This window comes from Mobula birostris, chromosome 13 (assembly GCF_030028105.1).
Source record: "Mobula birostris isolate sMobBir1 chromosome 13, sMobBir1.hap1, whole genome shotgun sequence".
In the NCBI taxonomy this organism is placed as follows: Eukaryota; Metazoa; Chordata; class Chondrichthyes; order Myliobatiformes; family Myliobatidae; genus Mobula; species Mobula birostris.
Window position 1 is genome coordinate 78,433,797 of NC_092382.1, and position 72,089 is coordinate 78,505,885.

The 72,089-nt window shown below is 43.8% G+C and overlaps 1 protein-coding gene across 1 annotated transcript; it reads right to left on the reverse strand.

The window, feature by feature from the left end:
* Positions 1 to 2,264: 2,264 nt before the first annotated feature.
* LOC140207021 (scavenger receptor cysteine-rich domain-containing protein DMBT1-like) lies at positions 2,265 to 50,152 on the reverse strand. The gene is made up of 16 exons (XM_072275340.1): positions 50,021 to 50,152; positions 48,565 to 48,597; positions 47,162 to 47,473; positions 42,339 to 42,653; positions 26,989 to 27,300; positions 22,851 to 23,165; positions 21,926 to 22,240; positions 14,015 to 14,329; positions 11,905 to 12,222; positions 11,751 to 11,825; positions 9,998 to 10,309; positions 9,832 to 9,867; positions 8,224 to 8,340; positions 7,296 to 7,403; positions 5,240 to 5,350; positions 2,265 to 4,343 (listed from the first exon to the last, which is right to left on the reverse strand). The coding sequence occupies exons 1-16, from the start codon at positions 50,079 to 50,081 to the stop codon at positions 4,330 to 4,332; spliced, it is 3,069 nt and encodes a 1,022-aa protein (XP_072131441.1). The 5' UTR covers positions 50,082 to 50,152; the 3' UTR covers positions 2,265 to 4,329.
* Between the last annotated feature and the right edge of the window lie 21,937 nt (positions 50,153 to 72,089).

Here is a 72,089-nt window from a genome sequence, read left to right on the forward strand (position 1 = left end):
TCTGCACAAGTCCTTGGGGTAACCTAGTCCAAGTGTACTGCTGGTCTTGAAAGGTAGATGCAGAAAGGTGGTGTGACTGTGGAGCAAGGGGTATTGCAAAAAGCGCATGCTGCAGATCAACTATAGTGAAAACTTGGGAATCCGGTGGAATATTGCTTAAAATCGTAGGGACCACTGGATGTATAGGCTGCACAATATCATGCTTTACTCTGGTTGGCTTGGAATCCCTGCATGACCCCAAAAATGCTCAACTGCGCTTTTCATGGCCTGCTTATTCCTATCGGGCCAGTCCATATCAGTTCTAATCGCCTTGGACACATCCTCGGGGAGGCACTGCGATATTATCGAAATAAACTGGGGCGAAGTATTGCCGGCATTATAGGCGGCACCTCTAGCGTTGGCTGCATCAAGGGAGCAGAGGCGTTCCCAAAAATCGCAACCGTCTTCTCCCGCCTTTGGGCGGCACTCAAGGACCTTAGCGATGTCTACAGGGCGCTGTAAAGCTTTCCTCAGAGGCTTTTAAAAAATCTTATCCATCTGGTCTGCGGGCGGGGTTGCGGTTGAAAAGGACTCCCAATTGGCATGGTCCCCTATAGCTTCCTTCTATTTCTCGGGTTCTGTTGGGAAATTACCCCGGGATTCCTCTCCCTCTGGGTTCAGAGACCCATTCTGGATTTTCATTGTCAGCACCTGAGTCGTAATCAGTAACGGTCTCGGGGTCTATCAGGGGCTCGTCCCCCACCAAGAGGTTTCGTCGCCTCCCAGGCTGGCGCCTATTATTCCCCCTTCGCCGAAGTTGTGCCCTGGTTCGGGAAGCCACTGGACGAGAGGATATTGTATGGGAAGGCGTATTTGACGGGAGCAGCGGAGGTTGGGCGGCGGTAACGTTATAGGGGGGTGGCGGCGCCGTGGGCCGGGGTCGAACACGGGCAACGGGGATATGCAATACCTCCTCCTCCTCCTCAGTCTCATTATCATTAAAGAGCATGGGCAGTCCAGACAGGTCAATAGGTACCTCAGTTTTACTTTTGCCGGCTTCATCATCATTCTTCCGACTATCCTTAGCCCACCTATCTCTTTTTCCCCCCTGTCCTGTTCTTCCTCATTCTTATCGTGATCCTCACACAATCTTTTAAATATCTCCCACGGTTTCGAATTTCCCTCACTGTCACATACACTAATCCCTCTGCGACGTGCATTATGCTCCCAGCTACTTTGCTTAGATCTGTTATTTAAATCTTCGGCAGTTTTACTCCAATTGGGCATTAAAACCTTCCGTTTTTGTCCCGTACTACGCTTCCAAATTGCACCTTCTACCTTTAGACATTTATTCAAATCCCATGTCCCACTCAGAGGACAATTTCACTCCCCAATTTCTTATTTTGGCATGCCGATAACCTTCGGTAATCATTCTCTCTCTCTGAGTCATCTTTACAAAGTTTAAAAATGGCGTGTTATTTACAGACTTAGGTAATGTTTGTCCCATGCTTCCTAATCGGGTGGTCAGCCGCCTCCTTTTGTCACCCCCCACTTCAGGGTCCTGACCTTCGCGTGGGGGATTTCCCCTCTTAACAACCGGTCGAAGGCAGGGTGCTGAGACAGGCAAATTGTCACAATCTTCCCCAAAACGTATTTACAGCATCCGGACAGATTGCAGAGGAGAGCCACTTCCCCTGTGTTTGACCAAACGTCCGCTCTGCCCTCTGCTGGTCAATTTACTGCGCTACACGCCCCGACACCCCACACCAATTAGAATGGTTACCAGCTCCAGAATGTAATAGGTTACTGCCACTAACCCGCTGAAATATTTGCTGTATCTCAGTCAAAGAAAAAATGTAATAGATCACTACCAATGATCCGCTGCCCAGTTTGTTACCACCGGCAGCTTTAATATTCTCAATATTCTCTAGCCCCTTACGTTACCTTTGTCGGGGACTCTAACCCCTTACCTTATACGTTCGGGACTCTAACCTCTCTTTTAACTTGTGGTACTCGGACGAACCTCAACTCAGGTTTCGAAAGGAGTCCGTTCGATAATTACCCGCCAGACGAGGGGATCGTCAAGGTGGGCAGTTAATGAGAGAGGTCAAGGGAAATCCTAACTTTTGGGCCCACCTGTCTCACGTCACCGCCACCGAGTCGACCGCTGACACCGTCTCACGAGACCCTCGTCTTGGACCCCTTGCTGGACCGACCGATGCAAAGACAAATGTACTATAAAAACACTAACACACGTAATTATTTTTCAAACCTTTATTCTTTACTCATAGCATGCTATGGGGATCTCCCAAAAGAGCCAGTCCAGACACTGCCCCCGAATGACACAGTTCTCCACAATTTATAACATTGATCAGGTAGTAGGAAATCTTACGATTACAAGTTTAGCTAATATTAGAATCATTTCAATCCCATGCTAAGATACAATTAGATGTCAAATAATCATTGGTCAGTTAGTTATAATTATTTTAAGCCAAAGCTAGCCCATCAGTTCCTCATTCCGACCCTTCCCCTTTTCTCCAGAACATTCTAGCCCCGACACTATACTTCCCATATTTAGCTGTACCTTGAGCTGCTTCTGCAAGATCGGATAATTCCTTATTTGAACTTTTGCCTGTCTTTAGAGAACAATGAGAAGTACGTCACCGGTTGCTGGGTAAAGTTTCTTTATGACTGTCCAAAACAGTAAGCTAAGGCGCCCACAAGGTGATTGATCATTAATTAATCATTGTTCTTCGTCTATACCCCTATTTACCTACCCCTTCACCCCATCAGAGGGTTGTCAGAGATTACAGCAGGGCATTGATAGGATGCAGAATTGGGCTGGGAAGTGGAAGGTGGAGTTCAACTCAGATAAATGTGAAGCGGTTCATTAAGGTAGGTCAAAATTGAAGAAAACATATTAATAATCATAAGAGTCTTGGCAGTGTTACGGACAGACGAGAGCTTGGACTCCGTGCCCATAGGACAGGCAAAGCTGCTGTGCAGGTGGTCAGTGTTGTTAAGAGGGTGTACAGCGTGATGGCCTTCATCAACCGTGGTATTGAGTGAATTAAAGAGCCGTGGGGTAATGTTGCAGCAAGAGACGTCTATAGTTGGATCCCACTTGGAGTACTACGTTCAGTTCTGGTCACCTCACTGCAGGAAAGATGTGGATACTATGGAGAGAGTGCAGAGGAAATTTACAAGTGCGTTGCCTGGATTGGGGAGCATGCCTTATGAGAACAGGTTGAGTGAACCCGGCCTTTTCTCCTTGGAGCGACGGAGAAGGAGAGGTGACCTGATAGAGGTGTAAAAGATGGTGAGAGGAATTGATCGTGTGAATAGCCAGAGGCCAATTTTCCTCCAGGGCTGAAGTGACTACAAAGAGTTCGCATAGTTTTAAGGTGCTTAGAAGAAGATACATGGCAGATGTCAGGGGTATGTGTTTCCACACAGAGAGCGGCGGGTGAGCAGAATGCACTGCCAGCAAAGGTGGAAGATGCTGATTAAATAGGTTCTTTTAAGAGAGATGAGTAGATGAAGCTTGGAAAATGGAGAACCATGCGGCAGGAAAATTCTCAGCAGTTTCTACAGCAGTTTATATGATCGATACAACACTCTGGGCCAAAGACCCTATAATGTGCCGTAGATTTCCGTGTTTCTCTGTTTTTATCAATACGCCCGTTAGAGGGAATAGAAAATCTGCATATTCATCTTTCTGGATAGGAGGACATGACGTTATCAGGTGTAATACATTTTATTTGATGTAAAATCAATACTGTCAGTAGTAGTAGAAGTTGTGCACTTGTTTATAAATTTGACCTGACAAATACTTCGAAGTTATTTCTTGTTGTATAAAAGGGATTGCAATTAAATGCCAACACCGATAAGAATATTGTTTTCGTGAATATATTAAGGTGTCTAGATTTTAAGTAGCAAAGTAATCGCACTGAAAGTAGCAATCACTTTAAAATGGATTACAAGCATCGTCAAATGATGCTACCTCAATATAAATGTACAATTTAATTCAAAACAATCATATGGAATTCTTCCAGCATTTATTATATTAGTTCCATAGTCTGTCACTGATATTTGAGCACCGCACCCTTTATTGTGTATATATTGAACAATTCTACAACCGCGTACTTTACAGACAATAACATATAGAAAGTGCAAGCAAAAGAGGGCACATTTAGTTTTTTTTTGGTCTTCAACGGGCTGATGTGAAGTATGGGAATGAACCGTCGACGATTCGAGCTGCAAGTGATTTGGAAATCCTGGTGTGCTGTCGGTCATTTCATCATTGTCGTCAGTCGAAGAGAAAACATGGAAAGCCAGATGCAAGCGAATCTACGACTGGGCCTCTGTTCGAGCGAAAATGAGCGGCATCAAATTGAATAGAAAAACACAGTTTCACCAAACAAAGTAACTTTTGGGACAATGTTCAATGTGGAGCCAAAACAAACAATTTCTTTGCAACAGCCATTGTTGGCGACAGATTGTCTGCAATATTTCTGGCTTACACAACCAGTCCGCTTCGACTTTTAAAAAAGTAGTATATTAAAAGAACATGTGGAGTGTGCAATGTCACATAGTTCGCTTTAACCTTGGAAATCATGTTCTGCACGCATAAAAACAGAGCTTCTCATAGGCCACTGACGGAAACTTGATGTATTTTTGGAAACAGAGTGTTAAACAGACACAAAAATATATCAGAAAATACAAGGCAACCAATGAATATATACTTCTGGTTACTGTGGATAGGCTAGAATAAAGGAAAGAACACGTCTTGTTTGTTCTGAACAATATCGGCAATTCAGGGTAGCAGAATATCAACACAACCACTGTCCGTCACGTTCACACTGTCTAAGGAATAAATTATGTCACTCACAACATCATTGCGATCGTCAGGAACCAGATCATGGAGCGATCATATATAAAACTTTATTTCCGACGAATGCCCCTGTACAGCAAATTACTTGGGATGATGAACTATTTTCTCATACTCCAAACATGCTCATTTATTTCATATTTAAAGGACTATAATTCAAAGTGATTTAAAAGGAGGAAATCAATGATTTATTAAATTGAATGCTGACTACAGACTTCATTAACACTCTTCCTGTAACGCAAGATCCTCACAAAACCGCGAGATTGTTCAATCACATCAATACGCACATAGTAGGACAATTTTCTTTGCTGTTTATGATTACAGACAGATTGAACCAAAGTAGAGCAAAATGAAAATAAGTGTACTGACCATGAATATTGGAAAACAACCCTTCAGGGTCTTGTGGATCATGACATGCACTATATAGATAGTCGTTGGTGTAATATTCGGCTTCATTAATGGAAGGAATGGATCCAGTAACTAAAATTCAATGAAAGAGATCATCAAGGTATTTGTTTGGTATTTTTCTTGTTTTTGTAATGAACACATCATTAAATCATCGCGTCAATGACTGTATCATCTTTACCTTAAATGGCATAATCGTTGAATACCGTTCAATAGAAAGTGAAAAGGAAGATGCGTGTTCCGCCTTCAATTGCTAATGAAACAATCGATATGTGTTTATGGAATCGATTTTATTGCTAATTCGTGTGTGTATTGCTCTTGTTAACGCTTTCATTGACGGATGAAGGTGACTAAGACAAGCCTGCTGGAGGAGAATGAGGAAATATGTAGATAGAAAGACAGATAGATTGATAAAGTAATACAATGCAAAGGTATTTATCTCGGCCTTCCTTTAAGTGGGGACAGTTAATGTTATCGGTTACAGTTCAGTCGATATATTAAGCAAAAATAAAATCAGCTGAAGTGACTAAAGTCGTCATCCAATTAGCAGAACATTTTTATAGGGAAAAATAGTTCAAGTTCCTAGTTAAGTGTCTTCGTACAAGAATGTGAGTAGGTACGTCCTTGGAAAGTTTGGTAGAGTGAGCCATAGTTCGTGGTGGGTGAAGTATTGGAGAGGATAGTCAGCGACATAATTTACCTGCTTAAACCACACTCAGAGTATCACGCTCAGTTCTGGTCAGCTCATTTTAGAAAGGTATGAATCCTCAGAGATAGTGTAGAAGAGATTGAACACAATGATTCCCGAACTAGGGGCAACAATTTATAATTATAGATTGTTCGAGCTGGACCTTTCCTCCTTAGAGGCTTTTCCCAGATCGGAAGTGGCTAATATGAGGAAGCTACCTTTAACCTGATTCGAAGAAAGAACGCAGTGTTGTCAGTGGTAATTTTGCTAGATAGATAGGGGTGAAAGCGTGGAACGCCCTTTCGCGCTGGTATTGGAGATAGATATATTAGGGCCATTTAAGAAACTTTTATGTGGCCACATGTGGTCCATTGCTTTATGTGGAAGCAACTAAAGAATGTGTAGGAAGGGAGAGCAAAATTGATCGCATGTAAGTTAACAGGTCGGCACAACACCGTGAGCATAAAGAACCGTACTGTGCCATATTGCTCGATGTTCAATGTTCTCCGTTCTGCATTCTACTGGCGAACAGAGAAAAGTTTAGAATTCGGAATTGCTGAGAAAAGTGCGAGTTATTTCAGGAAAGAAGAAAGGGAATGCCTCTAATACTCTGAAATATTGGAGACTATATCAGCAGATGCTGGCAGAGTATGCTTCAGATTTCTATTATCCATTGAGCTTCCGTACGTTGATCGTGAGTAATATCATACCACTCCAGACTCCACACTCAGACAGCTGATACCTGGTTCTCAGCATCCTTCATAATTCATATCTATTGTGCCGTCGAACAATCTATATGGCTTTTCATCATCTACTTACCGCATCTACTTATGTCCTCGAAGCTTCTGACTTAATTTCTCACGTGCCATAAGGTTTCCTTTCCCCTCATCCGGTCTCGCCTATCACCTGCCAACCTGTACTCCTTCCCCATGCTCCATCTCCTTATTTTGGCTTCTGTAACTCCTTTACAGAGCTAATAAAGTGTTTTGGTTCGAAACGTTGACAGTTCATTCTCCACCATAGGTGCACCTTGATCTGCTGAGTTCCAGTAGAACATTGTGTGCTTTGCTCAAGATTTTCAGCATCCGCAGAATCTCTTGTGTTTATTGTATAACATCACACTATTATTTTTCTTGTTACAATTTCATTTCTGAAGTTCCTATACAGGCGCGTGTGTGTGTGTGTGTGTGTGTGTATGTGTGTGTGTGTGTATGTGTGTGTGTGTGTGTGTGTGTGTGTGTGTTATTATTATTGCTTGATTTTGTTACCAATATTGGATGAATTGAGACGGTATCAATTTGTGCATAGCGGATTCCCTGTCATACTACACACCTGAACCTTGCATCTCAGTAAATTTCTTGAATGGTGGAATATTCTCAATTTCCTCGTAAATTGCTTGGTAAAAGTCAACAGGTGATCCATAGCCACTCATTAGTGCATCTAATAAAGAGAGAGTGGGGATGAACATCAGCATAAACGAATTGTACACGAACATTATGCTTAAACTAAAATTAATTAAAATGATCTTAGTCAAGGTGAAGAGTTAGTGAACGTGATTGTTGAATCGACCGATGTGTGGATGATGCCTCTGGCCAATCAACCGAATAAATTTGGCATCAGAAAGATGAAAGGAAGGGTACAGAATAATGAGCATATTTCCGATTATTGTTTAATAGTGAATACACATCACATTTGAATCGATGACAAGTTTAATATTATGATTAGATAGATGCGAATGCCATCATTAATGGTAGTGGATGAAGACAGGATGGAAATTTAGAGGTCACTCCAGAACATAACAGAAAAAGCCTGGCTGTGTCGAAGAAATATAAAAGCATCGTGAATATGGAATGATGAAATGATAAGATGATGAAGAATGGGGAAAATGCTTCCTCTTACTTCGATTGGGAGAACCGTATCAGAATATTCGAGGATACAGAGCAGATTCTTGAAATTTATACTTCCAGGTGTTCAGAGCATGGATGTATTACAGTGAGATACACAATAAGGTAGCTACTTAACAAATCAGATTTAACCATTTTCCATTACTACATAATGAAAATTTATCATAACTCCACGATCACTAAGGGCCAGTGAAAACCACCATTACAAATGTCCCACGGAAGGCAAATAAATTCCCAACAAAAGCGATGAAAACATATTTAAGTTTAGTCATGTTTGCACAAAGATCATGTTTTGGGAAAACTCAAAAAAACTGAAAACGTCACAATAAAACGTCGATGTAAAGATTGGCCCTCACCACTGATTGCTGACCGTCTCCTTGCTATCGTCACCAGTATCAATAACTCAATGATGAATACAGATCCAAGGGTTATGCAGACAGTGACCATGATGGATGGGGTCCAGTTTCCAAAATCTTAAAACGAAAAGTAAAAACATGTATTTCGATAAACACGAAACAAACACTATACATCCAATGCAACGAAATTTTGAGCGATCTTTAATGAACTTAATCATACATTCAGTTATCACGATTTTTAATAGTTATATCCCTATGTATTTCATGACAGAAAGAGCGGAGCGGAGACACAAAGACTATTTCACAATAAAGCCTGATATGTCAAAAGTATTTCCCAGCACAATAAACCTTCTCTCCTTCACCTGGTATCAGATCAGGATAAACACCTCAAGTAACGTCGTGTTCAAATTCCATTTCCCCGCACATTGCTGGATTGAAACAGCAAGAAGGAAGGTGAGTTTAATTATAAGAAAACATTTCCAGGAAAAAAAAATATTCCATCGTACTTATCCTTGCATTTCTTGTTAACCGCCTCTAATCAGCACAGAGAGATTTAGCTAGTAATGGTACACGGTTAAGTGTACACTCAATGAATTCAGAAAATATTGGAAAGCTGCCGAATATTATCACTGACACTCTGATTGTAACCAGCAGCTGCGGAATTATTTTCATTCCAATTATGTACTTATACGCCAGGCCCACATAGCGAGGTTGGTCTTTATGAAGGCAGAGCAATACTGAGGAAATGGGATCTTATACCCTTACTATTTCTTCCTGCACGGGTGCATGCAGGGTCCAAAAATAAGACTGAGCACTTGCACTGTTACAAATCGTCACCAAATCTCGAATACTATTTCGGGTCCGACATATTATTCAACTATATTGTCGTTGAGCACACATTATATGCAGCGCCTTCGCAGGATAACTAAATAATCATCAGACCATGCTCCCTTCTCACTGATGCGATGTACCGGAGCCTTGGGTCCTCACAACTGGGCTCAGAAATAATTATTACCTCTCAACCACCATGCTCCTGATAGGGTGCATAACTTCAATTATTCCAGTGGTAAACTGATTCCACAACCTATAATTTATTTCAAGGGTTACATAACTCTTGTTCTCAGCATTAATTTTTACTGATCAACTTGTTGATATTTTTTTCTGATTTTGCATTTGCGTACTTAGTTGCTTTTTGCTATTTGTTATTTTTCCGCGCTTGTTTCTGAGTAGTTCTTTAAAGTTTCTGTTGCGTTTCTATACATGTACAGTGAATGCCGTAAGAAAACGAATCTCAAGGCAGTATATGACGATATATGGATATTTGGTAACAAATTTCCTTTGAACTTTAATATTTAGTATCTGCAAACACCAAAACTTTCTCAAGAGTATTGGACGAGCAACTAATTGATTCACAGAAAATGTCTGACCGGGAGTGGAGATCATGTTTTTAACAATTCTGCATATTCCTGCTTAAAATATTTGAGAAGACGATCAGGATCCCATACAGTTTCTAAAGTGTCTATTGTGAACTCAGCAATTAGGAAATACGAATAATCAATTCTTGATATCTGCAGCATAGATGCAAAATGTAAGCGTCAAAATCCATACCTGAATTGTTGCGTTCAGTAGGAGTCACTCCGGAACCTGTGTACATATTGCAAAGAAGTTTCAGAAAACGCATCTCTATTGGTGTTTATATTGGATATTTCTCATTCTAAAATTAACAAATCATTTGAAGAGAAATTGGAAATGTCAGACAAAGCACAGAGCATACCAGAACAAAGAACGATGACATCTTCTTTGTGATCACAGTCGTGTTGACCAAATGATGAGGAACGACAGCTGGACAGAAAAGGTTCACTTCCCGTGCATTTTACTTCATCAAGCCAGACAGGACCGGCTGCCTGGGTCATTTTAACATCTTCTGGAGCCCAGAGAGCAAGGCCACACCTTAGCTGTCTGCAGACGACATTGGCATCAGCCAGATCCCAAGAGTCGTCACACACCGTGCCCCAGCTGTCATTAAACCAGACCTCAAGCTTTCCGGAGCAGTTGTGATTGCCGTTAACAAGACGCAATGGAACATCTAGGCATGAAACAATAAAATTGAGATTTATTTAATAATTAGTCTGGGAATCTGAAGTTCGTCAGAGAGAAAATAGAACTAATTATAGAACGCAAGGGCAGGCACCTCGGCCCACCATTTCTTTATCCAACACTGCCAAATTATACCACCTCTCTTCTGCCTCACATAATCGATATCGCTCAAATATTTACACTTGCCTACTCCAGCTGAAAGCCTTTTAATCACGATAACTGTAAATATTTCTATTATCACTCCTCAAAACCTGCTCCAAGCAATATCATTCTCAATTTACGAATAAAGGTTTTCCTCAACCACTTCATTTAAGCCGTCATCTGTCACCTTAAGTACGTCCATTAATATTTGATTTTTTTTTTACAATGGTTCAGACTCTCTACCTGGCCTGTCTCACCTAATGATACGTATCTATTAGGACTCATTTTAGGTGCAGAATGAGCCCCAAGTGTTTCCATTCCTTCTTATCCAGGCAGACTCTGAGTAAATCTCTTTTATAAACCCCACATGCTTCTTGAAATGCGACGAATGGAAATATAAATGATATGAAATCATTGCTTTTCATATCCACAAATAGTTTATGAAGTCCATTCATTGTTGAACGAACAGGCAACATATCTTATTCTTATCATTAGTGTCCGATTAATGAAGGCATTACGTCACAGACCTTGCTCTTCAACTCATACTTCATCATGAAATGCTCAAAGACATGATGAAGGACAAAACCAATTTCACTGTCAGCCAGTTTGTTTTTTGTCTTCAGTTCATACCGGCGAAACAAAATACACTCGAATACAGCTCATGCACATCTTTCAACTCCAACCATAAATTGTGGGCGTTATATATACGTCGTCCTATGTTCTCTCCAGTTAACCACTTGTGTTATTTTGGTTAAGTAATACAGAATGCCTTGCTCTCTCATTTTCTCATATTTCCAACGAAATAGATATCTTTTATCTATTGATCGTAGCCTTTATTCATCTTTCTATATTGCCCAATAACCCGACCGTCTTTATGTATCCTGCGGTTTAGATATATTTACTTCATTTGTTTTATCCAAATCAACAATGTCTCTCGCCTTTGACTATCTCCATACTTTCCCTCGTTCACTTCCCTCCTTCCAAGGTAATACCGATTCCCAAGTCCGTCCAGCTGGTCAGAAGACAATTCCTGCATATCATTTATAATCTTGCCTGATAACAAATGTTCCCGAGGAATTCCAATTAACTCCCTCTATCTTCTGTCTGGACATGGAATTCGTCACAATTCACTCCCCTTTGGCAGTGCTCAACAGAGTCGTGGGAAACCAGGATTCTGGTCAATGCGCGCCCAATTTCGTAGAGGGCAAGAGGAACGAAATTTATTTTTCTGATAGCGGCATTAATACAAGGTTTTCTGATTTCAGCAAAGAAGTTTTCGAATTCGTCACCTTTTAAAGGGAAAGAGGAGAATGCGTTTTCTTGCAAGCAGCCTCTTTCAGTGATTCCTTCCGTCATATTGGTTTCTGTTGACAAAATAAATATTTTGACGAATTTATACATAAATATGTAAAACGTAAATAGATATAAGACTGTCTTATTTACCTTCGCAAGCAACTCCTGCATCCTCAGTATGGTCACACTGGTGTTTTCCCCACGGTTGCGACTGACACTGCCAAAGGGTCGATTCGTGTGAAGTACATTCAATCTCATCCAACCATATAGGTCCACGTCCCTTTCCAAATTGATATGAGCCAGGATAAATATTATTCATTGGTCCACATTTCATTTGTTTGCAAATCACTTCTGCAGACTTGCCATAAAGGTTCGTGGAACAGACTGTTCCCCAGGTCCCGTTGTACCACACTTCAATTCGTCCTTTGCATCGACTACCTCCGTCCTGCAGGCGCAACTTTTTGTGCTCTGATAAGGATGCATTTGAAGACAAAAGTTGTCGCAAAATTAGCATACAATGGGAAACGCGTTTTTTTCTACTTCTGCAACAGAGATTAGCCGTGTGTGTGTGTGTGTGTGTGTGTGTGTGTGTGTGTGTGTGTAGAACAAAGATAAAAAAATAAAATGAGCACATTCAGTAGGAAGTTATTGATTAGCAAAATTAAACGAACCCAGGAAGCACGGAGTGATATATTGTGCTGAATTACTGAAAGGAGGGTACGGGTTAGTGACGGAAAATTGAGGAATAGAAGATCGAGCGTCTGATACTGGAATCTTATCGGATTCACCAACAATTGAGAATGGTAAATATTTGAATTCATTTAAGGAAGAAGTACGAAGAGCAGGGAGAATCTGTCCATCCCCTGTCCTTAACGAAAAGTATGAATTGAGACATTGGAAATATGTTGACCGACAGAAACCGCCACTTGCTCTTCAGGGCAAAAAAAACGTGGTTAAATGTTTTGACTGTCCCTCAGTACCTCATTCTTAAGACCGCACCTACTAAATCCAGACTAGTAACAGACTGTGATGAAATAAAGGCGGCGAAATTACAATATTATTTTCATTCATTCTATCCCCCGATTCGATAAGAGTGTTTGAAACTGATTTTAGGATTTATTTGTGTGTATATATATATATATATATATATATATAAAATATATATTCCAGGCATTATCTTCGGAGATTCTAATGTAATCACCTACACTATTTAATCGCATGCAAATCACCTGTGTTTTGAATTCGGAAAAGCTGACCTCACATTAGCTTCTGGCTTTTTGCCACTTCATTTAGCCACAGCTACTCTGATTGTGTTATCTGTCTTTTATTCCTTTCTGCGACAATACAACTCAATAGAATATTCGTCTTCTCTGGACACACTACAGCCTTCTAGTCTCGGTATCAAATTTCTACCGTTGGCTCTTTTAGTTGATTTTGTTTACAGATATTATTTTACTCCTGACTTTTTCCCCAATTAATTCAGTAAGTGAGAAGGAGAGGTAAAGAAACATGGGGAAAAAGAAACAATGGGAATTGAAAAACAATGCTATGTTTTTGCATCTTTTTTTTTGGGATTTTATTATACGGAATTTACATCGATCCGATTTGATAAATTGTATTATTCTGTCTCTCCTGATTTGGACTGCTATGTTATTTCTAGTCACTAGATGGCCCTGCTTACTCGCATGTTCACAGCAACTTACTACTGCTTTGCTAAGTAATTGAATTTCATCATGAGATCGGGTATTTAAGAATCGCTTGCATATTTTAGTCTGAAACGCTTTGCTACGGGTCGAAGGAATTTGGATCAATATTTGAATCTATCTTTTGTAAGAACGCCTAGCAGTATTTTTTTTTTTTTTCACAGCTCCTCGAGTAGTGTAACGAGTTGGTGAACAGTCAGTCAACCATCAAACTACACCGATACATAGACTGGAGATTATTTATTTGCCTCGCTTGAGTAAAGAAAACGGGGAAGCACTTGAGCGACGGCAGAAGAATTATCAGGCAGAATCAATACTGAAATCAGGATGATTAATGTTATGACATTAGTAATGGGAAATATAAACATTCCAGATACATAGGGAATAAGTTTATTGCTTCTGCGTACGTGTGCTCCACGCATTATCAACATTTAGACAGTTCATTCTGGCCCAATCGTCTCCTGTCCAGTTTTACATTATTTATTACATCTCCGTAGTCATGGCGTGCTGCACAGACAAAGAAAAGTAAATTTAAAGAAAATTGAAATGTTCTTTACCAGAGCATGTCAATGTCACAGCTTCTTTTTGACTGCAGTCATGTTCGGCCCATGGTGCTGATGGACATTCCCAGAGAAATGTTTCGTTACCCGAGCATCTCACTTCATCTAACCAAACTGGGGGAGGGCGTCTTCCGCAGTAACCGTGAGTTTTATACTCCAAAGCATATCCACAACCCAGTTGTCTGCAGACCACGTTAGCGTCGACCAGATCCCAGGAGTCGTCACAAACCATGCCCCAAGATCCACGGTAATAAACCTCTAGCTGACCAGCACATGGATCTTCACTTCCGGAGAGTCGTAACTGCAAGTGGCCTATCGAACAGTAATATGGAAAGTAAATCAATACATTGGAAAGTAGAAACATCACCGGCTTGTCGTTTCTAAAGATGATTCTGGGATTATTATTATTGCTCTTAAGAAGAGCTGTGCCACGTTGTAACAATTATTCCAGAACTTGAAAATGTTTGAAATCCAAGTATAAAATGTAAAAGTTTGGATGAATACAACATATGAAGAAACGCAGAGTTGCTTCTATCATTAAGGACGGAACTCAGAGGCTGGTAGTTGGACGTTTTCCCACATCTGCTGCTATTCCATTTTCCTGCCTTTCGCACAAACGAGGAAACTACAAGCGAGTTAGCCGGATCTCAGTGTTTGTAAATGTATTGGGATCTATTATCAATGAGAATGCAGAAGACAAACACATGTCTGACAAATGTACTTGCCTGACAAATCTGTTGGAATTATTTGAAGAAATAATAAGTAGGATCGACAGAGGAGAAGCGGTTGATTTTGCGGTACTTGGATCTTCAAACGGCCATCGTCAACCTGCCGCACATGTGGCTGCTTAACGAGTTAGAGCCCGTGGTATTAAAGGAAATATTCTAGGATGGACAGAGCAGTCGCTGATTGGCAGTAGGCAAAGATCGGGAATGAAGGGAGCCTTTTCCCGTTGGCCGCCGGTGACACGTGGTGTTTTTAGTGGTCTGTGATTGGACCAATTCTTTTTACGTTATGCGTCAATGATTTGGATGATTGTGTTGATGAATTTGCTCAGAGGTTTGCAGACAATATGAAGGTAGCTTGAGGGACAGTTAGATTTGTGGAGGTGATACGATACAGAAATACAAATATAGATTAGGAGAGTGGACAAAAATGACAGATGCAATACAGTTCTGGGTAGTGTATGGTCATGCACTTTGGTAGAAAAAAAAAGGTTTGACTGTTTCCTAACTGGAGAGAAAATACAAAAAGAAAAGAAGCGCAGAAGGGCTTGGGAGCCCCTGTACAGGATTCTCCAGACGACAGTTTACTGGTGTGAGCCGGTGGATAACAAGACAAGTGCAATGGATGTAATTTTGGGACTATGTGAAGCACTGGTGAGACCTCACAAGTAGTAATCAGTGCAATTTTGGGCCCCTTATCTTAGATTGGATCTGCTGAACAAGGAGGGCGTCAAAGGAGGTTCACTAGAATGTCTTTTCATAAGAAGACCGTTTGATGGCTCTGGGTTGTGTTCACCAAAATTCAGAATAAATACCATGCCGAATCTTCGAAATTAGATTAGATTAGATTAGTTTCAATTTTATTGTCATTGTGCCGAGTACAGATACAAAGCCAATGAAATGCATTCAGCATTTCACCTGAAATGCAAAGAATAGCGTTATTTACAAAATAACTGCGGGAGCGGAGGCTCCTGTAGCGCCTACCGGTTGGGAGGAGAGCGATAAGTCCATGGTTGGGGTGAGATGCATCCTTGATAATGTTTTTCGCCCTGCCCAGGCAGCGTTCATTGCCGATGTTCTCAACAGTGAGCAATTGCGTGCCGATAATCCGCTGGGCAGTTTTGACCACACGCTGGAACGCTTTGCAGTCCGATACACAAATCTCTTAAGAATCTCTGGACTCCGCTGTGCTTTCGCTATAATTGCAGATCTGTGTTGAGTCTAGGACAGGTCGTCAGGTAATTGAAATTGCTGACCTTCTCCTCATCTGATGCGCCGTTGAGGCCTGACCCATGGACCGGTGGTTTCCTCCACCTGAACTCAATACCTCCTCTTTGTCATGCTGACTTTGAGAAAGTGGTTGGTGCTGTGACACCGCTCCTCAGGATGTTTAATATCCCTTCAAAATGCTATTGTGTCATCAAATTTGTCAGTGGTGTCGTCAGCAAATCTGAGTATGGCAGAGGTGCTGTACTTTGTCATACAGTGTAACGCGAAGGAAACACGGAGCTGCGCTCGCAACCATTTGGAGAACCTGTGCTGATGGAGATTTTGGAGTAGATGTTTTTGCCATTGGGAACAAATTGACCGGGTCTGCAGTCCAGGATGCAATTGTATAAGTAGTTATTGAGGTACAGACTTCGAGTTTTTGATCAGTTTTAAGGGGATGGTGGCATTTTATGCTGAGCTGCAGTGAAGAAACAACCCTGCAATGTGTGTATCTTTGCTGTCCAGATAATCCTGGATAGTATGAAGAGCCAGTGAGCTGACCTCTTTAGTGGACCTATTGCTCCGGTAGGAAAATTTGGGCCGGACAAGTCTCCTCTGAGGCAGAAGTTGATATGTCCCATTAGCAAATTCTTAAAACACTTCCTCATTGTTGCTGCCATTGTAACTGACAGATAGTTATTCAGGCAGATCATCAGGTTCTCCTAAGAAACCAGTATGTGAAGTATACTTGAAGTTGGTGGCCACATCAGACTGCCGAAGCAAGATGCGAAAGAGCACGATAGGCAGTTGATCAGCTCAGTTCTGAACTGGTTGGCCAGCCATCCCTTCTGGGCCGTATGCTTTTGGTGAGTTTACCCTCATGAACGCTAATTGCATGTCAGCCTCACAGTCTTGAATCACAGAATTATCGGGGGCTCCGGGAATACTTGATGGCTCGCCCATGTTTTGACAGTCAAAGCGGGCATAAAGTGGATTGAACCCATCTGGAAGCGAAGCTTTTTTCCACTACGTCGCTTGATTTTACACTGTGCAAACCCGTCCAAAATGGTCGAGCTTGCTTCATGGATTTCAGCAAGGCATTTAAAAAAGTACACGATGAAAGGTTTAATGAGAAAATAAGGAGACAGGGGATCCAAGGGGACATTGCTTTGTGGATTCAGTGACCAGCGGGGTGCCTCAGGGATCTGTTGGACCCCTACTCTTCGTGAATCTTATAAATGCTCTGAACGAGGAATTGGCGGGATAGGTTAGTAATATTGCTAATGACACAAAAGTTGGGAGTGTTGTGGATAGTGTGAAGGGTTGTACAGCGGTACATTGATAGGATGTAAAACTGGGCTGAGAAGTGGCAGATGGAGTTAAACCTAGATCAATGTGAGATGGTTCATTTTGGGGGGTAGATCGAATACAATAGCAGAATATAGTAGTAATGGGAGACTATCGGCAGGGCGGAGTATCAGAGGGATCTTGGGGTCCGAGTCCATTAGACAATCAGGGTGCTGGGCAGTTTGACTCTGTGGTTAAGTAAGATTACGGTGCATTGGCCTTCATAAATCGTAGGACTGAGTTTGGGAGCCGACAGGTAATGTTGCAGCTATATAGGAACCTGATCAGACCCCTCTTGAAGTACTGTGCTCAGTTCTGGTCGCCTCACTACAGGAAACATGTGAAAAGCATAGAAAGGGTGCAGATGAGACTTACAAGGATGTTGCCTGGGCTAGTTACAGAGGAGATGACATGGGTAAGTAGTTTTTTTTTTTTTTTTTAACGCAGAGAATGGTGAGTGTTTGGAATCGGCTGCCGGCGACGGTGGTGGAGACGAAAATGATAGGGCCTTTTAAGAGACTCCTGGACAGGTGCATGGAGCTCAGGAAAATAGAGGGCTATAGGTAAATCGAGGAAATTTCTAGGGTAAGGACATTTTCGGCACTGCTTTGTGGGTCGAAGCAGCTGTTATTATGCTGTTGCTTTTCTATGTTTCTATGTTTCTATGGTTCATGCTAAGTGTGGAAATCCCCTTCACCTTTTACATTTCTTCCTGCATAAAGTACCACGGCCACCTGTAACTTTCTTGCTCACCGGTCTTGTATGCCTCTTATCCGGTCCTCGCCAGATTGCAAATCTAATGTTTCATTTAATTTTTCGTTTTGCGAAAGATTCTGAGTGATTCTGTACGTCCACACTCATCTATAATTAATTATGTGAAGTATGTGAGAACCTCGGTGTTTTCATTCAGATACATAGATATGTTCTTCAACTCTGCTCAGTCCTCCGAAGAGAAGCATCCTGTAGCCGTCGCTTTTGCCCTCCCCGACGTCCCCTTTGCTGTCCAAATATATAGAGCTTGTCTGCTCGTCTGCAGGTACGATAAGGGCGACCACGAAATCAGATTTACCGAAATCCGGTCTGCTCATGGAGCGACAGTTTTCTTCAGTTATATATCCGAATACATAAATTACACGAATGACAAATTAAGAATTGCTCAGGTGGAACGGAGGAATGTTCTGGCGGCGATGACAGCAGATGAGAAAAGGCTGAAATTTCTGGGCAGGACAGCCAGGATAGATATATCACACAAAGGAACAACTACTCAATTGGCAGGAGTAGGCAACTGTGTCTGGCAAAAAGAAGTTATGGACTGCATAAAATCCAAGGAAATGCTATATGAAGTAGAAAAATTGAGTCGGAAATTGGATGATATTAGGGGGTATGGAGGGAAGGCTGGGGCGGGGTTCTGAATTGGATGATCAGCCATGATCATAATAAATGGCGGTGCAGGCTCGAAGGGCCGAATGGCCTACTCCTGCACCTATTTTCTATGTATGTTTCTATGTATGATTCGGAACTCTTAAATTCCAACAGAAGGCATCCAAAAAAGCTTGAAATATGAGCGCAGACTAGCCAGTAATATGAAAAAAATGGATACCGCAAGTTGTGCTTTCTTCAGTTGTATGAAGAAGGAAAGGGAGCTGAACGCTCGTATTAGACCACGGGAAAATGACGCTGATGAGCTGGGAATTTGAGATAAAAATTGGCAGATGAGCTTAATATGTACTTTACATCTGGGGTGCAATGTGAAGGCACCAGCTGTGTGCTAGTAACCTGTGAATATCAGTTCGCAGGAGAGAGTGTCATTTCAAAGGAAAAATGCTTGGCAAACTCAAAGGTCTGACGTCACCTGGACCAAATGGACTAAATCCCGGAATTCGGAGAGAGGTTGCAGAAGAGATAATACATGCTTTGGTCGTGACCTTTCAAGAATCACTTCACCTTATATATATATTAATAATTTAGACGAGGGAATTAAATGCAGCACCTCTAAGTTTGCGGATGACACGAAGCTGGGCGGCAGTGTTAGCTGTGAGGAGGATGCTAAGAGGATGCAGGGTGACTTGGATTGGTTACGTGAGTGGGCAAATTCATGGCAGATGCAATTTAATGTGGATAAATGTGAGGTTATCCACTTTGGTGGCAAGAACAGGAAAACAGAATATTATCTGAATGGTGGCCGATTACGAAAAGGGGAGGTGCAACGAGACCTGGGTGTCATTATACACCAGTCATTGAAAGTGGGCATGCAGGTACAGCAGGCGGTGAAAAAGGCGAATGGTATGCTGGCATTTATAGCCAGAGGATTCGAGTACAGGAGCAGGGAGGTACTACTGCAGTTGTACAAGGCCTTGGTGAGACCACACCTGGAGTATTGTGTGCAGTTTTGGTCCCCTAATCTGAGGAAAGACATCCTTGCCATAGAGGGAGTACAAAGAAGGTTCACCAGATTGATTCCTGGGATGGCAGGACTTTCATATGAAGAAAGACTGGATGAACTGGGCTTGTACTCGTTGGAATTTAGAAGATTGAGGGGGGATCTGATTGAAACGTATAAGATCCTAAAGGGATTGGACAGGCTAGATGCAGGAAGATTGTTCCCGATGTTGGGGAAGTCCAGAACGAGGGGTCACAGTTTGAGGATAAAGGGGAAGCCTTTTAGGACCGAGATGAGGAAAAACTTCTTCACTCAGAGAGTGGTGAATCTGTGGAATTCTCTACCACAGGAAATAGTTGAGGGCAGTTCATTGGCTATATTTAAGAGGGAGTTAGATATGGTCCTTGTCACTAAAGGGATCGGGGGTAAGAAGAGAAAGCATTTCTGAGTTGAATGATCAGCCATGATCATACTGAATGGCGGTGCAGGCTTGAATGGCCGGTTGGCCTTCTCCTGCACCTATTTTCTATGTAAAGTATCTGCCTTGGTAAGGTCCTGGAGGATGGGAAGATTGCAAGTATCACTCTGAGAAGGGAGGAAGGCAAAGGAAAGAGAATTATAGTCCAGTTTACCGATCGTCAGTGGTTGGAAAGTGTTGGATTCTGTTATAAGTGATGGTGTTCCCAGAAAATCTACGGAATATAACAGACAATTAATCTTGATTTAATATCACAAAATCGATCTCTCCTCGACACTCCAGGCGACTAGACATACTGATGCAGAGAAAAAAAAATATTACATGAAAAATGGTATTAGTGCACGGACAAAAATATCACCAAACTACTTCATTAAGAGATGTAGCGAAAAATATTAGAAGTAAAATACAATTATTTCCGTCGTATTTGAGCATTTATTTGAGTCCTTATCCCTAATCGTTCGGATCAGAAATAATGCCAGGCGTCAGTTCCATCGCCTCGTTTTACACTTCTTCGCAAATTTCCTCTCTCAAATTCCCCCTCCAGAATCCCTTCCTTGCGCAACTGAATGCTCAATTTCCTCTTTTTAGAACACAGAACAGAGACAATAGCTGTGCCTAGCATGTAGCCTATTCTATAAACTGCCTATAAATGCCCTAACACATAGCACTCTATTTTTCTAAACTTAATGTACCTATCTAAGAGTCTCTTAAAAGACCCTATTTTATCCGCATCCGGCAGTGCATTTCATGCATCCATAACACTCTGTAAAAAACTTACCCCTTCCATCCCCTCTGTATCTACTTCCAAAGAACCTTAAAACAATACCCGGTTGTAGTACAATTTAACTCCGAACAAATGACCCAAAATATATTTCCTAAAATCTTTGTATACACCTCTATCAGGTCACCTCTCATCCCCTGTCACTCCAAGAAGAAAAAGCCGAGCTCACGCAACCTATTCACACAGGGCACAGTCTCCAATCCAGGCAAAACCCTCGTAAATCTCCTCTGCACTCTGTCGATAGTTTCCGCATTTTCTCTGCAGTGTGGTGACCAGAACTTAACAGAATAGACCAAGCGGGGTCTGGCCAAGCTGTAACAGTACCCCACGGCTCTTGATTGTGCCATCGCTTTAACTTAAATCATCATATTTTCAGTCCTAAATGGAAGTCTGATTTTGAAAAGGATAAACTAGGAGACTAGCAATAATACGGAGGGAATAAGCAAGGGCGGGGGGGGGGGGGGGGGATGTCAGAGAGAGAGAGAGCGAGAGAGAGAGAGAGAGAGAGAGAGAGGAGAAGGCAGGTAGAACTCCCAGTATTTAATTGTAATCAATAGCAAAATTGTCGAATGCCAGGAAGATCCCTTTCAGTATATATCCTAAATTATGAATAAATCGTTGAAAGCCTATGCAGTAAATTCGTAGTTCCAGCGAAGCAGAATTAATTTTGCACATTTTGCCCGGGTAAATGCGTTTTTATTCATCGTGTTCAATTTTCTATGCACCTTCCCAACTTGTACTAGCTAGTAGGTTAATTGATTACAATAAATTCGCTCGTATGTTTTAGGAGCGGAGCTGCCGTAGGAGGTGTGGTTGGGTAAATAAATTGGAAGCCCTGCAAGAGGGATATGATTGATAACGCCGATTTGATGAGACAAATGGAGATATAAATACCTGCAAGTCTCAGTATTTCTAAATTTATCTCTCTAAATAATTAATAGCCACACGATATTAAAAATTACAATTTCCACTTTTTCATGCTATTCACCTGAACACAGGACGCCAACGCCGATGAAGTCAGAGGAAGACCGATTGAATATGGATGTCCTGCAATTTTGGAGATGAGATTCGCTTCCTTCACACTGAAGGTCCGTCACCCACACGGGCCCTTCTTTCCCTCTGTACCCCGAGGCGATGTAGGAGGATGTGGCCACACCGCAATGCAGTTGCTTACAGACGACGTTGGCTTCATTGATAGTCCAAAAGTTATCCTGTATTCTGCTCCATCTGCCATTATCATAAACCTCCACCTGGCCGTCGCAGCGGCTTCCCCCTTCGGTCAGCCGCAGAGACCAAATTTCATCTACAATGTGGGTGAGATTGTGTAAAACAATTAATAATTACTCAATGTATCCCAGATACTTTCAGCTATTAGCGGCAAATATTAGTTTATACACTGATTTCCTACAAGGCATCATCCCAAAAGCCATTTAACATCTCTTCTCCCTCCGCAGGATAAAAAAAGACACACACGTTGCGGTCCCAGGCATTATTCTTGCTCGCCGAACATAAAGAGAGCCATTTAAAGTTTTATTATAATTCATTGTTCTTTTTCAACTGTTTATAATATGACTTAACTCACCTGCAAATATTACATCTTTATTTTGGCAGATTTTAAAATGGTACAAAAATTACTATCATGAAACACCAATTGACATAATTCTCTGCACTTTCCAATAATTTCTCCTCAAATTTTAGTTTTATTCACTGTGTACTCAAGGTCTGTGTATCCAAAATAAAACAGTCCAAATTGCAAACGCAGACTGTTGCCACAAAAATTTAGATTCGTGACATAGTTTTGCCAGAAAACTTTGGATACATTCGATTGTTTCCTTTTCCTTTTTTTGTCTCCGTTATGGATATCTCTACGACCAAAGAAAGGTTTCATTCAGACTAATGTTTCAACAACTCACCGGTGCAGATCAGGCTGGCGTCATTTCCATGCGAACAGCTGATCCGACTCCACGCTGAGACTTGGCAATCAGCTAGTCGGGACTCATTGCCCAAACAAAGGTAGTTATCTTTCCACACTGGCCCGTTCCCTGTGCCAAAGTATGCATCTCTGGGAGTTTCCTTTACTGCACCACACTGCAGCTGTTCACAGACCACGGCAGCATCTTCCAATCTGAAGTATTCATCACAAAGTGTTCCCCACTGGTCCCCGTGCTGAATTTCCACCCGGCCAGAACATCTGCTGTCCCCATCAACGAGTCGTGCTACAGGATTCCCTGTTGTATTAATAATTGAATTCAGTTAATTAATCTCAACATAAACTAATTAAAAGAACTTGCACAGGATCGGACCGCTATCCAGAGCACCTGCTCGGCAGAGCTTCGCGAAAGTAAGCGTATGGCACAATGCAGACCGGTATTTCTTTTTTTATCTGATTGACACACAATCATTTTTTACAATGCATTTTTTTAATTGTTGTGAATAATCTGCATACACCACGACAGGAATCTCGCGTTTTTGTAGGTTTTTAACAGAATCAATGTCATTGTTTCAAACATTGGGCCGTACAGGTGAAAAAATGCGTTTCCTTGCCTGATTTCTATACAGTACTCCCGATTTTTTTGATCGTTCACGGTTTCATGCCCATCACTCTAAATGTTATATTTTGTCGAAGTTGAAAATACCATTATTCAGCACCATATCCCACCCATGCTGTTCTTGCCCACTCAGTGGACGATATGCATAAGCATCATATTTATCTATCTATCTATCTATCTATCTTATCTATCTATTTACATGTAATATTTGAGGATACTTCGTGCAATCAGATATTGTGCACTCAGGAGGGGCATTTTCGATTTTCTCTTTCGTTATTGGCGATTAAATTGATGTTAGTCTTTGCTTGTGATGTATATTTTCTTTGCACTTTTACATTATCTATTTTCATGTTTGTTTCTTTCACTGACGACTCATTTCTTAGGTTCATAAGCAACTTTCAAGCTGTCCTTCACGTTAGGCCCCAACAAAATGTCCGCTGATGATTATAAATTACGGGGAATTCACAAGGCATCTGTCGTTGAACTAGCAGCTATATAGTTGATTTTTGTTTATTCTTCTGCTAAGGATTTTTTCATCAGTTTTACAATCGTTATGCAATGGAACGAAGAACAACAAGTATGTGAAGAAGTGGCTTAGCGTACCGAGCAGCCTCACCAATTCCGCAATCCATAGTAGCCAGACAAAGCTTACCATCCCATTGTAATCCCTTGTTGAAGAGGTCAAGGTATCCAAGGTAAGATATTCATGATGCCTCGAGACTCAAAAGACCCTGTCATCAACAACACCCAGCCGGTTGTGCGATCAGGCAGGAAGTTGTCAGCCCATGCAGCAATTGATGAGGCAGAGTCTAGATTGAAGGACAAGGAGGTGGTTGGGGCTACCCAGCTAGGCCGCCAGGGACTTGGCTGGACAGCCCACAGGTGGTGGTTGTCTTCTACAGGTGAGGGGCGCCGTGAGCTTGTAACGTGAGAAATACGACAGGTAGAAGAGGAGAAGAGGTTAGCTAAAACCCCTGGCCTGGCCAAACAGGGGGCTTGGACCTGATGGGAAAGTGTTGAACAACGACATCTATCTTGGAATGTTCTGTGGCAGATGGAACCGCTCCGCATTTCTGTTCTATGCAGAGCAGCATACGATCTGCTCCCAACACCTGCCAACCTCAGCACCTGGCATGAAGATAAGACAGAGAGATGTGCTGCTTGCGGCGAGAAGGGAACACTTCAACATATTTTGATTGCATGCAGAGTCAATCCTTCCTGCGCCATGTACACTTCGAGACATGACAACGTTCTCAAAGTTGCAACAGAAGCGGTTGAGCAGAGAGTACTGCAGCACAACTTAGCTCATGCCCCATGCTGCACAGAACACCGCATATCATTTGTGAAAGAAGGCTCCAAGTCCAGGGTGTACAGCGCAAGCCCACGATCAAGCATACTTTATTCAGCCAATGACTGGTGTGTCAATGCCGACCTGGATGGGAAAGGCAATTTCCCGAGGCAAATAACTTTCACCACATTGCGCCCAGATATAATCGCACGGTCTGACACCAGTAGAGAAGTGGTTATTGGTGAACTTACAGCCCCCTGTGAAAACTACATCGATGAAGCCCATGAGCACAAGTTAACCAAGTATGCAGAATTAATGTCAGAGTGCAGCGACAGACGGGAGAATATCTCATGCTATCCATTCGAAGTAGGTTGTAGTGGCTTTATTGCGTTCAGTTTCCAGAAGTGGCTGCGTGAGCTCGGCTTTACTAGAAGAGAGATCAAGGCAACCAGCAGCGCTGTAGCTGAGGCAGCAGAGACAGGATCAGCATGGGTGTGGACCAAAGGTCCAGAGGGGCAGATAGTCGGACAGCGTATTTATTCCAGTCGGTCTTTATTCTTTGGAATTTAGAAAGTTGAGGGGGAACTTGAGAGAGGTATTTAAAATTATGAGGGAGATAGATAGAGTTGACGTGGATAGGCTTTTTCCATTGAGAGTGGGGGAGATTCAAACAAGAGGACATGAGTTGAGAGTTAAAGGACAAAAGTTTAGGGGTAACATGAGGGGGAACTTCTTTACTCCGAGAGTCGTAGCTGTGTGGAACGAGCTTCCAGCAGAAGTGGTTGACGCAGGTTCGATGTTGTCGTTTAAAGTTAAATTGGACAGGTATACGGACAGGAAAGGAATGGAGGGTTACGGGCTGAGTGCAGGTCGGTGGGACTAGGTGAGAGTAAGAGTTCGGCACGGAGTAGAAGGGCCGAGATGGCCTGTTTCCGTGCTGTAATTGTTAATGGTTATATGGTTATATGGTATACATCTTTTGTAAACCCTTCAGTAGTTGCATAGACACCCGAAGAGTAGACTATCTGTTGAATGGAACAACTCTGATGGAGGCAGATGCCAAGTTTTTAAGATCACCAGTGGGAGGTGGTGCTTTAGCACTGCTGGCCCACCACCTCGAGGGAGTCTTGATCATAAGCGGGCCGAAACTCCTGAAGACAGGTGGCAGATCAACTGTTGATCCCACTGGTGACAGCACAGGACAGTTAACATCTTAGTCCAAGTGTATTTTCAATTCTTTAATTTTGTTTGTCTCCTTCACTGACGACTCATTTCTTAGGTTCATAAGCAACTTTCAAGCTGTTATTCACCTTGGGGCCAACAAAGTGTCCAGTGATGATTTTAAACTATGGGGAATTCACAAGCCATCTGTCGTTAACTAACAGCTATATAGTTGTTATTTTATTTACTCTTCTGCTGGGGTTTTTGTCATTTTTACAGTCGTCATGGCTAAATTTGTAGCAGTAAAATCCGACGCTATTGCAACAAGTTATCTCTCTCTAATCATGTGTATTCTATAGTGGTGCAAATGCATGCTTGGAAGTTGTGCTGCAAAAACAATGGTTTGTATTCATCTACAGTTCCGCACCAATTCGTCTGTGTGGTTCCTTTCAGAAGAAAGGGGAAACGTTTCGGGCAATATTCAATAATCCAGCAAAGTATCAGTACTGAAATAAATAATATTCCATTGCTTTTTGTTAATAGAAATAGCCGTTATATAGCTACAAAGCCTGCTGCGCATTTTAACGTTTAATCAGCTTTATGTCTGTATTTCGACACATGACAAAATTCAGTATCATTAAATTTCTTCGAATTATTAATTTTCACGTTAAGGTGTATGATATAATTTGAAAGGAGTGCTGAGAAATTTTGCGGCATGTACTTCGCACTCAATTTCTAAAGGAAAATTCCAGTTCGCATTTTTTATATATTTCCTATTGCAATAATGTTTTGTTTAATTTATAATACCGCTGCATGCTACGCTTTTGTTGGTGATTTTTGTTTCAACTTATTGAAGCCTTCAAATATGTTAATTTCTTTCGTCAAAACTCAAATTGAAGTCAATCGTTATTTTATTCTTCAAGCAATTTCACCCTCTTAATCTGTCCGTCAATGTCAGATGAAAATCATATCGAACTGTCCTCTGCTGATGGAATTTGCAAATCGCTAATGGGAAAAATGTCGAAAAGAAATACCTGGATCCCAGGTACTCACCAGAGCAGATCACACTGACATCATTCTCATGGGTGCAACGATGAGCTCCTGAAGAAAATGGACAGTCCCACAGTCTCGACTCATTACCCTGACATTCAGAGGCATTAGTCCATACATCTCCTGTTCCTTCTCCAAAATAAGCTCCTCCCCGCACAGCAACAGCGGCTCCGCATTGAAGCTGTCGGCACACCACGCTGGCATCATCCATATCCCAGTGCAGATCGCACACCGTGTTCCAGGTTTCTCCAAACTGCACTTCCAGTCTTCCAGAGCAGTCATCACTTCCAGACACCAATCTTGGAACTCGGTGGTCTGAGGAAGATATCAAGCACAGTTAGGAAAAAGAACATTTGAGCAATATGCAGCGAATTCCTTTTGCTTTCATTGCATATAAAGTCCCAATTGGTTCTCAAACAGATGACATTGTTTTCCACGTCCAAATTTCATAATGGGATATCGGAACTGAGTATCAAAATTACTTTCTCTCTTTGGTGGTTAATTAATGCCAGATAATAGATTCTTAACAAGTTTATTCCTATTATTTTTATATCCTCTTTTCATCAGAGGAAATTATATTATCTTTCTTATGGCATGATACCAAAGGCATGAAAATATTATAATAATTCAGGGAAAAAAGTACGAACATTGTTATTATTATTATTATCATCATCATCATTATCATCTTTAATTCCAGATACGGTGACGTTTGCATCGAAATTCTAAAAGCATCATTCATTTTTCCCAAAGGGAATACAGGGAAAATGAACTAAAAGAAATACTTTTACTTCCCCATCTTCACGCTATAGTGGAGCCAAGTATTCACTGAAAAACGTGTATAGAAAAAAATGAAGTAATCATTATATATAGATGACAAATACTTCAAGCATGAAATAAATCTGATGAAATTAAGTCAAGATTTTCGACGAAGAGACTATGGCTAAAAAATAGCAGTCCACTTTCAATATTTCTTATTTAGAATTCTACAAAGGTGATAAATGCAAACACGGTAATTAAGTTAAATCAAGACTGACTGCATTAGATTAGATTAGATTATTGTATTAGATTATGAGGACACTCTGTCCTCGTTTATTGTCATTTGGAAATGCATGCATTAAGAAATGATACAATGTTCCTCTAGAGTGATATCACAAAAGAAAAACAGGACAAACCAAAGACTAACACTAACAAGACCACATAATTATAACATATAGTTACAGCAGTGCAAAGCAATACCATATTTTGATAAAGAGCAGACCATGGGAACGGTGAAAGAAGTCTCAAAGTTCCTATTGACTCCCAATAGTCCCCGATAGCAGGCGGAAAAAGGGAGAAACTCTCCCTGCCAGAAACCTACAGGCACCGACAACTGTCGGCGCGTTGGAAGCACCTGACCACAGCCGACTCTGAGTCCGTTCGAAAACTTCGAGACTCCGACAAGTCCTTCGACGCCGAGCACCGAGCACTGTCTCTGCCCAGAGCTTGGACCCCGTCCCGGCCGCCGAGCAATAAGCAAAGCCGATGACTCGGGACCTTCCCCTCCGGAGATTCTGGATCACACAGTAACAGCGGCAACGAAGAAAACATTTCAGAATTTTCTCCAGATGTTCCTCAGCTCTCTCACGTCTGTCTCCATCAAATAACGATTGTGCACGGCACCCTACTTGACAGATTACAGATATCATTCACCGGAGTGGCCGCGCAAGCTGTGTCACGCCGCCATCTTCTCCTCGTTCTGGATTTGATGGGAAGAAGAATCGCCTGTTTATCCGACTGCACTGTTATTCAAAGAAATAATGGTTGGCGAATTTTGTCAATTTGTTTATATTTATTCCATTTTCCTCAACCTTTTCTACATAAGCGCCATTCCAAAAGATTCTCGTACTTCGTCCATCTGTACATTTTTACTAGTTCCTCTGTCATCTTATACGTGGGTTCTATATATGCGGTGGCACCTACATTGGAAAAAAATGCCGTGATTCTGCCCCGTAGCGATGAAATCAGGTAGCGCTGAGGCTTCACATCCAACAGATGATTTTCGTAACTTCTTCCATCTCTAAAGGGCCCCTAGCACTATTTTCTTTTATTCTTCCCTTTCTAAGTAGGCACACGGCTTTTTCCACAGACATCGCTCCCCCCGTAGTTCCCTTCACCAGTTATCCCTCCCCTCTAATCTTTCTCTGGGCATTTATCCCTGCAAGCAGCCAAAATTCAACACTTGTTCATTCACCTCCTTCCCCCCCCCTCCATTAAAGGCTGCAACGAGTCCATCAGGTAAGGTAACATTTCACCTACGAAATGCTATGGTCGTCTATTGTAACTGTTGCTTCTCTGCTGCCTCCGCTACATCAGTGAGACCTCATCAATGTGCAGCTCATTTTTCACTCTCACAACAGAACTTCCCGATAGGCCAACAATTTAATTCCAACTCCTATTGCAACATAACGGTCCACTTGTGCCACGATGTGGACACATTCGGGCTGAAGTAACAAAACCTTGTCTACCGTCCTTGTAGATTTTATGCCGAAGGTAAATATGGATTTCTCCTTTGAGTTAAAAAACGTCGTTTCCCCTCCCCTCGTCTTCAGTTCCCTATTCCAGCCTCTTATGGCTTCTCACCTACCTAGCGCATCCTTTGCTATCCCTCCTCTTTCTTTACTTTACTTTATTTTCGCCAAACAACTGATACCAGAGCGTACATCATCACAGCGATATGTTTCTGCCCTTCATGCTCCTGGAGTACAAATCGATAGAAAATACAATAAAACAATAAATTATAGATAATAAATCGAAAAGGCAAAGTAAGGTAGTGCAGAAAACCCGAGAGGCTGGTCCGGATATTTGGCGGGTACGGCCCAGATCCGGGTCAGGATCCGTTCAGCAGTCTTATCACAGTTGGAAAGAAGCTGTTCCCAAATCTGACCGTACGGGTCTTCGAGCTCCTGAGCCTTCTCCCGGAGGGAAGAGGGACGAAAAGTGTGTTGGCTGGGTGGGTCGTCTCCTTGATTATCCTGGCAGCACTGCTCCGACAGTGTGCGGTGTAAAGTGAGTCCGAGGACAGAAGATTGGTTTGTGTGATGTGCTGCGCAGTGTTCACGATCTTCTGCAGCTTCTTACGGTCTTGGACAGGACAACTTGCATACCAGGTTGTGATGCACCCCAGAAGAATGCTTTCTACTGTGCATGTATAAAAAATAGTGAAGGGTTTAGAGGACAGGCCAAATTTATTTAGCTTTTTTCAGGAAGTAAAGACGGTGGTGACCGTTCTTGGCAGTAGACTCTGCTTGGTTGGACCAAGTCAGGTCATTTGTGATATTGAGCCGAAAAACTTCCATTTCTCTGAAGTGACACTTCTCTTTCATGTCAGATTCCTTCTATGCATCTCTATAGTTTCCCCACCCACTTGCTCTCACCTATCAACTTCTAGCTGTGTTTTCTCACCACCTCCCATCTTTCCATTCAGGTGACTGCCCTTTCCATACTGTTCAATGAAGGGCTTGCCGAATCGTTTACTCATTTGCATGGACGCACAGACCACGTGCTTAGTTCCTGCAGCGTTTCTGTTGGAGACTTTAGATTTCCGTTACCTTAATGGGTAATTTTAATGTCACAGAAATGAAAACAATATGTATCATGAAATTATTTTTTTCTTCGCAAACTCCGACGAAAACAGAGGAGTGCCCCAAAGTATGAGTAGCAGTTAAAACGTTCGAACTCCGAAACACATCCAGCTCCCCCTCCCACGCACAAGCTGCTGCAACGCAGCGATAACCCCCACCCACCAACAAAAAACATCAGCAACCTCTACCGACCAGTCAAGCGTGCAGCGAACTATCAATAAAGACCCAGACTTGCAGTATCCCAAAAACGACGTGCACCCGATAATGTGTCATATCACAGGCTCGCTCTCTCCCTAATAAGGGAACAAGAGGTGACCCCGTTTCACAGTGTGAGGAGGACATAGAAAAACAACTCGTTGACTTAGGATTTTAAAAGTGTGTTGCGTCGTTCTTCCCGAGCTGATTCGGCAGCAGAAAGGTGCTGATTTCCGGACAGACAATGCACGGCAGTTAACCCGCTGCCGAAGTTCTTGTCTATGCAACGAGTCATTATTTTTATATACGCTAAAAGGTAACATCTCAGTCTGCTTTAGTGAAAAATAGTTTCATCTATTGTTCACAGATCTCCAGCTGCCCGTGCAATATCATTCCGACGCTTTTCTACACCCTGTCAAGGATAATATTAGCATTCACGTATCACGTCGATTATAATTGCATAAAATTTTAAATGCACATTGGCATGAAGATTGCGTACAGCCTTAGCTCAACAGAATCACGCTCGAATCCTTGGCCAATGATGTAAATATCCTCTACCAATTTTGATTGGCATGCCATTGCCGGGAAGCAAAGTACTCACCCCGGGCTCTCTATGCTCAGCAAAAGACCTCAAGATCAAGATAATAATCCTTTCTGTTCGGATCTCTTTTAATTTCGTAACATATAACACCATGAATCTGCGTTAAATTCTTAAAGGCATTCCTTTCCGCACATTACCATTTGATCTAATTCCAGCTGTAACTGCGGGCAATATTCTTAACAAACCAATGCATCAGTAATTTGATGTCATCGACGGACCTATTAATTATTATATTTGGATTCAACACAATTCTTTAAGCGATACGACAGAAGCAAGGAAAATTATTTTCCTCGGTCGCAAAACTGAAAGAAAAAAAAAACAATACCTCATTACGACTCTCTGTGTCCTATCAATGATAAAGTTTAGTATTGAAATAGCTACCCCAACAGCAATACCACCTGAGTTAATTTTGTGGACCAAACTTCCATAAATTTCATGGAGGAAACATTTACCGCGTTGCCTCGTCAATTCTCTTGTTCAGCTTTACTAAAATCTCAGTTTCATAGAATAGTACAGCACATTACAGGCCCTTCAGCCCACAGGGTTGTGCCGACAATCAAACCCCGCCTCCCATATACACCCCCCCCCCGCCCACCTTAAATTCCTCCATATACCTGTCCAGTAATCTCTCAAATTTCACTAGTGTATCTGCCTCCACCACTGACTCAGGCAGTGCATTCCACGCACCGACCACTCTCTGAGTAAACAACCTTTCTCTAATATCCCCCTTGAACTTTCCACCCCTTACCTAAAAGCCATGTCCTCTTGTATTGAGCAGTGGTGCCCTGGGGAAGAGGCGCTGGCTGTCCACTCTAGCTATTCCTCTTAATATCTTGTATACCTCTATCATGTCTCCTCTCATCCTCCTTCGCTCCAAAGAGTAAAGGCCTCGCCCATTTAATCTCTGATCATAATCCATACTCTCTAAACCAGGCAGCATCCTCGTAAGTCTTCTCTGTACCCTTTCCAATGTTTGCACATCCTTCCTATAGTGAGGCGACCAGAACTGACAATAGACAATAGACAATAGACAACAGGTGCAGGAGTAGGCCATGCGGTCCTTCGACCCAGCACCGCCATTCACTGTGATCATGGCTGATCAACCACGATCAGTATCGAGTGCCTACCTTATCCCCATAACCTTTGACCGCTATCTTTAAGAGCTCTATCCATCTCTTTCTTGAAAGCATCCAGAGACTTGGCCTCCACAGCCTTCTGGGACAGAGCATTCAGTATACCCACCACTCTCTGGGTGAAAAAGTTTTTATTTTTTTTCTCAACTCCGTTCTAAATGGCCTACCCCTTCTTCTTAAACTGTGGCCTCTGGTTTTGGACTCACCCATCAGCGGGAACCTGTTTCCTGCATCCAGCGTGTCCAGTCCCTTAATAATCTTATATGTTTCAATAAGATCTCCTCTCAAATTTCTAAATTCCAGTGTATACAAGCCCAGTCGCTCGAATCTTTCGACATATGACAGTCCCGCCATCCCGGGAATTAACCTTGTGAACCTACGCTGCACTCCCTCAATAACAAGAATGACCTTCCTCAAATTTGGAGACCAAAACTGCACACAGTACTCTAGCTGTGGTCTCACCAGGGCCCTGTACAGCTGCAGAAGGACCTCTTTGCTCTTATACTCAATTCCCCTTGATATGAAGGCCAGCATGCCATTAGCTTTCTTCACTGCCTGCTGTACTTGCATGTTTTCTCTCAGTGACTGATGTACAAGAACACCTAGATCTCGTTGCGCTTCCCCTTTTCTTAACTTGACTCCATTTAGATAATTATCTGCCTTCTGGTTCTTACCAGCAAAGTGGATAAGCTCACATTTATCTACATTAAACTGTATCTGCCAAGCATCTGCCCACTCATCCAACCTGTCTAAATCATCCTGCATTCTCATAACATACTCTTCACATTTCACACTGGCACCCAGCTTTGCGTCATCGGCAAATTTGCTAATGTTACTTTTAATTCCCTCATCTAAATCATTAATATATATTGTAAACAACTGCGTTCCCAGCACTGAACCCTGCGGTACCCCACTGGTCACCGCCTGCCATTCTGAAAGGGAGCCGTTAATCGCTACTCTTTGTTTTCTGTCAGCCAGACAATTTTCAATCCATGTCAGTACTCTGCCCCCAATACCATGGGCCATAATTTTGCCGACTAATCTCCTATGTGAGACTTTATCAAAGGCTTTCTGAAAGTCCAGGTACATTACACCCACTGGCTCTCTCCTGTCCATTTTCATAGTTACCTTCTCAAAAAATTCCAGAAGATTAGTCAAGCACGATTTCCCCTTCGAAAATCCATGCTGACTCAGACCGATCCTGTTACTACTATCCAGATGTGTCATAATTTCATCTTTTATAATTGACTCCAGCATCTTTCCCATCACCGACATCAGGGTAACCGGTCTATAATTCCCTGTTTTCTCTCTTCCTCCCTTCTTGAAGGGCACCATTAGCCACCCTCCAATCCTCAGGAACTGATCCTGAGTCTATAGAACATTGGAAAATGATTACCAATGCGACCACGATTCCTAAAGGCACCTCCTTAAGTACCCTGGGATGCAGACCATCAGGTCCCGGGGACTTATCAGCCTTCAGACCCAACAGCCTATCCAACACTATTTCCTGCCTAATATAAATTCCCTTCAATTCATCCATTACTCTAGGCCCTTCGGCCACTATTACATCTGGGAGGTGGTTTGTATCTTCCCTAGTGAAGACAGATACAAAGTACCTGTTCAACTCGTCTGCCGTTTCCTTGTTCCCCATAATAAATTCATCCGCTTCTGTCTTCAAGGTCCCAATTTTGGTCTTAACTATTGTTTTTCCTTTTCGCATACCGAAAAAAGCTTTTACTATCTTCCTTTATATTCTTGGCTAGTTTACCTTCGTACCTCATTTTTTTTTCTCCGCGTATTGTCTTTTTAGTTACCTTCTGTTGCTCTTTAAATGTTTCCCAATCCTCTGGCTTCCCACTCGTCTTTGCTATGTTATACTTCTTCTCTTTTATTTTTATACTGTCCATTACTTCCCTTGTCAGCCACGGCCTCCCCTTACTCCCCTTAGGATCTTTCTTCCTCTTTGGAATGAACTGATCCTGCACCATCTGGAGTATTTCCAGAAACACTTGCCATTGCTGTTCCACTGTCATCCCTGCTAGGGTATTGTTCCATTGAATTTTGGCCAGCTCCTCCCTCATAGCAGCATAGATCCCTTTGTTCAACTGTAATACTGACACTTCCAAGTTTCCCTTCTCCCTCTCAAATTGTAGATGGACACTGGTCACAGTACTTCAAGTGTAGCCTAACCAGAGTTTTATAGAGCTGCATCATTACCTCGGGAATCTTAAACTCCCTCCCTCGACCTAGGAAAGCTAACACGCCATAAGCTTTCTTAATTACCCTATCTACCTGTGAAGCAACTTTCAGGGATCTGTGGACGCGTACCCCCAGATCCCTCTGCTTCTTCACACTACCAAGTATCCTGCCATTTACTTTGTACTCTACCTTGGAGTTTGTCCTTCCAAAGTGTACCACCTCACACTTCTCCGCACTGAACTCCATCTGCCACTTCTCAGCCCACTTCTGCAACCTATCAATGACTCTCTGTGTGCTATCACAGTACGACTCCCTGTGTCCTATCAAGAATAAAGTTTACTATTGAAATAGCTACCACAACAGTGATACCACGTGAGTTAACTTTATGGACCAAACTTCCATAAATTTCATGGAGGAAACGTTTACCGTGTTGCCTCGTCGATTCTCTTGTTTAGTTTTTCGAAAACCTCAGTTTCATGATAAATGACTCCTCGTGGAAAAACGGCAAAGCGCATTATATGAAATTCATACAAACCCTCACTTAAAATCTACTTCCAATATTGCACATGTAACACGCTGTACGGTTTCACTGCTAAGGCTTATATAATGGCTTCTGTGTAATGTTCCACTGTTAAGGTAATGGCTTCTGTGTAGCAGCAATGTCTCTGTTATGACTAGAGATAACAGGACTTTGGAATTCAGTGACTAGCCAATAAGAAATTGTCGCTGTGTCTTGTGTTTCTGGAAGCAGCTGTTTTCGCGGACTTTTACCAGAGGGCGAGAGAGGGATGAAGAGAGTTGTAAAAGAGCGCCCAAAGGCTTTGTGTGTCAATGCAAGGAGCATTCTTAAAAAGGTGGATGAATTAAAAGTGCAGATTGTTATTAATGAATATGATATAGTTGGGATCACAGAGACATGGCTCCAGAGTGACCAAGGATGGGAGCTCAAAATTCAGGGATATTCAATATTCCCGATGGATAAACATAAAAGAAAAGGAGGTGGGGTAGCATTGCTGGTTAGAGAGGAGATTAACGCAATAGAAAGGAAGGACATTAGCCCGGAAGATGTGGAATCGATATGGGTAGAGCTGCGTAACACTAAGGGGCAGGCAACGCTAGTGGGAGTTGTGTACGGGCCACCTAACAGTAGTAATGAGGTCCGAGATGGTATTAAACAGGAAATTAGAAATGCGTGCAATAAAGGAACAGCAGTTATAATGGGTGACTTCAATCTACATATAGATTCGGTGAACCAAATTGGTAAGAGTGCTGAGGAAGAGGATTTATTGGAATGTATGCGCGATGGTTTTCTGAACCAACATGTCGAGGAACCAACTAGACAGCAGACCATTCTAGACTGGGTATTGAGCAATGAGGAAGGGTTAATTAGCAATCTTGTCGTGAGAGGCCCCTTGGGTAAGAATGACCATAATATGGTGGAATTCTTCATTAAGATGGAGAGTGATATAGTTAATTCAGAAACAAAGGTTCTGAACTTAAAGAGGGGTAACTTTGAAGGTAAGAGACGTGAATTAGCTAAGATAGACTGGCAAATGACACTTAAAGGGTTGACGGTGGATACACAATGGCAAGCATTTAAAGATCGCATGGATGAACTACAACAATTGTTCATCCCAGTTTGGCAAAAGAATAAATCAGGGAAGGTAGTGCACCCGTGGCTGTCAAGAGAAATTAGGGATAGTACCAATTCCAAAGAAGAAACATACAAATTAGCCAGAAAAAGCGGTTCACCTGAGGAGTGGGAGAAATTCAGAATTCAGCAGAGGAGGACAAAGGGCTTAATTAGGAAAGGGAAAAGAGATTATGAGAGAAAATTGCCAGGGAACATAAAAAACTGACTGTAAAAGCTTTTATAGATATGTGAAAAGAAAAAAAAAAGATTGGTTTAAACAAATGAAGGTCCCTTACAGACAAAAACAGGTGAACTGATTATGGGGAACAAGGACATGGCAGACCAATTGAATAACTACTTTGGTTCTGTCTTCACTAGGGAGGACATAAATAATCTTTCGGAAATAATAGGGGACAGAGGGTCTAGTGAGGTGGAGGAACTGAGGGAAATACATGTTAGTAGGGAAGTGGTGCTTGGTAAATTGAAGGGATTAAAGGCAGATAAACCCCCAGGGCCAGAGGGTCTGCATCCCAGAGTGCTTAAGGAAGTAGCCTAAGAAATAGTGGATGCATTTGTGATAATTTTTCAAAACTCGGTAGATTCTGGACTAGTTCCCGAGGATTGGAGGGTGGCTAATGTAACCCCGCTTTTTAAAAAAAAGGAAGGAGAGAGAAACCGGGAAATTACAGACTGGTTAGCCTAACATCGTTGGTGCGGAAAATTCTAGAGTCAGTTATCAAAGATGCGATAACAGCACATTTGGAAAGCGGTGAAATCATCGGACAAAGCTAGAAACATAGAAACATAGAAAATAAGTGCAGGAGTATGCCATTCGGCCCTTCGAGGCTGCACCGCCATTCAGTATGATCATGATTAGCATGGATGTGTGAAAGGAAAATCATGTCTGACAAATTTCATAGTATCTTTTGAAGAAGTAACTAGTAGAGTGGATAGGGGAGAACCAGTGGATGTGGTATATTTGGATTTTCAAAAGGCTTTGGACACGGTCCCACACAGAAGATTAGTGTGCAAATTTAAAGCACACGATATTGGGGGTAAAGTATTGATGTGGATAGAGAATTAGTTGGCAGACATGAGGCAAAGAGTGGGAATAAACGGGACCTTTTCAGAATGGCAGGCGGTGACTAGTGGGGTACCGCAAGGCTCAGTGCTGGGACCCCAGTTGTTTACAATATATATTAATGACTTGGATGAGGGAATTAAATGCAGCATCTCCAAGTTTGCGGATGACACGCAGCTGTGCGGCAGTGTTAGCTGTGAGGAGGATGCTAAGAGGATGCAGGGAGACTTGGATAGGTTAGGTGAGTGGGCAAATTTAATGTGGATAAATGTGAGGTTATCCACTTTGGTGGCAAAAAACAAGAAAATAGATTATTGTCCGAATGGTGGCCGATTAGAAAAAGGGGAGGTGCAACGAGACCTAGGTATTATTATACACCAGTCATTGAAAGTGGGCTTATGCTGGTTGGAATTTAGAAGATTGAGGGTGTCGGGGGGGGGGGATTTTATTAAAACGTATAAAATCCTAAAGGAATTAGACAGGCTAGATGCGGGAAGATTGTTCCCGATGTTGTGGAAGTCCAGAACGAGGGATCACAGTTTGAGGATAAAGAGGAAGCCTTTTAGGACCGAGAAAACCTTCTTCACACAGAGACTGGTGAATCTGTGGAATTCTCTGCCACAGGAAACAGTTGAGGCCAGTTCATTGGCTATATTTAAGAGGGAGTTAGATATGGCCCTTGTGGCTAAAGGGATCGGGGGTATGGAGGGAAGGCTGGTACAGGGTTCTGAGTTGGATGATCAGCCATGATCATACTGAATGGCGGTACAGGTTCGAAGGGCCGAGTGGCCTACTCCTGCACATATTTTCTATGTTTCTATCTTTCTATGTTTCTATCTCAAGTGTGGATTATCCACAGCTGTATAAAGTACCAATTCTCATCGGTAACATCAAGAAGGGGGCACAGAAGCCTGAAAGCACTCACTCCTCGATTCAAGAACAGTTTCTTTCCATCTGCCATCCGATTTCTGAATGGTCATTGAGCCCATGATCAAGGCCCCACTATTCTTTTTTTTTCTGTTTTTGCAGCCTTTATTTAAATTAGCTATTTCACACACACACACACATGTCATGTCATATATATATGCATCTGTGTGTGTGTGTGTGTGTGTGTGTGCGCGTGTGGCTGTATGTGTGTGTGTATATATATATATATATATATATATATATAGATACCTAATGCACTTCACAATTTTTCTATATTTTCCCGTATTGCATTATACGGCTGCTACAATGTTAACATACTTCACGACAAATGCCGGTAATATTAATTCCGAGTCTGATTCCGGAAACCCGATGACCGAAGCAGTAGCCTCTCTAGAAACGGCAGCACGTACCTACGGTGCACTTCTCTTTTCCGCTGTTAGTAGAAACCCCTTTCGGCCGTATCTCCAGTTTTATGGGGTAGAGAACTCACTCTGAATCCCTTGCTCTCTGTTTCCTGTTAATCTACAACAATGTCCCGGAATGGAACGGTGTTGTTCCTATTTTCTCTACACAGGACTGGTGATTAGTTCAGTTCATCCAGCGGTTTAATTTTATTCAGGTTTCCTACAGTCCCGATAGCATTTGATCCTCTCAAGTGTGACAATGTGTTGAAATAATTTTATATGGAACAGTAATTTCGGAATTGCATTAACCTTATTTTTTTCCAGATTGTTTTCATACACCGTAGGTTCAATTACTGGTTCTGCGAGACAATGGCAGTTATACAACGGCAACATTTGCTTGGATTTGATACTTAAAATGCAACGCTGCAGTTAACAAAAATCTGAACCAAATAGAAAAGAACAGAGAGACACACAGACCGCATTATCAATGCAAAGGGTAGCACATGCACGTTCTGAGATCGAAGTTAGTTCGTTATCACTAAAAGTGCAATCGATTCTATGTAATGGTACCAAGCATTAGCGATGGTCTGAAATCATGTTCATATTTCCTCACGGAATGAATATGGAATCTAATCCGGAGGGACATTGGCATTCACAATGCCATGAGTGTGACCATAAGAACATAAGTTATGAGAGCAGAAGTAGGCCATTCGGTCCATCCAGTCTGCTCCGCCATTCAGTCATGGCTGATCCAATATTTCCAGTCATCCCCACTCCCCTGCCTTCCCCCCAAACCCTCTGATGTCCTGACTAATCAAGAACCTATTTACCTCTGCCTTAAATGCACTCAATGACTTGGTTTCCACAGCCGCTCGGGGCAACAAATTCCACAGATTTTCCACCTTCTGACGAAAATAGTGTATCCGTATCTCTGCTCGAAAAGGTCGCCCTTCAATTCTGAATTCATGCCCTCTTGTCAAAGACTTCCCATCCATGGGAAACATCTTTGCCGTATCTAATATGTTCAGGATTTTGAATATTTCGAATATTTCTATAAGAACCTCCCTCATTCTCTGGAACTGCAGGGAGCACGGTCCAGGGGCTGCCCCTCCATTCCTGGAATCATTCTCGTGAATTTTCTCCGAACCCTCTCCGATGTCAGTATATCGTTTCTAAAATAAGGAGGTCAAGACGGCACACAAGACACCGTGTGGTCTGCAACTACCTTACAGAGCCTCAACATCACATCCAAGCTCTTACATTCTTTACCTCTAGAAACGAATGCCAACAATGCATTTGCCGTCTTCAGCACCATCTCCGCTTGAAGGGTAACCTCATGGTATCCAGCTCAAGGACTCTCAAGTCCCTTCGCATCTATGCATTTTGAATTCCCTCCACATCTAAATAATAGTCTGCCCGTTTATTTCTTTCCCATGCACTTTCCAACATTGAATTTCATTTGTCACGTATTTGCCTATTCTCCTAATCTATCTAAGTATCTAAACACTACACGCTCTTCCACCTATCTTTGTATCATCGGCAAATTTAGCCACAAGTCCATTAATTCCACAGTCCATATCATTGACATACATCGTAAAATGCGGCGGTCCCAACACCGACTCCCGTGGAACTCTACTGGTAATCGGCAGACAGCCAGAATAAGATTTGTTTTCTGCCGAACAGCCAATGCTCCACCCATGCTAGTAATTCCCATGTAATTCGATGGCCCTTATCTACCGAAGCAACCTCATGTGTGGCACCTTGTCAAAGGCCTTCTGAAAATCCAAGTGCACCATTTTCAGTACATCTCCTTTGTCTACCCTGCTTGTAAGTTCCTCAAATAATTGCAATAGTTTAGCTATACAGGATTTTGTCTTTCAGGAAACCATGCTGGCTTTGGCCTATCTTGTCACGTGCCTCCAGGTATTCCGTATTCTCATCCCTATCAATCGATTCCAAAAATTTCCCAACTACTGATATCAGCTAACTAGTCTCTAATTTTCTTTCTGCTGCCACTCACCCTTCTTAAATTGTAACGTAACATTTGTAATTTTCCAGACATGCCGTACAGTGCTAGAATCTTTCGACTCTTGAAAGATCATCGTTAAAGGCTTCAGGATGTCTTCAACTATTTTTTTTCAGAACACTTCAAGCGTCAGTTTCTATTGGTTCAATATCTACCATCAACTCTCCATACTTTTCTATACTTAATAACGCTTTTAGTTTTTTTTTGATATTGGTCGCCAGCGACCTTCCATAATTCATCTTTTCGTTCCTAATGAACTTTTTGTTTCTTTCTGCGATCTTGATCTTCGTGTCGCTTTGACCTCTTTGTACGCCCTCTCTTTTGTTTTTACTTTGGCTCCTACTTCACTTGTCAGCCACGGTGGTGTCCTTCTTCCATTCGGACATTTCTTCTTTTTTGGCAATAGATCTGCATTGTACTTCTCTCATTTTTCGCAGTAACTCCAGCCATTTCTGTTCTGCTGTCCTTCCTGCTAGTGTCCCCTTCCAACCACCTTGTTCTGTTCCTTTCTCATACCATTGTAATTTCATTTACTCCACTCAAATGCCAACACATTGGGATTTAGTTACTCCTTATCAAATTGCAAAGTGAACTCCATCATATTCTGATCACTTTTCCCAAAGGGTTCCTTAACCATGAGCTCTCTTATCACCTTCAGATCATTGTGCAACACCCAATTCAGCACAGCCGATCCCACAGTGCCCTCATCAACGAGCTGTTCTGAAAAGCTATCCTTTAGACATTCCACAAATTCTCTCTCTCTTGAGGTCCGGTACTGACTTGGTTTTCCCAATCCACTTTCACGTTAATGTCCCCAACCAATTTCATGTCATTACCCTTCAGACACTGCCTTTTCTATCTCCTGCTGCAATTGGTAATCCACATTCTGGATACTGTTTGGAAGTCTTTATGAAACTGCCAGTAGGTTCATTTTAAACTTGCCATTTCTTAACTCACCCCAGAGAGACTCTACACCTTCCGATCCCATATCACCCATTTCTAATGATTTAATATTATTTCATATACACAGGACCACACCACCTGCTCTACCTACTATCCCATCTTTCTGATACACCGTATATCCTTGAGAGATGTAAGGTCAGTTTCCTAATCCCTTACTTCCGACAGGACTCATCACATCTTATTCATACTTCGTAATTAGCTGAAGTTTACCGACAACTTCGAAATAAGGCGGAACCTGGGGAACCAGCAACAGCTGTGGTGCAAGAGAAATTGCTAAAATATCGAGTTTGGTCTATACTAGTCCTGACGACAGCATTCTGCATTTTCTTACCCACAGATGTCGCTTGATCCGTTCAATCCTTCTGGTGGCTGTGCCGGCTGTCACATATTTACGTTTTTATGTAGGTGTTTGAAATCAGGATGCTATCTCAACATGGTAGTAGTAATCTCTAAACAGGTAGATTTAGTACCAGATCTCACGCAGCAAGCGGCAAGTTTGTGTTATTCTAATTCGAGGACAGCCCAGATCAATAAAGACAGGGTGTACTCAGAGAAAAGGGGCTCAATTTACCTGCGCAGATAACGCCGGCATAGTTGGGTTCAGGATGTGTGTAGAATTTCCATTCTTCTGATTGACATTCCCGCAGAGCAGCCTCGGTCCCGGCGCACTTAACATCATACGTTATAACGGAGTCAAAAACCTTTCCAAAGTGATATTCGTGTGGGGCTTTCAGCGCGGCGCCGCAGCTCAGCTCTCTGCACACCACAGTTGCATCCTGCAAATCCCAGCTGGAAGCATAGACAGGTCCCCAGTATCCCCTGTAGTTCACTTCCAGTCTCCCGGCGCATGGACTGCCTCCTTTTTCCAGTCTCACCTTCAAACTTTCTGGAATAAAAAAAAAAGATTAAACGTTAACACAACAGTTTTTGCACAGGCTAGGAATTTTGAACGACAGACACAAAATGCTGACGGATCTTTTCACATCAGTCAGCATCCATCGAGAGGAGCAAAGCACCCAAAATACGAACATGGATTATTCACGCTGAGGGATGGCCTCAGCCCGATTGTGTGTTGATTTCCATATATGTTTTATTTAGACACTGTATATATTTATTAATTAAATAAACAAACAAACAAATAAATAAACATATAAGCAGTTAAACTGATAAATTAGTGTTTTATATACATATTCATTGGTATGTTAGTATATCTGGAAACACGCTGAGTGAACTCGGCCTTTCTCCTTGGAGCGACCGAGGATGAGAGGTAACCTGATAGAGATGTATAAGATGATGAGAGGCATTGATCGTGTGGATAGTCAGAGACTTTTCCGCCGGGCTGAAATGGTTGCCACAAGAGGACACAGTTTTAAGGTGCTGGGGAGGAGGTACAGAGGAGATGTCAGAGGTACGTTTTCTACGCAGGAAGTGGTGAGTGTGTGGAATGGGCTGCCGGCAACGGTGGTGGAGGCGGATACGATAGGGTCTTTTAAGAGACTTATAGATAGGTACATGGAACTTAGAAAAATAGAGGGCTGTGTGTACGTCCTCATAAGTGAAGAAAAAAATCGGAAGCACCTGAGGGCCAACCTCTTAAACCACATGGTGACAGGTGCACCAGCAAAAATGCAAGAGAAAGTAGTTGAAACATTTAAAGAAACGCAACTTTAAATCCACTTCGACAGATATAAAGATAGAACATGTTAGCAGAGATATGGGACACCGTGTGTCAAATCGGATCAGATTATCATGTTGGTTCTTTTGTATAGGTTATGGGAAAGGAACTGTTGCGGTGCTGAATTACACTACAATCAATGGCAGCAAATTGTGGAATTTGGAGCAACTGAAAAAGAAATGTGGACGAAATAAGAAAGCAATCATCATCTGCTTCACATTGATTTTGACTTTGATCATCAAATTCCAGGCATTTCTGGTTCGAGTCTGTGCAGTCCGGACATCGACAAGTTAATGCACGGCTGAGACGCTAGTGCAGGGGATAGGGCTTCAGGTTCTTGGGTCACTGGGATGACTGCTGAGGGAAACATGACATGTACCAAAGCGGCGGGTTGCACCTGAACCCGAAGGGTGCCCATATCCTCGCGGTTAGGTTTGTTAGAGCGGCTGTGCAGTGTTTAAACTGTTGGCAGCGGATGAAAACCGGAGTGAAGGGGCTCAGAATAAGACGGATGGTATAAAACCAAATATAGAGTATAGTAAGACTGTCACGAATGTCAGGCAGATGACAGGATAAAATTAGGGATGCAGTATCAATAAAGGGGAGATAATACAGTACTCAAAGTGTTTTAACAGTGCAGGGAGTATAGGAAATATGGTGGATGTTCTTGCTACGCCATTGCAGATTATCAGGTATGATGTGGCCATCAGCGAATCATGGCTGAAGAATAGCTGTAGTTGGCAGCTGAATGTCTGAGGGTACACGTTGCATTGGAGCGATAGGAATGGATGCGGAGAGGGTGGCAGGGTAGGCTGGTAAAGAATGACATCAAATCTTTAGAAATATGTGACATAGAAACGGAAGTTGTTGAATCCATGTTGGTTGATTTCCGGAACTGCAAGGGAAAAGACCCTAGTTACAGTTATATACAGGCCTCCCAACAGTAGTTCAGATGTGAACCAGCGGGACATAGAAAAGGCGTGTCAAAAGGGCAAATGTATTATAATGATGGAATACTTCAACATGCAGGGTGACTGGGAAATCGGATTAGTTATGAGTCTCTAGGCAGTGAGTTTATTGAATGGTGTGAGATTGCTTTTTCGAGCAGTTTGTCGTTGAGTCCACAAGGGGATCAACTATACTGAATTGGGTGTTCTGTAATGAAACGGAGGTGATCAGAGAGTATGAGATAAATGCAGTAATCACAATATGATTGAGTTCAACTTAAAATTCTACAGGAAAAAAGTAAAATCTGACGCAGAAATATTTTAGTGGAGTAAATGTATTGCACCGGCGTGAGAAAGGAGTTGACCAAAGTAAATTGGAAAGAGCTGCTGGCAAGGTTGAGAGCAGGGCCGCAATGGCGTGCGTTTCTGGGGGCAAAAAAAATGAGGAAAGTGAAGACTAGACGTATTTGAAAAAAACGAAGAAATACTCAACAGGCAAAACAGTACAGCCGTGTCTGACAAGGCAAGTGAAAGTTAAAGGAAAAGGAACGGCAGACAACACCGCAGAAATTATCTGGAGGCTGGAGGATTGGGAAGCGTTTCGAAAGCTACAGAGAGGAACTCAAAAATCATTTGGAGGAAAAAGGTTAAAAGATGAAAACAAGCTAGCCAACAAGTTCAAAGTCAATAGTATTTTTTTTCAAGTACATAAACAATAAAATCAGGATGGAAGTGGATATAGGATCGCTAGAAAATGAGGCGGGAGAAATAATAACGGGGGACAAGGAGATGACAGACGAGCTAAATGAGTTCCTTGCATCAGTCTTCACTGTGGAAGACAATAGAAGTGTGCCAGGTATTAAAGGGTGTGAGGGAAGAAAAGTGAGTGCAGTTACTATTACAAGGGAGTATGGTGTTCAAAAATCTGAAACAGCGAAGGGTACATCAGTCATCCGGTCCAGATGAACAGCATCCTAGGGTTCTGAAAGAGGTAGCGGTAGATATTGCACAGGCATTATTAATAATCTTCCATAATACATTGGATTCTGGCATGGTGCCAGATGAATGGTAAATTTCAGAACTCACTCCACTCTTTAAGGAAGAAGGAAGGCAGCAGAAAGGAAATTATGAACCAGCCAGCGTGACTTCAGTGGTTAGAAACATGTTTGATGCAATCGCTAACGATGAAGTAATGGAGTACTTGGTGACACCGGACACGGCAGGCCAAACTCAGCTTGGACTCCATAACGGAAAATTTTGCCTAGCGAATCTGCAGATATTCCTTTTCGAGATTACAAGTAGGATTGATAAAGGGGAATGCAGAGAATGTCGATTATTTAAACTCTCAGAAGAGCTTTCACAAGGTGCCATATATGATGCTGCTTAACAAGGTAGAGGCCATGGTCTTACAGAAAAACGGTGAGATCATTGGCTGATTGCTCGGAAGCAACGAGTGGGAAAAGTCATTTCAGTTGGCTGCCAGAGTCTAGTGGTGTTTCGGAGGGTTCGGTTTCGGGATTGCTTCTTTTCATGCCGTATGTCAATGGTTTAGATGATAAAATAGACGGCTTTGTTGTCAGTTGTGCAGATGATATGAAGATTGGCGTAAGGACAGGTAGTGTTGAGGAAACTGGCAGGCTGTAAAAGGACGTAGACATGTTGGGAGAATAGGGAACAAAGTGGCAAATGAAATACAATGATGGAAAATGTATGATCATAAACTTTGGTGATAGATATAAAGGTACAGACTATTTTCTAAACGGGGAGAAATTCAAAACAAAATCTGAACTGCAAAGGGACCTGGGAGTCCTGGTGCAAAACACCCGGAATGGTTAACTTGCAGGCTGAGTCGGTGGTGAGTAAGGCGAACGCATTATTTTTCTCCAGCATCTTCATTTCCAGACGACTAGAAAACAAATGATGCGGAGGATTTATACGCTACTGGTGAGGCGTCACCTTGAGCATTGTTAACAGATTTGTGCTCCCATTCTAAGAAAAACATACGCTGGTATTAAAAAAAGTTCAGAGGAAGTTACAACGATGAGTCCACGAATGAAAGGATTCTCACAGAAGGTTTAATACCACGGATCTGTTCGCTCTGTTATTTAGAAGGATGGGGAGGGGATCTCAGAGAAAATTTCGAATGTTGAAAGCCTAGTCAGAAAACATGTGAAAAGGATGTTTCCCGTGTAGGAGGATTCTTGGACAAGAGGGAACAGCCTCACGAAAGGGGGACGTCCATATAGAACAGAGATGCTGAGATTTTTTTTTTTTTTTGCCAGAGGGAGGTAAATTTGTGAATTTATTATGAAAGACTGCGCTGAAAGCCAGGTCGTTGGGGATATTTAACGAAGAACTTGATAAGCTCTTGATGGGTACGGCAAGAAAATTTACAGAGGGAAGTCCAGGGAGTGGAGTTGAGGAATGGGGAAATGATCAGCGTGACTGAAAGCGTAGCAGACTCATTGGATCAAATAGTCTAATTATGCTCCGATATCTCATTGTCTTACGGAGAATTTCTCTCCCACCACAGATGCTGTTCGACCTGGTCATATGGTCGTGTAGTTGTACAGACTGACAAGTATGTTTACGTTGGTTATCATCAGTACAAGATACGATATCATGAATAGTAATTCCAACATGACGAAAATAATCCCGACACAAATTGGATTTAGTTTGACGCCGAGGGCGTTCTGTTCGAGTATTGGCATGAGTGATATGCAGGAGGACATCAAACTCGCGGCACCGCAGATATAAAAACCTGACTTTTACCTTTACAAACAACGCCAACATCCTCACTGTGTGAATAGCCAGTGTCACCCCATGGCTCTGATTTACACTCCTGGAGAGCGGCCTCGCTCCCACCGCACTTAACATTCGGCGTGAAAACAGGTCCGGATCCTTCCTCATAGCCACCAGCAAAGGCTTTATATACAGCGCCACAGCCCAGCTGTCGACACACTACATTCGATTTCGGCATATCCCAAGAACGACCATTCACAGTCCCCCAGTTTCCTTTGTACTGAATCTCCAATCTCCCGTCGCATCGACTGCCGCCATTCACCAACCTCAACTTCAGGCTTTCTGGAAAATAACAGAAAATAACGATCCTCGGTAAACAGCGGTTTAAGCTGGAGAACATTCGTGCTCGGCGCATCGCGTACGCTACCAAACGACGCCTGAAAATTCAAAATTCTTCATGCAAAACGTTTGATAAAGCGGGAGGTCAGGATAGGGAAACCCCTTTTGAGCTGCTTAACGTGACAAAAAGACAAGAAACTAGTGGACGGCTGAGAACTAGAGGAAGCCTGTCGTCCCAGGAGAAGAATTGGGCAGCTCCCCAGAAGATAAGGTCATATGCATTCTTCGGAGAGCGGCAGATCTGCCATTCTGTCATTGTCCTACTGCACACAGTCCTCATTTATTGGGATATCGAAACCAAAATTTGTTGGAAAGAGTCGAACTGAGACTTCACGTGTCGTCAGCATCAGCAGTAAGAGGATGAATTTCATAATGAAAGCTTATGTAAGCTTGGGGAAAATAAGGTCAGGGAGAATACCTTATCTGCTAACTGCCCTGCCTGAAGATGACTGATTATCGTTCCAAGTAGAAATAAAATCCTATTTCCTTACCGGAAAGATACCGGCATGGGCAGAAGAATGGCTGACAGGCAGGAGGCAGCGTCTTGGAATAAAGGGTGCCTTTTCTTTTGGCTGCCAGTGACCATTGGTGATCCTCGTCGGTCAGTATTGGGGCCGCTACTTTTCACATTGTTTGGCAAAGAATTAGGTAATGGAACTTATGACTTTGCGGCAAAGTCTGCCGATGATACGAAAATAGTATGAGGAGCAGTTAGTGCCGAGAAAGCAATGCGATTGCAAAAGAACGCAGACAAACTGGAAAATCGGGGAAAAAGTGGCTGATGAGACATTATGTTATGAAAATGCATTTTGGTAAAATGAACAATGGTGCAAATTATTATCTAAATGGTGGGATAACTCAAAACTCAGTGGTTTTTGCAAGACTCGTGTAAGATTCCCAGAAGGTTAAATTACAGATCCAGTCTGCGGTATAGAATGCAAATAGGCCTTTATTTCAAGGGGATTAGAATTAAAAAAAAATGAGGTAGTGAAAAATTGAAGTAGTTTCGCGCAGTGAAAAGTTAGCAAAGTTACCTGACTGTTCTGGCTGACAATCCCCGAAGCGACCTGAAATGAGAAATGCAGAATTAGATTTGTTTGTGAAGTAGTGGGATTAGGTTGTGTGGTCATAGGATGTTAGGCGGGATATTCAACAGAAGAGAAATAAAGTCAAAAACGCAAGACGGATTAAGCTGTATCTGCGGACGAGAGCTATTTGTATTTTTTTTTTAATTTTCATAGATATTGCACAATCTGCCTAAATGTTAAGTGAATTTCCCATTTCTTTGGTGTCCCTGATTCCCTGGATGTTTCCATTTCATACGGCAGCCAAGTATTAAACATTTTATCCAGATACTTGAAAGGAGATAAAAAAAAATCGTCGCATTTTCCTTGAGAATCTAAATCATAATTTAAACCAAGACAGGGAATAAGAATATAAATTTCAACATGTCACCAGCTGTGTTTCGTCGCATCCATGCACTGGAACACAGGAATATGGACTGCAAAACAAAATGTTTAGTTGCATTTCTCCTGACACGCAATAAAGTGAAAGTTAAATGTAAAATTTGATATATAATGTAATATAAGATCGTAGATAACGAATCTCATTCCATCACTGTATGGTGGATTAAAACTAAAAATCTTCGAATGATTGAAGAATAAAACCAAAATAATTAGTAAGTATTCACGGTATTGCAGAACCATTGCAAAGACGTGAAACGTTTACACAATCGAAGTACATTTTTCAAATTCCTTCACTTGAATATGCCACATGGTGGCAGAAAGAGCTGTAGCTAATACGTAACAGCAAGAAAGTTGTGCACAAGCCTTCAGCCAGGAGCAACTGCAGCTTTGGCAGCTACGCACATTCACTGAGATATTCATTCCGGACCCCGATGCGTAGATTCCTAACATCAATTTATCTCCAGTTCTAGTCAATCCCAATTTATAATCTGTTTGGAATATAATTTGACAACAGCTGCTGATTTGCCGAGGGATAATTTCTGAGACGAGACACCTCCCTTAGTGTAGGTGCAAATTCAGAGTGAACATTTCACAAAGACCTCAATAGGAGGTTCAAACGTGTAAGACCATGTAATTAATGGAAACAGTTCTCTAACGTCAGCGATTCAAACGAGAACTTGCTTAAGCAATGCAATATAAAAAAAGCATTTTCAATGAAACTGCAAAGTAAACAAATCTCAGCGTTCTATTTTCATCGTCATGAGTTGCGAACAAATCTGCCTGATTCCTAATCAATTCAGCCACTATACTCTAATCATACAAACAAATTAAGCTTTCCTTTACACGGGAAATTCGGAGGGGAAATATATGTTTCAATATTGTCTAATCATAATGTTATTTCTGTGTTCTTCTTTCCAATAAGATTGTAATATTCAGCAAGATTGCAATAAACGTGTGCAAGTGAACAGGTTATTGATAATTTCTGTTCTTTGCCCAATAATTTCCATATTCTTAATATACTCACTGGTCCAGATATGCATCATCGTCAGTGCCACGACAGTGTGCAGCATTATAGCGGTGGTCATTTAGAAAGGTTTCTCCAGAATGTTAAAGGAGCCGGTACTGCAGACAGCTAAGAATCTCTCCAAAACCTTCTCACGCTCCACTTGATCTGAACTTTTTTTCTTTTCCCCGAGTACTCAATATTTCTCTCTGAACTGTCAAATTCAGCATATTGAGTTGTGAACTGCAATTCACTGAAACGCACCAATGAGATACATTTTGCCCTTTAATGGACATGATGGGGCCATCTTCTCTCATTGGCTGTGAGAAACCAATGAGCGGTGAGAAACTGGAAAGGCCATAAATCACCGACCCGATGTGTGCATCGAAACATATCCTATCTTGTAACTTTGTTTAAGATCTGGTGAGCTTTCTCTGAGACCAGATTACTCAACTTCCATTTTCCCAACATCATGCTGTTCGGCTCATTGATAATTTGCTCAGCGATCCTGCCCCGACTCACACTATCATTAGTAGCATGACAGTATCGCGCCTTTTTGAATGCTCCTTTAATTCATGTTCCTTGCTGATCAGCTTTCGGTGCGGAAATGTGGGTAGGGGTTTGCAATACAAAAATACTTCATGCTGTCGTCAATTTGTCCATCTATGTCTCTCGATTTCAGGCAGAATAGTTTATGTTATTTCCAAGCAAAATCAGCAAAGAAATAACAAAAGAGTGCTGTATACCATTCTCTGATGATACATCGAATTATCTGAAACATATCTCTCCAGGAATTCATAAATCTCCAGGAATATTAGAACGCACTCCAGAACTTATCAGGCTTTTTCTCACGTCTTAAAATGATTGTGAGTCCCATGACATTGAGTTCTCAATTTCCCTCCTTTTCATCAAGATGCGTAATTTCCCGGTAGTTTATTTCACAGATATGGTCTCGCTCAATCAGTCACTCACCCGATTCAAGTTTCTCATATGCCCCAGTTCACTGACTTAGTCCAGAGGTCAGATAAGGCACGTTCAATGAGATTGAAAGATAAAGATGGTAAAGGAAGGGGCCTTAAATGACAGAAGAAGTTGTAGCTCTAGTCACTAAAGGGAGAAAAAGAAAAACATAGCTCATGAAATCGGACAAGGTATTTAGAGATATATAGAGAACTTTATCAAGGAAGAGAAACTCCAAAGGTTTCAGAACGATCTTAACAACTTGCTCAAGAAGAATCCTAACTACATATGTTGCAGTTTCAGAACAAGAGACAGACTATGGAGGAGACTATTACTGCTGAAGGAGCATGGAGCTAATTTGTGTCAGGAGTCAGAGGATGTCGTCAAAGTACTAAATCAGTTTTCTGCATTTAAATTCACGAAGGAGAAGGATACAGGGAAAGTGAGATCAGAGTGTGCTATTAGAATAAGCTGCTGAATTGTGAAGCAAAGAGGTCGATTTTATTAAATGCTTTGAAGGACATTAAGATGGACACATTCCCATGGTCTGATAGGACTTATCCTACCTAATGGAGATACAAGTGGGAATAATGTTGTGGAATCGATGAAGATTTCTGTACTTACTGTCCATTCAGCCAAGCTACCAGTGGATTGGATCTCAATGTTGTTCCCATGACTACAAATGCGAACAGACAATTGAATCCCCAATGAGTGTTGTGAAATTAGTGGGGTAGACTGCCAAGGATAAGATTGATTACAGAAAAAAAAAACAACAGCATAAGGTAGGAGTGGCAACCAGCATGTTGGTTTTGTGTGGAAGAGGTGATCGCAGAAAAAAAGTGAATTTTGAACTGTAGAAAGCGAGTTCAGTGATTTAATGTATTCGTCTTGGGGGACTTCGGCATGCTGATTGGCGTTGCATCTGTTAATGCTTTCTATGGTGGGTTGAACATGAAGATTTAGATACACAGGATGCCGAGCCACTTGGAAGTTTGGGTATAGAACTCGACAGACTATGGAGGTTGCAGCGTGAAATTCTAGCTTGGAGACCGTGCCTAGAGGTGTTCTGCAAGGGGTTATGTTAGGCTGTTTGTTCCTTTGAAATAACATAAACATTGTGGTTACATTTGTGGATGATACAAAATGGCGAATGTCTGAAAAATGAGAAAGATCTTCAAAACATTCAATAGAATATCATTAAAAGTGATGGCTGAAGGGATTTTAAATATGGTTCAACCGGGAAAAATCTGTGGTAGTGTACCCAGGGAAGACACTAGTATCCCGAAACAGAAATGTGTTGCTTGTTAGAAAGATGAGAGACGGGGCAGCTTAACTTTAGGCTGAAAGGAGAGATGGTGGTGAGATGGCTGAATTCCCATGACCTGATAGGATTTATCCGACCTTTAGGAGATGAATGTGGGCAGATTGCTGGGGAATAGACGAAGATTACTGTATTTACTGTCCAGACAACTAAGCTGCCAGTGAACTGGAGCACAATGTTTATCCCTTGACTAAGAAATCAAGGAGACAAATGAGACTCTGATCAATGATCTGAACTTTGTGGGTGGATTGTAAGGTCTAGGATTAATTACAGTCTGCAGTACACATTGGATGGGAGTGGCAGACCGGTATGGTTTCTTTGCGGAAAAGGGCATCTCGGGTCGGCTGGTGGCGCAATGACATCGGCGCCGGACCCGGGAGCGGAGCTTCCCGGGTTAGGATGCAGTCGGCTCCGCTCCCGAGTACATGCAAGGTTGACCTCGTAAAATAAAGCGAAAATACTGCGAAAATGTCTGTGTGAGGAGTGGCGCGCCACACAGTCACAGTCTCTCCCTCTCTCTCCCCCCCTCTCTCTCTCTCTCTATCTCTCTCTCACTCTCTCTCTCTCTTCGCCTTGTACAAAGTCATGACAAGACCACCATCACGAACGCCCATATTAAAAAGATCAAAACCATAGCAGCTAAACTTTAGTCTGAAAGGAAGACACGTTTACAGTGAATGTGCAGGGGAAGCTGTTTAATTAACAAAGCGAGGTACGTCTAACAGGTTGCTAAAGCTACCGCTAGAAGCAGATACGATAGTTGCGTTCCGTAGACTTTCAGATGGGATCAGGAACATGATACGGCTGGTTTGACTGTAAATATGCTGGTAGATATGGTGTGTGCAATTTTGTGCGGATTTTAGTACAGATACCATTGGCGCAAGAATCTGTTCCTACTGTCTACCAGTTTAGGTTCTATTTTCTCTGGCTAAGGCACTTGCTATTCTCGTTTTTTAACGTTTTTACTGTTTTCTATGCCCTCATCAGAGTGTGTTTTTAATGGGACATAATGACATGCATGTATCTCAAGATTTTTTTTTTTTGTATGTTTCCATGTTTCGTAATTTAAAGTGGTCTCCAGAGTATAGTGGGAAACTATTTACTGGAAGATGGCCGATCCTCCCCATGTCCTGGAATCATATTGGTAGCAGCAATCTCACTTGGACGTTAGGTGCACAGGAAGTGTGGAGGAGCAGAGGGATCTGGGGGTACATGTCCGCAGATCCCTGACAGTTCCCTTGCAGGTAGATAGGGTAGTTCAGAAAGCTTATGGGGTGTTGGCTTTCATAAGTCGAGTGATAGAGTTTAAGAGACGCGGGGTAATGATGCAGTTCTATGAAACTCTGGTTAGGCCACACTTGGAAGACTGTGTCCAGTTCTGATCGCCTCATTATGGAAAGGATCTGGAAGCATTGGAACAGGTACAGAGGAGATTTACCAGGATGCTGCCTGGTTTAGAGAGTATGAATTATGATCAGTGATTAAGGGAGCTACGGTTTTACTCTCTGGAGAAAATGAGGATGAGAGGAGACATGATAGAGGTATACAAGATATTAAGAGGAATAGATAGAGTGGACAGCCAGCACCTCTTCCCCAGGGCACCGCTGCTCAATACAAGAGGAAATGGCTTTAAGATAAGGAATGGGAAGTTCAAGGGGGATATTAGAGGAAGGTTTTTTACTCAGAGAGTGGTACTGCCTGAGTCAGTGGTGGAGGCAGATACACTAGTGAACTTTAGGCGACTACTAGACAGGCATATGGAGGAATTTCAAATGGTGGTGGGTGGTTATATTGGAGGTGGGGTTTAAGGGTCGGCACAACATTGTGGACCGAAGGACCTGTGCTGTACTGTTCTATGCTGTATGTTCTAATACAGCAAAATAAATAAATACATACATACATAAATACATAATAAATACAAAGTCAAAGCTAAGATGAGCAACTAAACGCTATTGCAAGGCAAAGGAGAACAAGTCACATGCGAAAAGCTGGAAACATTGAACAGACCCGACGAAACTTGTAGTCTATGAACCAATCTTGCATTTATCTGTCGAATTCCTGTTTCTAGAAATAAATTGCGATCAACGTGAAAATTTCTGAGTCAGTCAGTACATTTTTATGAAGAATATGCGAAATGAAAATGGAAATGCGAAGGAACATTGTGGAATTTGGAAAAGAAAGACATATCTGAAATCGCAGAATGAATATCACCATCTTTTATGTGAAAGATTGGGCTGTGACTAAGCACAGTGAACTCAATGCTGAGTTGCATAAGGATCCAATGCACCAAGTGAAAAGATAAAACAGTACAGAATACTAAAGAAAGGCAGTGAAGAGTGGAGAGAAAAAAAAAACAGAACAGAGTTTTTTGTTACAAACTTTAGCATTCTATTTTTAGAAACTGAAACTGCCGGGAAGTCCGAGAAAATTGGAAGTAGTTTGTGCAGAACGGAAGATGAATGTCCAGCTGGATTGGACGCTGACTCAAGCTGTGTTTTCCCTATGCCAAAGTTCCGTTGATAATGATTTTATCATATTTACTCCTCGATTGGATGCAGTGCATCGATGGACAATGAAGCCTATTGACATACCGGTATACACGATGCTACTGTATCATAAAATAACCCTGAGAATTAAGGACACACAACATATGACAATGGCCTCGTCTTCGACTGATTTCGAAAACTGAATTTCCATAACATGTATTATCTATCTGGCATAGGTCACCACTGATTCCAATGAATATTGTTTTGCTACTCCAAACCCAGATCACCAAATGCATTCTCCCCAATTTCAAAACATTCTTGGTGTTATATCCTTAACCAGACTCTTGTATTTCTCGCACCTGTCAATCCTGAGTACAGCTTTGAGACGGCAACGAGCTATACAAAAATTCAAATAATGCAGCAGCTGTTTATGTCTTCAGTCATATCTTTAAGGTTAATCTCATTGATCTGTTAATTTACATTCACAATTTGAAAAATTCTGCTGCATTTGTCCATGCAGTTTGAGCTAATAGTTTATTGGTAGATCCTGCACTCGAGTTACTTTCTGTTCTAGCTGTTAGCAAAGATTGCATTGATTTCAAAATGTGCCAATGTAATCAATTTCTCCTCTCCCTCCCCCTAACACTGTTGACACAAAGAACTGCTTCAGAGTAAGAACATGTGTGTTCTCTTTTCGTGGCATCTTGCCACGACTTTAAGGTAATGTAGCCGCTCCTATTTTAATAATAGCATTTCAATATGTGTCATGAATCTTCATGTCCCTAGGAACGTCCAGAAAGAATATTTGCACAGTAATAATTGAATATAGTGCCTAATATTCATTCGTTCATTCTCTGTGTAGAGAAACCGTCTTGTCACATTCTGCAGCAACGTCTCTAAAAAGTGCTTTTCTGTTGAGCTCACAGGAAACACCTGTTGTTGCACATATCTTGAATACATCTCCTCTGAAACACTGATATGCGGTTTCTATATTTATTTTGTAATTGCATTCTGACTCAAATGTTTATGGGCCTATTTTTTGTTCCAGACTCTCCATCACTGTGCGAATGTTTAGCTTGAGTTCTGAATAGTTATTGAGCAGAACTTACTGATCTGGCCGCGGAGCTACATAGCAAGGACAGACAATTCAATTCTGAAATGATACGAATCTTGGTTATACAAGTCATTGGCAGTCATATTGTTTCAAGAGTTAAATTATATTGCCAGTGTCTAAAGGCCTGCAACATTGTTCTATTGGTGCAACTGGGCAATGCTAATTCAGGTAATCATATAATTATTGAATGAAAACCTAAAGTTACTCAGGAGAATTTTGAAACAAATATACTGTTGATGAAACCCACCTCACTACAGAAAAGGATCTTGGCGATTGTGGGGATGACTTAAAGCGGACTGAAAATCTTGAGCATATAGATATTAAGGATATTAAGAAAGAGGATATGCTGGAAAAGTTGGAAATCATCCATAGAAACTACAGCACAGAAACAGGCCTTTTGGTCCTTGTCTGTGCCAAACCATTTTCTGCCTAGTCCCACTGACCTGCACACGGACCATATCCCTCCATGCACCTCCCACTCATGTATCTGTCCAATTTATTCTTAAATGTTAAAAAAGAACCCGCATTTACCACCTCGTCTGGCAGCTCATTCCATACTCCCACCACTCTCTGTGTGAAGAAGCCTCCCCAATGTTCCCTTTAAACTTTCTCTCCCCTCACCCTTAACCCACGTCCTCTGTTTTTTTTTTTTTCCTCCCCTTGCCTCGGTGGAAAAAGCCTGCTTGCATTCACTCTATCTATACCCATCATAATTTTATATACCTCTATCAAATCTCCCCTCATTCTTCTACGCTTCAAGGAATAAAGTCCTAACCTATTCAACCTTTCTCTGTAACCGAGTTTCTCAAGTCTCGGCAACATCCTTGTAAACCTTCTCTGCACTCTTTCAACCTTATTCATATCCTTCCTGTAATTTGGTGATCAAAACTGAACACAATACTCCAGATTCGGCCTCACCAATGCCTTATACAACCGCATCATAACATTCCAGCTCTTATACTCAATACTTCGATTAATAAAGGCCAATGTACCAAAAGCTCTCTTTACGACCCTATCTACCTGTGACGACACTTTTAGGGAATTTTGTACCTGTATTCCCAGATCCCTCTGTCCCACTGCACTCCTCAGTGCCTTACCATTAACCCTGTATGTTCTACGTTGGTTTGTCCTTCCAACGTGCAATACCTCACACTTGTCAGTATTAAACTCCATCTGCCATTTCTCAGCCCATTTTTCCAGCTGGTCCAAGTCCCTCTGCAGGCTCTGAAAACCTTCCTCACTGTCTACTACACCTCCAATCTTTGTATCATCAACAGACTTGCTGATCCAATTTACCACATTATCATCCAGATCATTGATATAGATGACAAATAACAATGGATCCAGCACTGATCCCTGTGGCACACCACTAGTCACAGGCCTCCACTCAGAGAAGCAATTCTCTACCACCACTCTCTGGCTTCTTCCATCGAGCCAATGTCTAATCCAATTTACCGCCTCTCCATGTATACCTAGCGACTGAATTTTCCTAACTAACCTCCCATGCGGGACCTTGTCAAAGGCCTTACTGAAGTTCATGCAGAGAATATCCACTGCCTTACCTTCATCCACTTTCCTGGTAACCTCCTCGAAAAACTCCAACAGATTGGTCAAACATGACCTACCACGCAAAAAGCCATGTTGACTCTCCCTAATAAGCCCCTGTCTATCCAAATGCTTGTAGATTCTGTCTCTTAGTACTCCTTCCAATAACTTACCTACTACTGACGTTAAACTCACTGGCCTATAATTTCCCGGTTTACTTTTTGATCCTTTTTTAAACAACGGAACAACATCAGCCACTCTCCAAACCTTCGGCACTTCACCCGTAGACAGCGACATTTTAAATATTTCTGCCAGGGCCCCCTCAATTTCAACACTAGTCTCCTTCAAGGTCCGAGGGAACACTCTGTCAGGTCCCGGGGATTTATCCACTTTAAATTTCCTCAAGACAGCAAGCACCTCCTCCTTTTCAATGTGTATAGTTTTCATGGTCTCACTATTTGATTCCCTCAATTCCATGGATTTCATGCCAGCTTTCTTAGTAAATACAGACGCAAACAAACTATTTAAGATCTCCTCCATTTCCTTTGGTTCCGCACAAAGCCGACCACTCTGATCTTCAAGAGGACCAATTTTATCCCTTACAATCCTTTTGCTCTTAATATACTTGTAAAGGCTCTTTGGATTATCCTTCACTTTGACTGCCAAGGCAACCTCATGTCTTCTTTTAGCCCTCTTGATTTCTTTCTTAAGTATTTTCTTGCACTTCTTATACACCTCAAGCACCTGATTTACCTCCTGTTTCCTATACATTTCATACAACTCCCTCTTCTTCTCTACCAGAGTTGCAATATCTCTTGAGAACCATGGTTCCTTATTCTTATTCAATTTGCCTTTAATCCTGACAGGAACATACAAACTCTGCACTCTCAAAATTTCCCCTTTGAAGGCTTCCCACCTACCAATCTCATCTTTGCCAGAGAACAACCTGTCCCAATCCACGCTTTTTAGATCCTTTCTCATTTCTTCAAATTTGGCCTTCTTCCAGTTCAGAACCTCAACCCTAGGACCAGATCTATCCTTGCCCATGATCAAATTGAAACTAATGGTGTTATGATCACTGGAACCAAAGTGCTTCCCTACACAGACTTCCGTCACTTGCCCTAATTCGTTACCTAACAGGAGATCCAATATTGCATCCCCTCTAGTTGGTCCCTCTATATATTGATTTAGAAAACTTTCCTGAACACATTTTACAAACTCTAAACCATCTAGACCCCTAACAGTATGGGAGTCCCAATCAATGTATGGAAAATTAAAAACCCCTACCACCACAACTTTATGTTTCCTGCAGTTGCCTGCTATCTCTCTGCAGATTTGTTCTTCCAAGTCTCGTTGACTATTGGGTGGTCTGTAATACAATCCCACTAATGTGGCCATACCTTTCCTGTTTCTCAGCTCCACCCATAGCGACTCAGTAGACAAGCCCTCTAATCTGTCCTGCCTGAGCACTGCTGTAATATTTTCCCTAACAAGCAATGCTACTCACCCACCTTTCATTCCTCTGCCTCGATCACATCTGAAACATCGGAACCCTGGAATATTAAGCTGCCAGTCCTGCCCCTCTTGTAGCCAAGTTTCACTAATTGCTACAACATCATAATTCCACGTGTCAATCCACGCCCTCAACTCATCCGCCTTCCCCGCAATACTCCTAGCATTGAAATATATACACCTCAGAAGATTTTTACCACCACTCACAACCTTTCTATCAGTGGATTTGCTTAAACCTTCATTTATTTTCACCCCAGCCACACTGTCAGCTCTGGCACTCTGGTTCCCATACCCCTGCAAATCTAGTTTAAAGCCTCCCCAATAGCACTAACAAACCTCCCTGAAAGGATATTAGTCCCCCTGTGGTTCAAGTGTAACCCGTCTCTCTTGTGCAGGTCCCACCTGCCCCAGAAGAGGTCCCAATGATCTTGAAATCTGAAACCCTGCCCCCTACACCAGTTCCTCTGCCACTTGTTCCTCCTCCAGAGCATCCTATTCCTACCCTCACTGGCACCTAGCACAGGTAGCAATCCTGAGATTACCACCCTCGAGGTCCTGCTTTTCAACTTCCTACCAAGCTCTCTATACTCACTCTCCAGGACCTCTTCACTCTTCCTTGTTATGTCATTGGTACCGATGTGCACCACGACATATGGCTGGTCACCCTCCCACTTCAGAATGTCATGCAATCGATCAGAGACATCCTTGACCCTGGCACCCGGGAGGCAATAAACCATCCTGGATTCTCTGTCACGACAACAGAACCTTCTATCTGCACCTCTAACTATCGAGTCCCCTATCACTACCACTCTCCTCTTTCTCCCCCCTCCCTTCTGCACTGCAGAGCCAGACTCAGTGCCAGAGTTCCGGCTACTGCAGCTAGTCGTAGGTAAGTCATCCCCCCCAACAGTATCCAGTGCAGTATACTTGTTGTTGAGGTGAATGGCCACAGGGGAACCCTGCTCTGCCTGCCCTTTCCTCTTCCCTAGCCTGACAGTGACCCAATTTCATGTCCTCTGCTCCTTTGGTGTAACTACCTCCCTGTAGCTGCTATCTATAATCTCCTCATTCTCCCGAATGATCCGCAGGTCCTCCAGCTCCTGCTCCAGTTCCCTAACGCGGTTTGTCAGGAGCTGCAGCTGGATGCACTTCTTGCAGGTGTCGTTGTCAGGGACACCGGAGTGCTCCCTGACTTCCCACATCCTGCCTGGCATTCTCTCTACTCTAAAGAATCTGAACAAAAAACTTACCAGAACCTACCCTGGCCTCTGCCTGTTCTCGCTGGAGCCTGTTTGAGCCAAAGCCATCACACTCTGACTCAGTCCACTCCGACGATGGCCGCTGTATATGGTGGTCTGCTTTTAAACTCTGGCGCGCTACATCACGCGCCTGCGCAGTGCAGACCCTTCTCCCCGAGCAGTGTTTAAAAAAAAACGGTTTTTTCGACCCGAAATTCTTCCGCTCACTTCTCTTGCTACTTGCTTCGACTGAAACAAGAACCGTTGGATAAGTCACCGGGACGGACGAGATGGAGGGTTGGAGGGTTGGGAATGTTGTTCCCTTATTCAAGAAAGGGAGTAGAGATAGCCCAGGAAAGCATAGATTTTTAATGCTTAAGTATTCACCACATTAAAGTCCGTATTTAGTAGATGCACCTTTGGCAGCAATTGCAGCCTCCATTCTCTGTGGATACAGTAGATCTCTAACGGCTTTGCACATATGGACACTGCAATTTCCCACATTCCTCTTTTGAAGAACCGCTGAGGCTCTGTCATACTGCATGGGGCTCGTGAGCGAACATCCCTTTGCAAGTCCATCCAGAAATTTTCAATTGGACTGAGGTGTGGGCTCAGACTTGGCCACTGTAAGACATTAATTCTGTTATTTTAAGCCATTCCTGTATAGCTTTGGCTTTATTCTTGGGGTCATTGTCTAGCTGGAAGACATATCTTCTCCCAAGTTGCATTTCTTTTGCAGACTTTGTCAGGTTTTCCTGCAAGATTTCCCTCTATTACTGTACAATCATTTTACCCTCTACATTCGCCAGCTCTCCAGCGCCGACTGCAGTGAAGCATCCCAACGGCACGATGCGGGCAACATATAACCTTTAGTCTGTGGGCAAAACAAAACTCATTTTTATTTTTATCAGACCATAGAACTTTATTCCCGCTAACATCAGAGTCTCCCACGTGCCTTTTGACACACTCCAGCGGAGATTTCATGTTAGTTTTTTGTTCAAAAGTGGTTTTCTCTTTGCCACTGATGCGACTGGTGAAACACTCGGACAACAGCTGTTGTATGCACAGTCGCTACCATCTCAGACACTGGAGCTTGTAACTCCTCCAGTGTTGTCAAAGATCTCTTGGTGGTCCCCCTCACTAGTTCCCGACTTGCACGCTCACGCAGATATTCAGGACAGACCCGGCTGTAGCCAGATTTACAACTGTGTCATGCTCTGTCCATCTCTTGATGATTTACTTAACTGTACTCAAAGGGATATACAGTGATTTGGAAATTACCCTAAATCCATCTCCTGACTGTTGCTTTTCAGTAAAGTTTTTTGCGGAGTTGCATGAAGTGCTCTTTTGTCTTCATGGTGTACCTTTATTTCCCCCCAGGATACTGACTCACCAGCGGTTGGACCTTCCAGATCCGGTTGTATTTTTACTACATTCAACTAAAAAAAAACCTTGACTGCAGACGGTGATTTCCGTTTAACTGATTATGTGCCTTATGAAACCGATTGGCTGCACCAGTGATAACTCAGTGTGTTATATTAAAGGGGGTAAGTGTATACTCAGGTAACCAGTTATCTTGTATTTCACATTTGTAATGGACTTAGATCACCTTGTAGCGATCTGTTTTTACTTTGACTCCAAAGTGACTTCGCTTTTTCTTTTGATCGGTGTAAAAACACAAATCAATCCTTGCACACTGTTCAGGTTTTATACTTTCCCGGTATGGTAAGGGTCAATCTGTTGCATGAGCCACACTGTGAGCGGCTGGGGAAAGGGGGCTGGCTGAGACTGGTAAGTTGGAGTGTGGACTTCCCCGAGGAGCGGGGCGACTAGTTCTCTCTGACGTTCCTGAAATCGATAATCTAATTGAATGGCTAAAGAGATCAGAGAGTCCAGACAATCTGTCGTCCCTCGCGGCCAGCTCATCCTTTATCCTGTCCGAGAGACCCTGTCGAATCCTCCTACCACCCCCCCCCCCCCGTAGGGCCTCGTCATTCTACCCGGAGTCTGCGGCTAAGGTCCGGAACTCAATGGTCGTCATTCCACCCGGAGTCTGCGGCTAAGGTCCGGAACTCAATGGAATACCTGGCCACACTTCGCGAAGCTTGACGAAGAGTAAGCAACCGCTTCGCGGCGTCCTTACCGCGAATGGATTGTTCGAAGACTTTCCTAGTTTCAGCCACAAAGGAGGAGTAGGAGGAACAAACCTCTGGCCGGTTATCCCATATCGCGGTTGCCCAAGCCAAGGCACCCCCTCGTAGCAGCCCCATGATGTCGCAATCTTTGATTTATCGTAAGTGTAAGTACGTATCTGCAGCTCAAAGACGAGGGAGCATTGTAACAGGAAGGCCCGGCAGCTACCTAGGTCCCCGGCATAGGGTTCAAGCTCGGGTACATACGGCTCTCGAGGGGATGGTGTTGCTGATTCCCGGGGCGAGGCCATTCCGAGCGGTGCGGTTTGGGCATCTTGGGTTCTAGGTGGGGGTGGAGAAAAGGAAGTGGAAACTCGGTCCACTTGTTCACTGACCTCCTGCTCATTCGTGGATAGTGTCCAAAGGTTTTCCGTGATCTCCCGAAGTAGTTGGTCGTGGGCGCCCAATAGGTAGCCCTGGCTGGCCAGGGCCTGTTGTACGGGATCCGTGTCCTCTGGGCTCATCGTGGCCAGTTCGCTCTGTTGCAAGGACAGCCACGGTGGTAACGAACCCAAGTGCCGAACACGGGCACGGAGGCCCAGGGGGGAGGAGTTACGGTCGTAGCGAACGTGGAATTGGTGTCCAAGAGAGTCTTTAACAGGAGTCCTGGTTTTAGTAGCGAATTCAGGAACGATGCCAGACTTAGAACTCAGTCCTAAGAAGCATGGAACGAGGTTACTCATGCACGAGTCGACCAACGAACTGGCAGCTCCTTGCTGTGATCACAGGGCCTTTATCCTGCAGTTTCTGATGGGAAACAGGTGTTTGTAGTTAGCGGAACCTGGGAATGATTGGAAATTAAATGAGGTGATTAAGGCCTATTCCTGTGGTAAATAGCAAGGTGGGGAATTGCCAGAAGGGACCATCACAGTAACCACCCCCACCCTACCGCTTCAAAGGGAGCCTCCAGGCGATCCTCCAGGACTGTCTGGATGGTCCCGAAGAAAATCCTGGATGAGGGAATGTCACAATGGTGTGCTGGGAACGGACCCACATGCGGGACACAAACACTGAAGTACAAGGAACCGGACTTGACTAGAGTAGGAACGTGACAGGATACAGGCGGGGAGCAGGGACAAGAACGCAGACTTGGGCTAGGGAAAGTGGAGCCAGGACTAGAAACCATGGGCTAGGAGACAAGGCGTCGACTCCGAGCCCAAGACTGGACAAGGACCCAGAACCAGGGTCTTGCCTTGGGCTCGGACCCCAGAACCAGGCAAGGACATGACATGGCTTCAGGACAGGACGTGGCTGGGGTCTAGAGGCCTGAGCTTGGAGGCTGCGCGATCCTCGAGGCTCGGGTTCTACGAGCTTGGCCGCGCGATCCTCGAGGCTCGGGTTCTACGAGCTTGGCCGCGCGATCCTCGAGGCTCGGGTTCTACGAGCTTGGCCGCGCGATCCTCGAGGCTCGGGTTCTACGAGCTTGGCCGCGCGATCCTCGAGGCTCGGGTTCTACGAGCTTGGCCGCGCGATCCTCGAGGCTCGGGTTCTACGAGCTTGGCCGCGCGATCCTCGAGGCTCGGGTTCTACGAGCTTGGCCGCGCGATCCTCGAGGCTCGGGTTCTACGAGCTTGGCCGCGCGATCCTCGAGGCTCGGGTTCTACGAGCTTGGCCGCGCGATCCTCGAGGCTCGGGTTCTACGAGCTTGGCCGCGCGATCCTCGAGGCTCGGGTTCTACGAGCTTGGCCGCGCGATCCTCGAGGCTCGGGTTCTACGAGCTTGGCCGCGCGATCCTCGAGGCTCGGGTTCTACGAGCTTGGCCGCGCGATCCTCGAGGCTCGGGTTCTACGAGCTTGGCCGCGCGATCCTCGAGGCTCGGGTTCTACGAGCTTGGCCGCGCGATCCTCGAGGCTCGGGTTCTACGAGCTTGGCCGCGCGATCCTCGAGGCTCGGGTTCTACGAGCTTGGCCGCGCGATCCTCGAGGCTCGGGTTCTACGAGCTTGGCCGCGCGATCCTCGAGGCTCGGGTTCTACGAGCTTGGCCGCGCGATCCTCGAGGCTCGGGTTCTACGAGCTTGGCCGCGCGATCCTCGAGGCTCGGGTTCTACGAGCTGAGAGACGGGACTAGGAACTGAACATCAACATAGAATTGGGACTTGTTCTTCGAAAAGCCGGGACTCATCGTAAACACGACACCAACATGAGACAGGACAGTACATAGACATAGAGCCGGGACTTATATAAGGCAAGCCGGGATTCAACCTCTCCACAACAAGATGGGACATTTCACCTGTTGGGTAACTGCAGAACGGCCGGACTTAGCCAGCAGAGGGCAAGACAAGACAAGACATGCCCCCTCCCCCAGCAGGGCAACGGCAAACAGCCTAACTTACTCCACGGAGGCGAGGACAGGAAGAGACAAACACCAAAGAACGACAGACAGTTCCATCTCTGCTTTGGGGTTGCTCCGAGTCGCAGTTATGCCAGCAACCTCCGCTGGCTATGGAAACAGCCGGATCCCTACCTAGCTCGGAGTGGCTGACGGCCACACAGGTGGCCCAGGAAACAGCCGAATCCATACCGCAAAGACTACTCCAATGAGTGGCAACAAGGCTCCATGAAGCAGTGGTCCTCCAACCAGGCCTGGAGATCACAAATGGTTTCACTGGCCTTCCATCAGTAGGTTGCTCTGGGGGATCTGACAAGACAAACCAGCAGCCCACACTCAACCCCAAGGCTATTTATATTCCAAGCCCAAAGCTGGGAATCAGGTGCGTATAATTAACTCAACCAAACGAGAGACAGCTGGAAGACCCGGAATCCTTGCGTCCATGGACCGGACCATGAACCGGAATGCGGACTTCACGGACTGGACGATGACATGGGAGGTGCATGAGGCAGAGAGTGAGTGGTGGGGACGGTGGGACGGGGTCGTATTGGAGGCAGGTGTGATGGAGTCACGGTTGTGTGAAGACGGAGACTGAAACGGGAGTAGTGAGTGAGCGGGTGATGGATACAGGTCGTAGCACGTGGGAGGAAGTGGGTGACGGAAGCGAGAGGGACGTATTGGAGAGAGGTAAATGATGGAACACGGGAGGATAATAGTTGAGGTGGGGAAGAGGGAGAAGCGGATGGGCGTAGTGTAGTGAGTGGGTGATGGTGGCGCGGAGGAATCTAGATGAGAGATAGGGTGACGTGGACTCAGAGGGGCGTGGGCAAGGGAGAGGGTTAAGGAGATGGGGAGGGTCGTAGTAAGGAGAGGGGACGATCGTGCATACTAGCGGATGGGAGGTGGTGGAGGATGTGTCTGAGGCCGAGAGGGGTATATTGGATGGATCGGGTGAGGGAGTGGGTGCCAGATATTGAGATGATTGAGACTGACTATGATGGACGCAGGGAGGGGAGGGCATAGTGTGTGGAAGGTTTGACAGTGACATGGTGGGGCATCGGGTATGAAGTATGTATTGGTGACGGGGAGGTCGTGGTAGAAGGGGAGGTTAATGGAGTCGGAGAGGTGGTGTTGTTGGAGACGGGTCGTGAGAGATGGGCCACAGCGTAATGGAAGGACTGGGTGAAGGGGACCATGAGATACGTTGGTGTGGAAGGAGTTGGCAGAGTCTTGTAGGAGGGTAGGGGAGGGAGGAGTTGACGGAGATGCTGAGGGGCTTACGGGACCGAGAGTTTATGGGAGAGTGGTAAGGGGGGGGGGGTGACGCTGACGGGAAGGGTCGTGAGTGGGGAGACAGTTAAGAAGACAGAGAGCGAGGGAAGTGACGAAGATGGAGTCAGTAATAGAGGAGAGAGGGAAGGATCGCAGTGGAGTGAGAATGACAAAGACCTGGAGGGACTTTGGAGACAGAGGAAGCGGCAGAGACGACAAAAAGGTGGAGGGGAGTGAATGGAACCGGAAACTGGAATGACATCGCGGAGGGATACGATGACGGCGGCGAGAAGTGCGGTTGTGGGGGGGGGAGGGGTGTGACTGACACCCAGGCGTATTGAGGAGTTTGGAAGTTTGAAGAGTACGAGACAGGGGGCATTGTGGAGGGAGATGTTGACTGCGACAGTTAGATGAGTGGGCGAGGGAGCCATTGAAGAAGACGTTCAGTGCCGTTGGGAAGGGACGGAGTGACGGAGACGGAGAGGGGTGCAAGAATGGTTGTGGATGTTGGAGATGGGAGGAGTGTCAGAGAGGAAGGCGGTGACGGTGAAGGGGACGGTCGTAGGGGAATGAGTGATTGAGGGTAACGGGCAGGGGTGCATGCGAATGAGTGTGTGACGAAACAGAGAGGAGCGTACAGTGGATGGCCGACATAGACGTGGAGAGATAGAGTGACTGAAATTGGGAGAGGCTGAGTGGATGGAAGAGGTGAAGGATGAGGATGGAAGAGAAGCGTAAGGGAGGGAGGAGATGACAGAAACGGGTGCAACGTATGACGGAGACGGGGAGGGACAAAGAGGAGAGAAGTGGTGAGGGAGACGGGGAGAAGGTAGGGGAGGCAGAGTATGATGGACTGAGGGGGCGTAATGTGGTGGGAGGTGATGGTGACATGCTCAGGCGTAGGAGAGGGAAGGGGTGTCTGAGACAAGGCGGGGCATAGGAGAGGGAAGGGTGTCGTTGACGGTGAGGAAGAGCGTAACGAGATGGTGTGTAGCGTTGAGGAGGGAGAGGTTCCACAGACATGACAGGGACGTAGGAGAGGGACAGTGTGGCTTAGACATGGAGGAACCAAGTGAACGGAAGGCGTGACGGAGACGGGAGTGTCAACGGGTAAGGAGGAGAACAGCGAAAGTTTTATTGAAGGAAGGAGTGTCGTAGACGTGGTGGGAGATGGGGACTATGGAATGTTTGAGAAAATGTGTTGCAGGGCAGGGAGGGATTGATAGAGACGGGTCGGTTCGGAGGTGACGGAGGGAATGACGGAGACAAGGAGGGTTATTGGAGAGGGAGGGGATAACTGAGACGGGTAAAGATTTTGGGGAGGCGAGGAGTGATATAGGGGAGGGAGAGGGTGAAGTGGATTGACAGTGGTGTGGGGGAGGGAGGGAGTTAGGGTGACGGGGGTGTTCGTAGGAGAGTGAAGAGTTTCTGGTGACTGGGAAAATCTTAAGGGGAGCGAGGAGAGACGGAGGTGAGGTGTGTATGGAAGCGAGGGTGCCATGGAGACTGGGAAAGTTGTAGAGGAGGGAGGAAGTGGCAGAGGAGGGGTGGCATAGTGGAGGAAGGGGTAATGGGTGCCCTTCTCCCCACTGCCACTTTCTCTGAATACAGTTCTGCAGTGTTAAGATGGAAATCACCACAACCCGCTCTGAGAAGAGCTGAGATATTTTGTTTATTAATTAGTTGAATAATTGACGTGAGCGGATATTTCACAGCGCTGATGAATCTTTCTCTGAACTTGGACTGAGTTACCCCATAAATTAAAGTGTTTGTGCAGAGGTGTGTTGAAAAATGTGTTCTGAATCGTTGTAATTATTCTGATCCAATCCGGCCATGGTGTTATAAAGGAATTGGGCAACACTCACCGACCACAGGATGACGAAGCTTCCGGAGATGGTGAGAAGTAAGATCACAGACCTCCTCCTGCTCCCCATCTCCGGGTCACTGCGGTTCTCCGCCTTGCTCTGATCCCTCAGCCCCTTACGGACACGACTAGTCACTAAAATGTCTCTGACTGTCAGAGCGTTGAACAGGAGTATTAGCACGAACGGGAGTAATGGCGTTAGGACGGGAGAAAGCCGGTTATATCCCACCCACCCGGGATCCGTATAGTAGCCCGGTATTTCAATACAGTCCCAGGGTGTATTGTCAATCACTTTCACAGTACGATATATAAAGACGAAGGGCACATTGTTAAATCAGAGCAGAACACCGGTTGTTGTCAGAACCACAGCCGCAGTTTTCCCGGTGCAATATTTTATTTTCCACTTCTGGCAACAAATGGCGACAAACCGATCAAACGTAAAAGTGACGGTAAACCAGACCGAAAATTCTGTGACTGCCTCTCTCAGGGCAGAGATCACACTGCACACGGGGGTGATGTCCAGGAAACTCCCGGGGAAGTAATAATAACCGACCCGCCACAATATCACCGCAAACACGATGGTCAGTAGATCCGCCGCTGCCGTGGCCACCGGGTAGCGAGTGGTGCGGGTGGAGAGGCCGCACTTTCCCCGGACAGGATTACCATCGCCACTAAATTCACTGGGAAACAACAGAGAAAGCGAGTGAGTTACTGTCTGTCCGCTCCGTGGGTCCCGCGGCAGGGAGATGCTGGAAATGGAGAGCAGCTCATTCCCGGAGGTTTAAAACGCGGAAGGCGGGGATCGCCGGCGCCTCAAAGGTGCCGTTGCCGGAAGAAACATTACGGTCCGGGGCGCTGACTGCACGGAGAGCAGGGTTCGGGAAGGAGGCCGGGAACGCTTTGGAAAATCAGTGTAAATCTCTGTCCATCAGGTTTCTGACTGATATGCAAAGCCGAGAAAGCCTCGGCAACTTTCTCAGCGGCAGTGATTCCCGCGATCCGGTCACATCTGTTCACACTGTCCGGTCCCGCTCAGCCCCGCTGTCTCCGACTTTGTCCACGGACAGTTTCCAAAGCTCGTTGCAGATTTACTTCCCCCGTTCGCAAGCATCGATCTCCTCCTCGGCTTCCGCCCACACGGGCCCGGCTCGGCTCGCTTATTTCAAATTCTGCAACTACTCTCCGCCGCGGTTCCTTCTGTCATGTACCCTTTGGTTTCCTTTTGGCTGTGAACTGTCACTTTAAGGCACAACAGAGAACAGAGACTAACTTTTGGATTTCTGCTGAGAGAGAGGGAGGGGTGGAGTCTGCCTTTCAGCTCGTGTTGACACTTTCACAAGGACACTGACTACTGCTGTCAGCTTCTGGGTTGCCATGGAAAGGGAACGGGGAAGAGGGGGAGAGAGAGAGAGAGAGAGAGAGAGAGAGAGAGAGAGAGAGAGAGAGAGAGAAAGAGAGAGAGAGAGAGAGAGAGAGAGAGAGAGAGAGAGAAAAGAGAGAGAGAGAGAGAGAGAGAGAGAGAGAGAGAGGGAGGGGGGGGAGAGAGAGAGAGAGCGCGCAACGAACAGCTGGTGGGTTGCCATGGTGACCAAGGGCGGCGTTAATTGATGGACAGCTGGTGTTTTCAGTCTGCTGCGATAAATACAAGGTCAGCTGGTTGTTAGGCACACACACACACACACACACACACACACACACACACACACACACACACTCACACACACTCACACTCACACTCACACTCACACTCACTCACACTCGGTTTTAGCCACTGGATGAGCTCTCTATGCCCACAGAAGGGTCGGTATTTGGAGGATCGATCGGGAGAATCGATCAGTGGTCCTCGCAGTGTGGAAAAGCTGTGACCGGTGGGAAGTTATCAGTGTCCAACCCTTGCCTGGGTTGATAACTTTTCTGCAGAAGACGGTCTCCTTTTTGTGGTCACATTCGGTGACTTTAAAGGAAGAGAAGAGGGGAGAGGTAGGTTCGTGACCCCAAATTTTGGCGAGTCGGGGAAAGGAAAACCCCAAGGCATTCTTCAATTATGTGAAGAAAAAAATGATGACAGGAGTGAAGGTAGGATTTATTGGAGATAAAGATGGGAAGATGTGCCTGGAGGCTGTGGAAGTGAGTGAGGTCCTCAATGAATACTTCTCTTCCGTATTCACAAATGAGGGGGAACTTGGTGATGGTGAGGACGATATGAGTGAGGTTGATGTTCTGGAGCATGTTGATTTTAAGGGAGAGGAGGTGTTGGAGTAGTTAAAATGCATTAAGACGGATAAGTCCCCGGGGCCTGACGGAATATTCCCCAGGCTGCTACATGAGGCGAGGGAAAAGATTGCTGAGTCTCTGGCTAGGATCTTTATGTCCTCATTGTCCACGGGAATTATACCGGAGGATTGGAGGGAGGCGAATGGTGTCCCCTTGTTCAAAAAAGGTAGTAGGGATAGTCCGAGTAATTATAGACCAGTGAGCCTTACGTCTGTGGTGGGAAAGCTGTTGGAAAAGATTCTTAGAGATAGGATCTATAGGCATTTAGAGAATCATGGCCTGATCAGGGACAGTCAGCATGGCTTTGTGAATGGCAGATCGTGTCTAACAAGCCTGATAGAGTTCTTTGAGGAGGTGACCAGGCATATAGATGAGGGTAGTGCAGTGGATGTGATCGATATGGATTTTAGTAAGGCATTTGACAAGGTTCCACACGGTAGGCTTATTCAGAAAGTCAGAAGGCATGGGATCCAGGGAAGTTGGCCAGGTGGATTCAGAATTGGCTTGCCTGCAGAAGGCAGAGGGTGGTGGTGGAGGGAGTGCATTCAAATTGGAGGATTCTGACTGGTGGTGTCCCACAAGGATCTATTCTGGGACCTGTACTTTTCGTGATTTTTATTGACGACCTGGATGTGGAGGTAGAAGGGTGGGTTGGCAAGTTTGCAGACGACACAAAGGTTGGTGGTGTTATAAATAGTGTTGAGGATTGCCAACGATTGCAGAGAGACATTGACAGGATGCAGAAGTGGGCTGAGAAGTGGCAGATGGAGTTCAACCGAGAGAACTGTGAGGTGGTAGACTTTGGATGGGCAAACTCTAAGGCAGAGTACAAAGTAAATGGCAGGATACTTGGTAGTGTGGAGGAGCAGAGGGATCTGGGGGTACATGTCCACAGATCCCTGAAAGTTGACTCACAGGTGGATAGGGCAGTTAAGAAATCTTATGGAGTGTTAGCTTTCATAAGTCGAGGGATAGAGTTTAAGAGTTGCAATGTAATGATGCAGCACTATAAAACTTTGGTTAGGGCACACTTGGAGTATTGTGTCCAGTTCTGGTCGCCTCACTATAGGAAGGATGTGGAAGCATTGGAAAGAGCACAGAGGAGATTTATCAGGATGCTGCCTAGTTTAGAGAGTATGCTGTATGATCAGAGATTAAGGGAGCTAGGGCTTTACACTTTGGAGAGAAGGGGGATGAGAGGAGACATGATAGAGGTGTACAAGATAATAAGAGGAATAGATAGAGTGGATAGCCAGCGCCTCTTCCCCATGGCACCACTGCTCAATACAACAGGACATGGGTTTAAGGTAAGGGGTGGGAAGTTCAAGGGGGATATTAGAGGAAGGTTTTTAACTCGGAGAGTGGTTGGTGCGTGGAATGCACTGCCTGAGTCAGTGGTGGCGGCAGATACACTCGTGAAGTTTAAAAGACTACTAGACAGGTATATGCAGGAATTTAAGGTGGGGGCTTTAATGGGAGGCAGGGTTTGAGGGTCAACATTGTGGGCTGAAGGGCCTGTACTGTGCTGTACTATTCTATGTTCTATGTTAAAGTTGAATCTGATTAAAACTCGGGAGACCAGCTTCTTATCGTCACCACAGTTTATTGCACATTCTCCTGCAGGAGTTTGAGACCCAGTTGTCAAAGGGAAGGTACGTAAGCACTGCCACCATCTGACAAGTGGACTGACTTAGTCAGGTTACAGCCGTATATTTGTACATAGTAAGCCCCATACATGACTATTGAAAGATGTTATTTAAACTGTTACGCCCACTGAGTCTGTTGGTGCAAAACTTAATTAATTAGTTAAGAGAGTTGGCTAAATCAAGGTTTTAATTACAGATGGATGTATTTTATCAGTCATTCCCTTTGCACGGCCCTGATTTAATTACAGAAAGATGTTCATTCCTGTTCTTATCAGTGAGTCCTCCTCCCTTTACTCAAATGAGGGTACAATGTATAATGTTATCAGCTAATGAGAGT

Bases quoted from the DNA above. Each gene is read 5' to 3' on its own strand.
- LOC140207021 (XM_072275340.1), bottom strand. From the start codon at position 50,081: ATGACCACCGCTATAATGCTGCACACTGTCGTGGCACTGACGATGATG. The intron at 47,474-48,564 runs GTAACTTTGCTA...GTTATTTTCCAG, and splicing joins TTGTCAGCCAGAACAGTCAG to AAAGCCTGAAGTTGAGGTTG. The intron at 5,351-7,295 runs GTGTGTAGTATG...ATTGAATTTTAG, and splicing joins TACTGAGATGCAAGGTTCAG to TTACTGGATCCATTCCTTCC.